The 60,948-nt window shown below is 39.5% G+C and overlaps 2 protein-coding genes across 3 annotated transcripts; both read right to left on the reverse strand.

Moving 5' to 3' along the window:
- Positions 1–16,142: 16,142 nt before the first annotated feature.
- slc17a6b (solute carrier family 17 member 6b) lies at positions 16,143–33,238 on the reverse strand. The gene is made up of 12 exons (XM_056384645.1): positions 32,551–33,238; positions 30,714–30,969; positions 29,672–29,790; positions 27,254–27,368; positions 25,784–25,871; positions 25,581–25,667; positions 24,953–25,095; positions 24,614–24,763; positions 23,513–23,645; positions 23,050–23,160; positions 21,258–21,385; positions 16,143–20,058 (listed from the first exon to the last, which is right to left on the reverse strand). Exons 1-12 carry the CDS (start codon positions 32,622–32,624, stop codon positions 19,717–19,719), a joined length of 1,746 nt encoding a protein of 581 aa, XP_056240620.1. The 5' UTR covers positions 32,625–33,238; the 3' UTR covers positions 16,143–19,716.
- Positions 33,239–35,657: 2,419 nt separating this feature from the next.
- Positions 35,658–59,988, reverse strand: ano5b (anoctamin 5b). Of its 2 annotated transcripts, XM_056375499.1 has the most exons (21): positions 59,512–59,988; positions 53,761–53,805; positions 48,404–48,468; positions 46,225–46,332; positions 44,990–45,058; positions 44,528–44,812; positions 43,424–43,543; positions 42,669–42,784; positions 42,417–42,551; positions 41,862–41,967; positions 41,526–41,586; positions 40,922–41,073; positions 40,735–40,809; positions 40,375–40,600; positions 40,035–40,213; positions 39,825–39,922; positions 39,417–39,547; positions 39,030–39,235; positions 38,652–38,839; positions 38,176–38,281; positions 35,658–38,066 (listed from the first exon to the last, which is right to left on the reverse strand). In XM_056375499.1, exons 1-21 carry the CDS (start codon positions 59,585–59,587, stop codon positions 37,842–37,844), a joined length of 2,772 nt encoding a protein of 923 aa, XP_056231474.1. In that variant the 5' UTR covers positions 59,588–59,988; the 3' UTR covers positions 35,658–37,841. The 2 variants fall into 2 exon arrangements, with proteins under 2 accessions (XP_056231474.1, XP_056231482.1); XM_056375507.1 differs by lacking the exon at positions 53,761–53,805 and having other exon boundaries at positions 59,512–59,986.
- Positions 59,989–60,948: the final 960 nt, after the last annotated feature.

A 60,948-nucleotide genomic window follows, 5' to 3' on the forward strand; every position in this document is an offset into this window, starting at 1 on the left:
TTCATTGACTGAATTCTGACTCAAGTTTTTGCTACTGAGGCCATGACAGGTCAGACACCATGAACATGCTGGAGAATTCATTTCTGCATCAATCTTCTGAGCGCTCATGTAATAACATTAAACACATTAAACACATTTTCCCATTCATTGTCCCATTCAGACACATATTTAGTTACCTCGTTTTTTGTTTGCGTTTACAAACTGCTTATTCAAGAGAATATCCAATCAAATCCAATCAGTCACTTTAAATTCTGAAACTGCTGTGTTATGCTGTTATAAACAAAAAGGATAAAAACTTAGCATAGTGACAAACTTTTCCAGAAACGGTTAGATTATCATATTAATGAGGGACAGTGGTGGAAAGTACTTGTGTTTACTGCACATTTATTTCATTGCCTATCTTTACAAATCAAGATCTTATATGTAAACAGTTATAAAATATATGTTGTTTTCCCCGCCATATGTAAATATTTAAATCGAAAAACTGTTAAAGATAAACCTTAATTACATTATAATGCTGTTCACACGTGAATTACACACAGTGAATCATAACATAATAAATTATATTAATAGGCCTACATGACAAATGCATTTTGCTCAGTGAGTACTTTTACTTTGATATTATTATTGAATTTTGCTGCTAACAGTTATTTACTTTTACCTCAGTAAGATTTTGAATGCAAGGTTTTTACTATATTTACACTGTGGTATCTCAAACTTAAGTAAGTAGGCTACGTCTTCCTCCACTGATGAGGGAGCTAATATTTCCATTAGTACAGTGTTCATCATCATCATCATATTCACTGTCAACATCAGCACCAAACTTTTATAAAAAATTAACACACAGTTTATCCTGCAAATATACTTACAAAACGCCAACAGGATTCTTCAAAAGATTAGCTTTTTCATAAAAGTTTGTTTAGTATCTTCTCGCCCGTGTGTGTGTCCTCTCATACACATGCACTCATCACGGAGAGCCAGATGTTCACCGCCCTCAGGTTCGCCACATGTAACTACACCACACTGTGACAGGGGCCGACGCTTTTAAAACAAACTCTCCTGAACACGCCTGCAAGTTTGTGGTGTCAACTTACAGTTCCTGAAGAGTTGGACTGAAAAATAAATCATCACCGCAGTTTGGTCATGTTTTTTTTTTTTTGGCCATGTTTTTATTTAACCGACATATTATAAGCAATGTCATTCCATTTCTACTTTTCAGATTAAAAGGTTCAACATACATGATCAGCTTCTAAAATATGACGCATGTTTATAGATAAAAAAAAGTGCATAATGTAGTTTTTAAAAAATTACTCTTAAAAAAGCAGCAACATAAAATGATATTTCAATATTATGTATGATACATTTAACACGACAAAAGGACAGTCAAATAGGTTTTCCTAAACCAACCAATGTCAACTACTTCTCATTTCTGGGCTATTAACACAACACCTTGGAGACCATACAGTATGTATATCATCACGTCATCAAAGTCCAGGTCTCTGACGACTTCCGACTCTGTTGCCAATATTAATAAAGACTTCAAGCAACAGGTAGAAAGTAGTAAATTGTGGGGCTGCTAAACTGGTAACCTACTCAACCCACTCAGGTGGAGTTGAACAGGTGTCTGTCACAGGACTGTGGCTCTCTGCCTCTGTTTCATGCTGATGTTCAGCTGAAGTGGCTGCTGCCTCCTTACTGTCCTGGCATCATCTTCTTTGCTAACGCTGTCAAGCTCAGTAGGTAACTTTTAAAAATGTTAGATAAATTGTATCTTCGTCTGAATTTTACTTTCTCCTTGTCCTTTCCTTTAAGACCATCTTTTGCAACCAGCCGACTTTGCCGCTAAATTCCCACGGTCACCACCTGAACACTGACATCACTCGTCATCATGTTACAGGGTCCATGCATGAAATATAATTCTTCTGCTGTTGTTCACGTTGTCTAATTAAATATTGGTTAGTTAGTTAGTTTTGTTAACACCATGTTAACAACCTTGTTCATACTGAGTAGTTAAAGTATAAAAAGGGTTTGATTTTGATCCCCATACATCTATACGGTATTTTGTCATAGCTTTTCAAACATGTCTGCTAGAAGCACATTTTCAAAAGTTGAGACCCATTTCTCAACTTATCTTTTCTTCAAATTATGCGATGAAGCTGAAGACGTAAATCCCTTCTTTCGCTCCCTGTTTGTAAACAAAGTTTGTTAGCTGAAAAAGTTTGGAATTTATCATCATGCCATCATAGGACAAATAACAGTTCACAGTTCTGGCTATGAATCACCAGTGAGCTTTATTTACACGTTAACTTCGTTTTTTTTTCTCGTGACGTTAACACTTGGGTTTGTTCGTTTCGTGCTTCTTTATTTACCGTTCTTCATTTGTGTTATTCTTTTTTTTTTCCGTTTTATGACGCTTGATAACCGTTTTATGCTTCCGGGCTTCCCCTGTAACCACGGTAATTCCCTGTTTAACGTCACACCGCTATGAACTCTGGGTAAATCGGTAGAAATACGGACATGTGGAAAGTGTCCATAAAGGGCACAAAATGTTTGCTGGAGAGCCACCGTGCACTTAATAGTTTTACAGTGGGGCGGCCTTAAGCCCTAGTGGACTTGCCGTGATACCGTGAGGGTGGACGCTGAACCAGTTAGCATTAGCTCAGAAGGCTAATGTCTGCTTTCAAACTAGCATGGTTGACAAAAGGCATTATCCAATAACAGCGCATTCTACAACTGGCATAGTTTCATCACCAGGATCGCTATCTTCACCTTAACTTTCTGGAGTCAAATCTGAACGGAACGTTGCAGGGAGACTTCCCGTTTCCCAACTAACTAAAACAAGTAGCCTATACCCAAAAAGAGGCATTTTATGAGGGAAAATGGCGGAAATGTGGAGTGAAGTGATGCTAATGAAGTCGCCGACAGTCTCTAGTGGACTTCATCATTGGCAACTTGGAAAGCTTTTATTAAAGACCCCTTTGAATGTTCTGATCTGTGGACCCGCATGGACTAAAGGAACATAATTAATCGAGGATTGAACAATCGGGCTAGGCCCAAGACGGCTTCTAAGGTAGGGATTCGCCATTTTGCTGGTTTACAATGTTGGTAAATATGAATGAATTGTACTTTCTGCTCATGGTTTCTGTAAAATGATCTAAACGGATGATTTGCGGAGGCACTAACTGATTGATCATGTGTAGAATGTTAGTATTGACAAAAGTTTAAGCATGTAGGCTTACACCTTTGTGAGTGTTACAGTTCAATTTTCTCAAAAAATTTAGTGAGTACATAAACTGGTCCCAGGTGACCTGGGTCTTCAGAGGTGGTCTATGGGGAAATGCCTTTGGGGCTGCAGGGGATTTTTTCGTTCCAATACTGTGAGTGGCCACTGGGATAAATTGCTGGCAAGGCTGAGTGACTGCGTTGCAAATCAAGGTCTCTTAATAAGTCCATGCATGAGGTAGCCTACTCAAAAACTTTCTAGCTTCATGCTACAGATCAGTGTAGATGTATATCTGAAGTCTGACTGTTAGTTAGATTTAAGCCATAGTCAAAGTCTGTCTTTGTGAAACTGGCCCTTGGAAAAAAGAGATGAAAACACACTTGTCAAATGCTTTCAGTTCTTGTGTCCACAAGGGCCCCACTTGTGACCCCTTGAGGCTGTGCAGGTCCTTACAGAGAGACAAAAAACACCCAACAAAGGAGTGTTAGACCTAGTAGAAGTGGCACAGCCACACACTGTGTGCTCCATAAAGTTAAATTTTCTGTGTTTATAGGATCTCTGAAATTATTCTGATGAGGAGGGGGTGTAGTGGCACACATTGTTGTCTGATACAGTACATGCTGCTACACCCTCTTGACACTCCCATTGAATGGTGCCAAAGTAATTTATTTTTACATCCTACACATAGTGGCTTTAAAGTTAGGGTGGAAAGGGTGTTTGGACAAACTGTATTTTTGCAGTTACTTTGATAAATACCCATTTGAATTACATCATTCTATCACTCAGCATTAGTAATAAACTGAATTCAATGTTTCACTAATGCATAGTCGGTTGCCCTTGCAGAGCAACTGCTTTCAGCATATTTATACAACTGTTCGATTTTTCTTTAGACTCAGTAAAGAACCTGAACTTTACCTGGTGACTCTGTGCTCTGATAAGATGTCTGTAGTGGTGAATAACATTTTTTTAAAGCCAATTCACTCTTTATCAAATTAATACTCAGCAATAATGCTGTTTCTGCAGCTGCTTGGGACCATGTCTTATTGGCCGTATTTTATCTCAGACATTTGTCCTTTTTCTTACAAGACTTGATTGAGATAAAATGGGTAATTATCTGTATTGACTAACTAATAACTGTTCCACTATTTCTTGGCCAGTAATATTTTAATTTCTGCTGCCAGGATGGTATGGGTGTTAATTACACTTTTGTCAAAAGGATAAGGTGTTTTTTTTTTTTTTTAATACTTGTAAAAGACAGCTTCAAGGCATCAATCAATCAGGTATGTGGTGGGGGCAGCCACATGCTCACAAGCAAACCCAAACATATGTGTGTGTGTGTGTGTGTGTGTGTGTGTGTGTGTGTGTGTGTGTGTGTGTGTGTGTGTGTGTGTGTGTGTGTGCATGCGCATGCGGGCACGTGTGTGGTGTAGTCCCAGGTGTGGCTGCTGGTTCATTTGCAGCTCTCTCCCAGAGGACAAGTCCCTCATGTCACTACGTCTATTAGACCCTCCCCTCTTCCTCCATAGGTACACCTCCCTGCAGCCCTCCTGCTCATTTGCACTGGTTAGCATTCATCTGACCTATGCTATTGTGAATAATAATGAGTGTGTGTGTCTGTTGGTGCATTAGTCTCACTTCATCCCACATGCATAGATAGTGAGATAAGATATTATCACAACACTTTCAGAGTGTTTTAATCACACTGAAACAACGAGCCATTTTGAGTGACGTTTTGCTTTAGAGAAGCTTCCGAGACAACGAGCACTAAACTGAGTCTAAACAGAGTGTGAATCACATCCTGTCTCTGTTATAGGAGCAATGTGCCTTTGAGCAGGTATAGTACAGCGGACATACTGATGACGTTTTAAAGACCTGTTAAACCAATTTAATAATGACTCAGAAGCACCCACAGAGTTAATAAATAGTCCCTCAGCATCTGGAACACAGCCTGGATTGTAAAAGGAAGCCAGACAACACAGTCAGGTACACTGTTTTATCTATTTCCTTCTTTAAAATGTAAAGTATGGGGCTGGTGGTATTCCTGTATTTTTCTTTTTGTCAGTAAAGCGCATGAAAAGGCAGAAAGCGGTGTATTGTCTGTAAAGCAAAAGCCTTTTACAGCTTATTCTCCTGTGCCGCTGTTCAAAAACTTTGAAAACCACTTAAGTTAGCCACACTGTTGCAGTGGCTGATATGCCTCATCATTACCATGGGCATTGGTACTGTAGTTTATTTTGAGTCAGTCCCACATACATTGGAGCTGTCGTAAATACTTGCTAGTGCACGAAATCTGTAGATCAAAAACAGGTTAAGCAAGGTAGTCTAGATGTCCCTCTCCCCAGCTTCCAGTTTCTCAACATTTTGGAAATTTTGCTTCCTCTTTTTTCTTTTTTTTTTACATTTACATTTGCAGTTACGTGAGAAGACCACTCTAACATAATATACTAATATAATATATTAATATCAAAAATAGGTCTACAGCTGACAACTTGTTAGCTTATATCTTGCTAAACACAATAAATATTGTACATTGCACAATAAAATTGAATATATGCTGACATGAGTTCTTGTATTTTAACATTAGGTCTCTCTGGCAGTGAGAAAATGATTGAATTAAAACAATGTCTCAGCTACACATTGTGGATCAGTACACACATGACAGATGGCATCTCTGGTTGCCAAGACAACTGAACCGTAATCCGCCTCCCTCTTGTCCCCACTGCAATGGGGGTGGTGTTGGTGGGTTGGGGGGTCGGTAATTCAGCACAGGGCACCATGTGCTGTGTCCCACTCAAATTGGTCCCCTGGGTTAAGAGGACCCAAGGCCCATCAGATGGGGACACAGTTATTAGAGACTTACAAGTGTTTTATCATTCTGTCAGATTAAAGCAGATATCGTTTTTAGGTAGAATGAGCTGTGTTCATGTAATTGAATATTTTATGTGTGTGCTGCTGTTAGACAGATATGTATATATCTGTTTTCTGTTCAGGGTTCGAAAGCTTTCTAGTTGCCCTCTTAGAAAAGTCCCCCCCCCCATCGTATATTTTCACCTAAGGATTCTTGTTTTATATTTAAATTTAAAGAGGAATTCCCCATATTTTGCGCAGAAAGGTCAGGCTACTTGTGTGGCTCTTGGGGAAATGTCATAAGCATAGGCTTGGAGGCATGGAGTGTAAAACATGAGGGCATTTACCAGGCTGGGCAGTATACAGTGTATTTAGACCTTGAAATTCAAGATATCTTGTCCTTTTGCTGCATCAAGTTTCTCTTCAGAGCTCCCCAACTTTATGGAAGTGCAATACATTACAATTTTTACATTACTGTGATAATCTGACTGGATTTGCATTTGTTTTTTTGTTATACATAGTTCATTCTATTTATTTAAATGTTGCTTTTATTTGAAGTGCTCAACCTATCAGAGATGCAGATGGCAATATAAAGGGATGGAACCAGGCTATTTTTTTTACTTGGCATTTAAAAATACTTCTGTTACTAAAAATCCCATTAACCTTTTTTATGCAAAACATTTTAAAATTATTATTTATTTGCTTTTTGACTTTTTGACACAGGCAGATCCTTGTACTTGGTAGCTCAGAAAATGTGCTTTCATCATCATGTTTGGAAAATACTTTTTTTCCATCTCAAAGGAATTTACTATGATTTAGCTAGATCATGTCATTGCATGCTTAATTACTGCTGATTATTAAATATTAAAACTGTCTCACTGTCACAGCTTGTTGGTGGGTGTGTGGCTGTGAGGCGTTCATATAAATGACTAATAAATTATATGTCTGCCAATCCTGCACATGACAAATGAATGGTTGTTACCTTGGCTCAGGCTGGCAGACTAGGGGGTCACTAGCTGCGGGGCAGACCTTTACTTTAATTAAACTACCTGTCACACTGAGCGTCTAAATGTGGAGCCAGTCTGGAATCACTGCCAGGAAATTACTGTACTTTACCTTCCAGTCTACATCAGGAAAGGGGAAATAAAGACACCTAAAATAGATTTATTTATGCTAATGTTAAGCATATTTTTGCAGTTCTCTACAGCACATAAAACAAACCAAAATGCAATATATTCCATGTAGTGTTAACAAATGGCCACCAGAGGGCAGCATAGCTATTTAATGACAAGCTCTTGATGCTAGACTAAAAAGGAAAAAGAGGAGCCTTTACTTTTAATGGAATAGGGCGCAGCCATTGTATAGGGATTTCATGTATCTGCTTTTTAGTAAAAAAAAGAAAGAAAGAAAGAAAGAAAGAAAGAAAGAAAACTGATCCAACATTGGTTGGTGCAGGTTCTTCACTTCCTACTAAAACTGCAAGCTTTTTGATGGGAACAAAAGGGGAATAGCCTACCTGCATCTTAAAGTGCGTTTCAGTACCTGTATGCCTATGCAGCTCCATGGTTACCTGACAAAAGCTTAGTGCACTTCAAAACCTTCAGTCAGATGTGGAGAGGGCTCGGCTCCACGGGCAGCTGCCTCACTGTCATTTGTCTCTCTGTCACTGTGATTCCAATCACTCGGATTTTAACAAGATTACCGGGAGCGAGTGGAAGCAATGGAGTACCAGTGTAATGTAATTATCAAGTGATGGAGTGCTTGAAATGGCTGTGTTATCACTTGCAAGTCGCTTAACCCCTGTCAACACATGAGGGATCACAGCCTCGCTCCCTGTGTGATGATGAACAAAGATTTATCAGCGTATATGGGCATAACCGTGGGTTAATGTTTTCATTTGACATTTTTGCAAACACAAACAACACATGGGTGGATGCAGATCTTCGTGTCAGAGCCCTTTATCTTTGTGGATTTGTGTGATGTAATTAGCTGAAGTACAATTACAGCCGGAGCTTTAGTAGAAAAAAATTAAATATGAATGTACTTCAGTGTGTAGAAAAGCAAAGACCTCAACCTAGAGTCCACACACAAACACATGCATGCGCACATACTCTGCAGGCACACACACATTCAGCCTCAACCTCATGGTCCTAGAGTCTCTCCTGACAACCAGATTTCTCTCTTTTGCCACTTCCTTTTTACACAAGTATCCCAGTCTCCATAGCAACTCATCTCAGTTTTAGAAACATGGACAAAAGACACATGGAAAAAAAAAAGGACATGCACAAATAATACATGTGGACACACATTAATCAATAGAACATGCACACAACTGCACACACAGTATCTCACACACATACCCACAGATGTGCATAAACAGAGGTGCAGAGGCACTAAAGTATCACCTCATCTATACACCCTTCATCACTGAGAAAGCAGGAATAGTGTTTTGGATTTGGATAAGCTGAAGTAAAGCTGCTCAAAAATCGTGTTTTCTCCGTGGTATTGACAAATGGGAAATGGGATGTAATATCAGCGTCATTGAGGCATTTGTTCGTCATAATGACATCACTCCAGCCTGAAAATGCTGTGTCATGGATTGGTCATGTCTCATCTAAGATGTGACAGAACTTTTAAGATATCTTTCACCTTCTGTCTGAAAAAAAATCAATGTAGCAGAACCAGAAACATTGTTGTTTTTACTCCGCAGATTGTTCTTCAGGCTACAGCGGTCTGGTAAGACCCACACCTCCAGATTTCTTTCCACTTTCAATTGTGTTGTCTTCACACCCAACCAACGCTGCCTCAGGTGACATCACTTGAGGCAATTCATCAGATTTAGAGCAGTTCCCTCTGCAGTCCCAAAAAACACTATACAGTTTATTTCACATATACGGTAGCACTCCCCAAGACCTGTAAACAGACTAGTATATGTAAAATCATATGTAGTGTATAAGAAGCAATCCCAGATATAGCAATATAGCAAGTAAAAGTCCCTAACGTTTAAATTGCACTTTAAGTTTCAAAAGTAGAGTATTACTTGCACAGAATCCTCTCTGACAGTGTTGTGTAGTAAGTGTACTTAGTTAGTTTCCATTCCAAGGAGCCTTCTAGCTTAACTGACTTGTTGTTGTTGGCCATAGAAGAGAAAGACTTTACATGTATTTATATTTGTGTGTGTGTGTGTGTGTGTGTGTGTGTGTGTGTGTGTGTGTGTGTGTGTGTGTGTGTGTGTGTGTATGTGTGTTTGTGTTTGTATGTGTTAAGACAGAGAGTAGGGTGTGTAAGTGGTTGAAAACCTTCAACACCACGTCAAGGAGCCGACTCTGCGTTTGAGTAGAAGGGAGAAAGACTGACAGATGGACAGAGAGAGCGAGGGAATGAACAAAAACCTTGCCCCTCTGTGGAGCAGTGGATTGACAGATTTACTGTGTGTGTACAAGTTTCTGTGTAGCAGCGGTCAGGGCGGTGTGAAGGGAACACCATTAAAATCGGCTTGTTTGTTTAGTCAGGAGGGTAGGTGCAGAGTTGAGCCTGAAAATAAGTGTTTGATGCATCGATCATGGCAGCTCACTGACTGTCTGCCGAGCCAAAGCCAAATCTGCTGGAGTTTGAGTTTGAGTCACAGTCTTTCAGAGGTTATCACCTGCCAATGTGTGCCTGTGCAGGGTTCGTGTATTTGTACGTAGAAGAAACTTTTTCCAGAGATGGACAGCGTCCGACCGGTGTGTGTGACTCATGCTCATATCATTCAGATGTGGCATCTCTGCAGTGTCTGAGTCACCATGCAGTAGTGACAGAGGGAGGAAGAGCACGAGGGAGGGACAGAGAGCCAAAGGAAGAGAGCAGATAACAAAGGAGGCTGATATGATGAAAGAAAGATCATGACATTATCTTATCCTTTTCATCTGACTCTTTTCTGCAGCCTACACTCAGAGGCGTAATCTAGTTGTATGACTGATATCTTGTGAGTCTAGTCTGTCTGATGTTTTAAACTTTAACAGAATGTCTGGCTTAAATGATGCAGTATATATTTCTAATAGTCAATTATATTTGATGCTGAAAGTAGGTTTTTCTTTAGTATTTCTTTAAAATATTTACAGAATATTTCTGTATGTATCTTATGTAGAGAAAATTAGCTGAATGTAGAAGGTTATACCAGTAATCCATGAAAAAACATTAAATATGCAAACATAGTTTTAAAAATAATTTTCTGGCTCTTAACTCTATAATTCTATGTTAAAAAATGCAATCCAAAATAATAAAACGTAAGCCTAGTTTGTGTAATATAGGAGTCTTGATATAAAATCAATGGGAGTTGTAGCTTTAGCTCTCTGTGAAATATGAAGCTGCCCATTTTACCATCATCCTTCCAAAGCAAATGTCAGAGGCAGTGTCTCCTGTGTGCTTTATCGTATTTGTTTATTGTCTGTCCCTTTTCTCCCCACACCCTCGTCCCAAGGTGTCTGATCTCACAGGCTCCGCTCTTAAAGGCACCATGCATCAATATTTTATAACTGCGGTGACACAAAACAAAATCCATTAGACAAATGCAAATGTGTGCTGTTAAGTTCTCATTAAAATGGCTGCAGGAAGTGAATAACAAAGAGTGAAATGAATGACTGTTTGTATTAGGCATTTTTTTTTTCAGTTGAGGAGCAAGTGCATGGTTACTGCTGTGGATGGAGAGTAATTTCCTGCAATTGCAAAGCAATTTCTAACCCTAATGGGTAAATTGCAGGATGTGAAAAGGGGCTTGGTGTTGTGCCATTCATACCAGCAATTACAGTAAATGGTTTAACGTGATATAATAAAAGGCCTGTTTTTAAGATTAAAATTGTTGAAGGCGTTTTTTTTTGGACGGGTCCGTGATTATTTAACACAGTTGTAGAAAATGGATTAATCACAGTCAGCTCTTGCAGGCAGGAGCGTGAACTGAGCCATCTCTCTAAAAGGGCAGGCGGTGATAGTGTTGTTCTTGTATTATTGCTCCACTTCGAGACCTCTCTATCGGATGTGTCACATCACTGTGACTAATGAAATCAGATGGACAAGTATCAGCAGCAGCATGAAATCAATAAAGCATCAAAGGAAGTGTGTGTCTGTAAACGTGTGGTTTACCAAGTCTATGTTGAAATGTCCGGTTCTCCTTATTTTATTAATATGATATTCTGTTAAAGCTACAATTAAAGTCAATTACAGAATGTGAATGTAGTGATAATATAAAACAACATTGCTTGCACCAAGTTATTATGCTTCCTCCAGTCCTATTAGACATGAAAGCACCCATCCCCCCCCCCCCCCCCCCCCCGCATCTCTCACTTTTTAATGAGATTTGGAGTGTGTGTGTCACCCCACTGTGAAGCCATCGGTGACAGGCAAGAGGACAAAAGGAGGCCTGATGCGTGGATTTTGGGAAATACCCCCCTCCTAACCGGACTCCCACACACATACATTCATACACACACACACACACACACACACAAACACACACACACACCTACTGCTAGCTCCCATCTGGTGATAGGGCATTAAGAGACGAGCCTGAATAAAGAACTACTGGCGCACACACACACACACACACACTTCAGTTCAGGTGCTTTAGCTGCATTAATTGAGAGAAAAAGGCTTCCTGTCCTTCCTCTCCATGTTCCCAATGTTTTAATCCTCGTCATCATACTGTAAACTCTGCTCTGTTTTTATCAGCAACAAGTAATTTTTGTTTTAGAAAAACAAAATTAAACCAATAAATGAATAAATTAAATAAACAAACTTTAATATGAAATCCTCAGATGCTCCTAAAAGACCGTTTACACAAGCTTCCTTGTATCTCTCCAGACATAAAATATGCTTTACTCTGAATAATGGAGGAATTTGTCATAGAACCAGCAGTGTATTTTAGGATGACGGCTCATTTCATCCTCTTGAAAAAAAGAAATTATTTTCCATTTCTTTTTCCATCTATTTACCTTTGGAATACCTTCATTCTTAAAGACAAAGACCAAAGAAAGAACATTTTGTCTGCCACCATGTGCAGTGTGTACATGCCTATATCTGCACGGATTCCAGCTCTGTGTACATAATCTTGCATCATAATGTCGTGTTTTAAGTGTCTTTCTGTGCGCGTGTATATGTATGTATGTGTGTGTGAGTGTGTGATCTTGAAGGAGGCCTGATGAAGGAGAGTTTCTGACTTCCTAATATTAGAGTGCCTCGCCCCAGAGGCTCCCCCTTGACAAGCCTATGACGCACTTCCTTACAAGGTGGTGGCTGTGTATGTGGAGAGAAGGAGGAGGGTGGGAGGGGGGAAAGGTGGTTGATGGGCTGGGTGGTGTTGGGGGTGGTGGTGGGGCGGGCAGCTAAATATATACCAGCTGTGCTGATAGTGCTTGAAGGCTGGCATGTGCAACCAATCATGCTTCCTGACTCGTGCAGGAGGAGGATCCTGCTGCTGTTTTCTGAGCCAATCGGCACTGATCCAGAGCCTGTTGTGAGGGTGGGCGGGTGGGGGTGGCGGGCGTGTTATCCAGCATTAATATAGAAGTGCGATGTATAGAACATAGAGGATCATTTAAGGTCTTGAGTACTGTGACGCTATGCTGTGTTTTATCTGCATTTCGCATATCTATGCACAGCTCAGTGAACACGCCTGTAGTCGTGTTACGCAGTGATCCTTCATTGAGCACCATGGACAGCTCACGTGTGGATGTATGTGACTCCAGTAGAAGCTACACAAAGTTAAGACAGTATTAATACCAAAACAAGCTGTGTTTTGTTTGCAGTTGTAATTAAAAAGTGATCCTGAAAGATTCAAATTATTTGTGAGATTTAGAACAAGCCAGGCTAACGCAGTGTAAATGTTCTGTTTGTGACACTTTTGGGATAATAATTCCTATCATTAATTAATTCAAGCCGAAAGTGATCTTCATGTATCCATCTCGGCCTTAAATCGATATCCTATCCAAAGACATCCCTTCTCATCATCCTGTGACCAGCTCAGAGGTGCTGGAGGCACATTGTGCAAATCAGGAGCTTATTTATGAGCCACATAGGATCTCAGGGGCCCCCAGCACAACATGAGCGCAGCCCCCCCGAGTCATTAAAGAGTGATTTTGGCATCTACTTCCACTCCCCTCAACCCTCCTCCCCTCAGCTCCCTTGAGGCTGTAGCAGCACCTGCCCCCTACCCACATTTGAACAGCCATTTAAGATGCTGAACATATGCGCACGCATTCTCTCAATTTAGCATCCATGCTGTCAGACACGCACGCCCACATGCTGTATTTATATATATATATATATATGATGCAAATGAAAACATTAAAACTCAAGAGAACTTTGAAAGAGCTGCTGGATGACGTCTTCCCGCTCAAAGACTTGCAGATAGATACGCCGGTAGAATGGATGATTTTTAAAAAATTTTTTAAACCTATTTTGCTGGGGAGACACAGTGGCAAGTTTTGTATAATTGGTGGATTGATGGTCAGAAAGGGTTATGGGTCACCTCCCTCACTTGCACGCAGACAGGATGACGGTTCTGGCTGGTTGACTGTGCGAAAACACCATTTAGGGGTGGTTGGTGACACGTTTATTGAGCCTGTCAAATTAACAAAAGCAATGAGCTGAGCCGGGACAAGAGTCACAATAACACACACACACACACACACACACACACACACACACACACACACACACACAACACACACACACACACACACACACACACACACACACACACACAGACAGACAGACAGAGGATGAGGGACACAGAGCATGTTTTTAATATCACCTGATGCAGAAGTTGTGCATCAATCAAACACTGATCTCTGTGTCACCTTGGGCTTTTCAGAGCTCCTGCAGAGCTGTTTGACGTCAGTGATGTTAGGAAAGAAAATGCAGTCTGAATTTTACTTTACTAACACCGCTCTGCACAGTGCAGGAATCCATACAAAACGACTTTAAGAAACAGACATCAAGGTTCAAATACAGAGGATATGAGACGTCTGCTGTATGTGTTAAATTATGCAATTTGTCATTATCTTATACCCTTGATCCTACATTAATATTTATGAATTATATATATCTATAGCATTTTGTAAATTATTTAAAGACCCTTTTTAGACATGTTTAATATGTATAAAAATACTTTACATCAAATAGGAATTTGTGTATTGTTTAGCTTTTCTACAAAATTGGAATTATGAGTAGAAAGACGATTTTCTCCTGCTTGACAATTATCTGTGTGTGTGTGTGTGTGTGTGTGTGTGTATGTATGTGACACTTGTGTAAGTTGCATACTGGACCACGATTGGTGGTTTCCAAACTGACGTCAAAAAGTCCTGCTTAAAAATGTACTCGTTAAATGCAGATTTTAGGCGAGCACAGAGAAACATTCCCCCTTTAGCAGATGAATATGAAAACAGCCTTCAAGTGTCAAACTGTGTACAAACATTATTCAGGTTGACAATCCAAGTGAAGTAACAATTAGTGAAAAACATTTCTGAGTAAAGGAGGACTTGAATATTTCCTCTCTGGATCACTTCTGGATCACTTGAAGTAACACATCAACCAGTGGCTTTTATGAATTAGACACTGACCTTGTGGACACTTTGTGTAGCCAAAAACATTTTCTGAGGTAAAGGTGTATTTTTTGCATCATATTTATCAGCCCTGATATCAACACTATATCGTTGGCTGTGTGTAAATAATCCCATGTAACAGGACGCCTTGTAATCATTATTGTTGGATCTTAGTTTTAATCCTTCATTCATGACTGTGCTGTCATAACAGGAAGTAGATGTTTTTCTTGTAGTAGAACAGTGAGCACAATTAGTCAGAAGACATAACTAAAGAAGGCTGCCCTCTCGGCCAAGTCTTTCTTTGATGCTTAATGCTTTTCTCAACCATTTTGTATATGGCACATTTTGAGGTGTGATATGTGAAGATTTATGAGATAAAAATTATTATTTTGTTGAAAAAATTTGTTGTACTGAACTTAACCTGACCCATCGACAGCGCTCTGCTGAGGCATACTAGACCAAAAGAAATTCCCAGAGTGCACTACATATGCAACATAATAGTTATGAAAACTGAAAAATAGGATATGGAGTGATACTGACATTGATAATAATGATACAGGAAAAGACAATTGATAAACATCACTCTTGGGTCAGTGCAACTCCTGCCCGAAGGATGTGTCCAGACTATAGGATATACAAAAAGAGGACCCATCACCCAAAAAAACTTTTATCTCAATGATTCATTTACATGAAAGAAACAAATATAATTTATCTTTACTCAGGCTCAGGTGTAGTGTTTTGTTTGGTGGTATCTCCTCTGATGACCATCTGTGAGAACTGAGCACCGAAGCTTTGTTGGTGGAGGTAGGGGTCGGCTCCTAAATCGAAATAACACCTCCAAATAGCTCAGTAAGTGCTCCTCCTCCCTCTCATCTCCATTAAGAGGTTAGAACAGTCAATAGGTCCAGCCGAACACTCGGGACTTACCCTATTGATTTCACCGACAGCGAAGGAGGGCAGCCATTAACTCTGCACTTCCTGTGGCCTTGGTGGAACAGCTAAGACTCAGTCTACTGAAAACCCCACTGTAATTATCTTACACACTGATCCCATATATTTTTTTTTTTTTTAAGTAAATTAAATTCTTATTGTATGTTGTGAATTTTCCCGACATACTATTTCACAATATATGATAGAGAAACAACCAATTGAGATGCAACATAATGCATGCTTTGGAAATCAGGCCTCATAAATGAAAATTTTTACATCCTGCATATAATTAGCATATGAAATCTGTCATGTTTACCACAAAGTGCAGGGTAACGTATTTTGCAGCTCCTACGATTTGGATATTGCACTTGGCCATATTGCTATTTTATGGCATTAGCTTTTTTTGTGGATCACTGATAATGAAATCAACTCTTTGCTTCACCATGTGTGTTAAATGTTAATAACAACACGTAAATACATAATTTGTCATATTCTTCAGTACAGACTAGTTTCTTGAATGGTTCTCCTTTGTTGCCAATACAAATACTCAGGACACACACAGATTTGTTTGCTTTTTTTTTATCAAAAAGGATATAGAGTATTTCATGTTGACATCAACAAACCTCTCAATTTACACAGCAACAGAAGCCATAGAATCACACTTCAGAGGCACAAAAACAGGAAACTTTTAACTACTTCAGGTTGCACATTTTTCATTTTTGAAAATGTTGAATCACTTGGTTAAGTTTCATCCATAACTTCGATGAATCTTGTTACAATGAAATCAGGGGTGTACAGAGGGAGGAGGAGGTACGTGTGGTTAAGTAGGGCAACGAGGGTCCAGCCACTTAATGATAAACATGAAAATCAAACTAAAACCTGAGAGAGAGAGGGGGAGGGAGAGAGGGAGAGAGGGAGAGAGAGAGAGAGAGAGAGAGAGAGGAGAGAGAGAGAGAGAGAGAGAGAGAGAGAGAGAGAGAGAGAGAGAGAGAGAGACACAAACTCCATGTGGACCAAAACAGAAACATGAAGACGAGCGCCCGCCTCTCAGACGGAGCTCGTTTTATCATTCTCATCTGGTGAGCAGCCCTGTCACAAACTCCTTGCACTTTCTTGTTGTCAAAGACGTTTGTGTTGGACTCTATTACTATATTTTCATACATACAGTATATTTCAATGCTTTTTTTTCTTTAAGTGTTTATTTTCTACATTTGTTATCACAAAAAACACGACTTTTGAACAAATGCATAAAAAACAGTTACATAATGACTGTTCATGACGTTTGACCAGAACTGTTACTATGGATTTATTGCTTTGTACACTGAGTAATGTTTGGTGCCACCTGCACACTGGGGGTCCGTAAGCTGAAACTTTGCTGCTGATGGTCTGTACTACCTTTAAAAATATGTGACTTCCAGCTAAAACCCAGCTCTGCTCTTCACCTTTGGTTAATTGTGCAAAGAAATTGAAGCATCAGTAACAGTTTCTGAGACAAAGACAAAGAAGTTTGAAAGAAAAGGAAACAAAAACAAAAGGACATACTACAAATTTCACTTTGTTCCATGCATAAATACACATCCACGCACATCTATATTGTGAAGTGCTGACTTAAAGTCTCCACAGACAGTGAAAAATTAACCAAATCGGCCCCTTCAGACCTTGTCAGTCAGTGTAAGTGCAGAATGAGAACAAAACAGATCCTGAAGATAGGACGTGTTCACTTGGTTCCTCCCATTGAGGAGCCTGAAACACTTTTCATTCGGTGAAGACAGGTCATTACATTATACATTAGTTCATGAAATGTCTCATCAGTTCTGTTCTGTAATGGAAATGGACAAATGGCTGTCCAAATTGCACACATTTGCGATTGCCTTTCGTAGTGTATCTTTTCAATAACTGTAAATCCTGTTTTGGTGAACTCTATGCAAAGTATAGATAAATGTAAACATTCAAATACTTGTTTAGGAATGTTCACTTTAGCTTCTACAATGTCATTTGACATTTTTAAGTCTTATCCCTTTAGCTTTAAAGGCCCTGAAAACGTATTTTCTCAGCTTTTCACTTTAACCAATTTCTGCTTAAGTTAGCAGTTTTGGTTATTTCATAATTTCATTTCATTCATTCATTTTTTATTCTATTCACTGGTTCACAGTGGGCGGGGCTCAGCTGAGTTTAGTAACATTTACATCTGATTTCATGGTTGATGGGTTTTGTCACTGTCAGTCAAATTTGTTCAAACCAAACCCACAAAGTCCTGATGAAGCAGAATGAGCAGAGTTATTGTATGTATTCAAATATTGGATGTTATAGAGAAATACTTAGTTTTCAGGAGCTTTAACATTAAAAATTACACACCTATCCCTTTTATCATGTAAATATTTTAAACATATCGGCTGGTCTGTAATTTCTCAGTCTTTATTGCACAAACTCTTCTTAAGGTCGTGTATGACCATGAATCTCTTCTCGAACAATATTGAATTTTTATCTTTAAACTCTTACACATCTTTACTCTTTGCACCTATAGTTATCTCTATGAAGGACAAAAAATTACATAAGTATGAATTAATAAATAAATACATTTTGATATTGAAAACTACATTTATTTATTTATTCATTTCTGTATTTCTGCATTTATATAATCATTTATGTATTTACTCATTTATTTATTGGTGGATTTCTAGATTTCTCTTCATTTATTTATTTATGGGTCTGTATGTTAATTAGGTAGGAGGTCCTACCTCAGTCTAACACCAGACTGGTTATAGTGGTGTAATCGATTGGGTGCCTTGACTTGACTGGTACACAGATTCTTTGCTTTTAGCTAGCTACTAGCCACTTAGCTTAAGTGAGGTTCTTTAACTTAATTCAGTTTTATTTATATAGTGCCAAATCTTATAATACATTATCTCAAGGCACTTTACAGAGTAAACTTACAATATTATAGAGAGAAACCCAACAGCTCCCTCCACGAGCAAACCACTTGGTGACAGTGGACAGGAGTATCTCCCTTTTAACCCCCAACACCCTGATTGCGCCCACCCTGAGTCCGATTCTGTCAGACTTAACATGTCCCGCCTGGCCGAGTAAAGAGGAGAGAAATGGGGGGGAGAGGAGGAAGAGGGGGGGAGAAAGACGAGATTAATGTACAGAAATAGTATTTTTCTTTACCAAAATGTATTTATGTATTTAATTGTCTTTCTGCATTTATTTATTTATTCTTATGTTATTTTTTTCCTTCATATATCTCTTTCATATGTTTTATTTAAGACAAGTCTTTCAACAATGCATTGGTACAACTAGACTTTTTGTGGCTTAACAGGAATGTGGAGTATGATAATGAGAATGGCTTTACTCCTGCACTACACTGCTGAAATGTGGCGGGTCGCTAAATGCTGAACTGAAACTCTTAATGGCAGAGGTACAAAATGGATCACATATAGCAAAGTGTAACCAAACAGTCATCACAAGTCGTTACGCCACTCTCAAATCAAATCTCTACAGCAGGTCACTTACATGTCAAGGACTTAAAGTTACACACACAAGAAGCCGTGGATAAGAAAACAAAAATCATCATATTGTGCATTAAGAGGTCACACTACTCTGAGTGCATTCAGGAGAGATACAGTACAATCTATATCAACAGAGTGTCTAGTTTCTGTTTACAATGCTGTGCAGTGACATATTCATACACTGTAATGGCTGGCTTGTAGGACGTCGGACTGTAACAGTTAATTTTTATAAATAAGGAGCTGGCTCTGATGGACAGCTTCTATGTAACCCTACAGGCTTCAGTGTGGACAGGAAGCCTTGGCTGATGGGGATGAAAATGTTCACGTCTACACACGATTGCACTCCAAATAAATATATCTATTATCAATATGCATAATAATACATTTACATACTGCCAATTTGATATGTGTTACACCTCTATTAATCAAATATCTTTAAATTTTCTATATATTTGAGTAATTTTTACAGTAGGTTGATCATTTTTTAGATTTTCTTTTTAGAATTTGTGCAAACAATACAACAATGGATTGTAGTTTTCTTGTTTCTCGTTTGTTGATATTTTTCATGACTAAACTGAAGCACACTCAGGAAATGAAGTCTACTCATGTCAGTGAATGCATGTTTGGTCTAGGAGTATCCCTCATCCTGCCTGTATCCGTAGCCTCCTCCCTGTGCTTCTTCTTGGACGTACTCCTCTGTCTTCTCCCAGCCGGCAGCCCAGCCTCCATTTACCTGCGTGGTCGCGCCGTACGTCTTAGCTGGACCTCCAAAAGCACCATAACTCTGAGTAATGTCGCCTGTCTCTTCTGCCAGCTCGTCCTCATCGATGAAGCCACACTTCTCCTCACTGGTCAGCTCTGGGTCAGCCCACGGCTGTTTTTCCCCCGAAGCAAAGAGCCCATAGAAGATCACGCCCCCATAATGCACCAGGGAGGCAATCAGGAACACATACTGCCACTCCTCTCGAGTCTGAAAAGCAGATGAAAACATAGAAAAACTATTCATTTTTCTTGTCATCAACAAATCCCATGAAAATAACTTAAAACAATAATGAATTGATCCTGCTAACAAGGATTGCTTGTGTGCTTTAGACACTATTGTGCAAAACTGGTTAAAAGCAGCCACACCATTGGACTGGGTGACATGTTCCTTCATTATCATGAACACATACTGTCCTGTGGCTGCAAATACTCACCAGTGCAATAAATGTGTGTTAATACGCAGCTGAAAATAGTCCCCAACAAATGCACATTATCCTCCTGTTTGAGTAAATTGCTTTAAAAACTACAGTTCCCAGCTGTTTTAGAAAAGCTGATACAGAGTACATACAGTACTATCACACAGTTTGGAATAAGATGATATATTAACAACATTCAAGCTTCTTGAGACTAAACAAAAGCAGAAACTATATGTTAAAGGATTAAATTCATCTATAATTCATAGGCTAAATGAATAATGCATGTAGCCTATATAATTGCATATTTTTAACATCTGCAACAACTACACTAGGCACTAATCTAATATTATGATACCATAAGTCAAGCTTAACTTAGGTTGGAAATTTTTATTAAAAAATGAATAAAGCTTTACAGTCACTGAAATTTATAATGTTCTCCATGTATTGTTAGTGCATCGGGTCCCAAAATCAACAAGCGCGTGTTACCTATTATGAACTGTTAAAATGTCTATACAATCTAGTATAGTTCAACATAGAGGGAGTACGCATTGACCAGACAGATAAAAGTGCTGCTGAAAACAATAAATGCACTTATTGATGAGCCTTCGTGGGAACAACTAACGTATTTGACATTCATAACATAAACATTTAATATATGATTTATAACACAATGTAATGTAGTTGTTTGTAGCTATATGGTCATTTTTAAAGAACAGAATTTGTCAGCAATTATGAAGACTTGGATGCTTCACAGGAAGACTTATAGTTGTTTTCAAGTACATTAATGAACACTTAGATCTGCTTACAGCTACATTATAGTTTACAAACTGTGTATTAAACAATGTATACTGTATATATTGCTTACAAATAATTAAAATAAAGTGTTGCCCATTTATTTAGATCTCCTTTAAGACTTATTGCTCACATATGAAATGAGAGGCTCTTTATTATGTTTGTAATGTTTGGAGCCTGAAGGGGAAAAAGCCCTTACCTTATTCTTTGTCATAGCACCAACAATCAGTGGGCACACCATCCCAGACAGGGTACCCACACCATTAGAGATGCCCATTAGGATACTGGCATAACGTGGAGCAATGTCCAAGTGATTGACGTTAAAACCTAGTGGATTAAAAAAAAAGAAAGAAAAAAAGGGTTACATTAAAATATTGTTGATAAAATTTACCATGTGAATTATGACAAAAGAAGGAAACACTGTGACCGTGTAAGTAAGTATTAAGAGCAACAGATTGAGGGCATAGTTGTGGATAAAAGCAGCGCAAGTGGTGACTATCGTGTTGGAGTAATGGGCAGTAACTTGCCACACATCTTCCTCCTCCCCCACTCGGACTGGCTGAATGAGTAAGTGTCCTCGCCGAGCTGCCGGCTGCCCGGCAAATCCCCCAGGACAGCTAGCACTGAATTATTAAACACTCCAGGAGAAGGCTCAAGAACAACGGGCAAGAAACTGATTTTGCTCTCAGTCACAGACCTCTGCATCCTCTGTAGCCAAGCATAAACATAAAAGATCTGTTGAATAAACGGCAGCAGGAAGGTGAAAGGTTGATTTTGCCAGCAAGTGAAAATGTGGCATGATTGATATCTGAAAAATGATGTTATAAAGAAGTGTTTAGCGGCACAGCTAAGTTTGATTAAGCTCGGTGCTGGTATTATTTGAATGATGTGAAAAATTTGGAAAAATAGCACTCTAGAGCAATACATGCATCTGCAACATCATATTATCAAATAACAGCAAACACACCGGTGCTCGGGACGTTGACAAAACTGTACGGAATTTCAAATACATTTAAACGTTTGTTATAATATCATAATATAATAATACTCACAGGTGAGCCAGTGGTCAAATAAATAAATAATAAATTACTAAATGAAAAACAACTGCAATGACACAGCAACAGTCTGTTATCAACTGCTAAATTATAGGAGTAGTTTGACATTTTGGGAAATATTTTTCTCTTTCTTGTCAAGAGTAAGACGAAAAGATCGATACCACTCTGATGTCTCTACAGTTAATATGCTGGAGCCAGGAGATGATTAGCTTATCTTAGCTTAGCATAAAGACAGGGAGAAGAGGGAAACTGCTAGCTTGGCTCTGTCCAAAGGTAAGAGAGGTCTTCTTGGAAGTCAGTGCCTCCGGCCAAGAAATGTTCCAGCACACGACACCCCCATAATACCACAACAACTTTCTGTGACTTAAAGAAGTTGCAGTGTGTTAATTAGTGAGCTTTACAATTTCTGTTTTTTTGTTTGGTTTTGTTTGGTTTTGTTTTGTTTTTCTTGTTGTTTTTTTTCAAACCTCTGGACAGCTACAGGCTCTTTCCCCGTTCCCCGTCTTTACAGTGAAGCTATGCTAACCATCTCCTGGCTGTAGCCTCATGTTTATATAAGAGTGATATAAATCTTTTCATCTCAGTAAGAAAGGAAATAAGAGCGTTTCTTTAACTACACTTCTGAATTTCATTGTTCACTTTATTTACAAATTGAAAATCACACCAAGAAACAGTTCAGTAAACTGTTGTTGTGAAAGGTATTCTACATATTCATATGTATATATCCCATTCAAATGTGGCTTATTAACCTTCTCTTTAAGACCAAATCCTCTTGCCCCTCTGTTGTGAAAACTATACAGAGGCCCACTACATTAAATCCAGTAAAACTGCCCACTAACAGTGATCACATCGTTTCAGCTACAGTACATTATATCCTAAATTGTACTTAACTTACATTCTGAATGAGCTGATAATGTGTGTTTTACTTGTACTAACCTGATATAGCAAATCCACTGAAGCCCACTGCCAGCACCAGGAAGGAGATGGCCACCCCTTTGCTGTGGGAATATCCTACCACCAGCAGCAATGTGGCCTCCATGCCAAATCCTAACAGAGAGAGACAGCAGGTCACACACACACAAACGCACAAAAACACACAAACCCACGGGCTGTTGGTCATGGCGGTGCCAATTGAATTAAGCATGATACATGGTCTGCACTCAATTACGTCAGTGACGGATACGAAATCAATGCGCAGTCACAATCATCAACTCAACTTGTGTACAAGAATTGAACAGATGGATTTTTACAAAAATACAAACAGGAGCATCTCTTAAACCCATCTGGCAGTGAAGAGTGACTGAAAAAAGAACAGAATGGATCCAACACCATGAGAATAACACCCTGTAACAGTGCAGAGAGAAGGTGTGGAAACTGATTCTCAGCTCCGACTTCTCACCTCCACAGTTCATCATTTTCCTGACAGTGGTAGTTGTCACGATGTTCCTGGTGCGCAGGTAGTCGGCCAGTTGGCCGCCGATGGGCACAATGATAGTCATCACCAAATGGGGGAGGGCAGACAGTATGCCGACCTGCAACCACATACAGAAAATTAACTGAATAATCTGCAGCACAACAAAGTTTTTTAAGGCAACAATAAACAATAAAATTATTTTCAAACTACAGATGTTGCAAGTTTAAAACTATTTCATCTATTTTTATTTTTATTATAAAGGTTCTAACAATCATTTTTTAATCAGCTTCTTCCTACATGGACATAAAATAATCTGCAAAAGTTAGGACAGTTTTGGTTCTTTCAAATGAGAGAGTGCTGTATTTGTATTTTTCTCTGTGCTGCTCTCACTGGTTTTAAGTGGTCAGGACTCAGATAGAAAAAGGTTTTTCATTCACCATGATTTAGTGACATTTGAATCAGGGACAATAAAATAATTCCCTCATTCACTACTCTCCAAAAAACTCAATAATTTACAAAATAATTTACTCTGTAGTGAGCAGTAAATGCACATTTCAGACACTAGTGAATCATCATCACTTTGTGTCATCACTGACAAGTACAGTGTCGGCCAACCGTTCATTTTGCAGCTATGAAATGTGATGAGTTGAATTGTGAGATTTTTAGCAGAAAGTAGTGTATGTCTCATGGACACAACATTTTTTGTTCTACTGTTAAGGCTGAGGACCATGTCGTGGTTAATTTCACACAGAATTCAAACACTCATCTAAAATGGCAGACGGTAGTATGAAACCAAGCTTCAAGAGGCTTTAAGGGACTGTGTACAATACTAAACAGAAATTGTGACATTTAATGTGTTGTATTATAGTTAGCAGAGTTAGTGTATACCTGGTGTTACTTTATTAACTGCTGATCTTCCTAGGCTGTTTTAGGAAACACAGTCGCACTGACATTGATTTTGAAGTGTTGCATGCTCAGCACGCGAACGCTACTGTGGTGTTTTTTCCATATCATTTGAATTTTATGGATCGCACAATCCATGCTCCACATTTGCCACTTGTCTACTGACTTGTATTGTAAGTTCACCTTGCTTATCTCAAAGCCAAACACTTCCTCAAAATAAGCAGGTTGGCTGATTAGCAGCAGGTAGAAGGTCCAGCTCCTGCAGAAGTTGGCCACAATGATTGCATAGACAGGCATAGAGGTGAAGAACTTCTTCCAGGGGGTCTTGAATTTCTGGAACAGATCATCACAAAGGATTAGATTTTACATAGCCTGTTGTGTCTCTCAGATAAAAGACAGGAGATGGTGGAAATGACTGATGGTAGTGTAATTTTGTATTGTGTTGGTATCTCTTGTACCAAAGGATTGAAAAACATATATATTTATTGTTCAAGTGTAGTTATCAGGAGGCTGTGTCCTCACCTCAGAAGGACCCGCTAGCTGGGCACTCTCTCCAATGCTCTCCTCAATGTAGCAGCGTTCCTCATCAGTAATAGTCGGATGTTCAGCAGGGCTCTCATAAGACACAAGGATCCAGAACATATACCAGAAAATGCCAAAACATCCTGCAAATCACAGACAGATTACATGTCAGAATTTAATAATTATAGATGAAGTACTGCAGCTAATTTTGACCTCATCGGTAAGCACACACACATACACACGGTGTTTGATAGCCTGATCTTTCCAAAATGCCCGAGAGAATAAAACCCAGACAGGAAAGCTAACTGTATTCAGTCCAGAGAGAAAGATCTGGGATTATTTATTGACACACCAAAACATTGGGGGGGGGGATCAATACACAGTCTGCCTGGATAAATCCATTTGACTTTCACTGGACTCTCTCACTGTCAAACTCTTAAGGTTTAAACCGAGCTCAAAAACACTTCAGACAAATTCTTTTCAACATATTGTTGATGTATAAATACTGTATATATCGTATGTACTTTTTTTTGTCATCTTCTTACCAAAGAATTACACCTCATCTCCTATTCCCCTGCGCAATAATACACACATGTATCACATGCGTGTCCTCACCGATCAATCTTACCATAGACATAGAACACTGAGGACCAGCCTGAATACTGAACCAGGATCCCGGCAAGAGGCATTGCTATCACAGCACCAGCGTAGGAGCCTGACAGACAGTGAGATGAAGGAGTCAAAGCTTGGAAGCTCAAACTTAACCAACATCGTAACATGCAACACATCAATTCTGTACCCAATCTATAAAGGCCAACAGGGAGTATTTACCACAGAATGATATGGTGGCCAGACGACTCCGCTCCAGCGGAGGAGCCCACTTACTCCAGATGCCATGACAGGCCGGGTAGGTCACTCCCTAAACACATCACAGAGCAACAGACTGTATCAATTCAGAGTGAAGAAACATGCAAAAATGGTTTGCAAGAGAAAAAAACATGTTCTTTGGCCAATTATTCTGAGCGCTCAGTCTTCTGGATACGAACGGTTTGTTTTGGAAATGTGCATTCAGTGAGAGTGGACAATGCTCATGTCATATGTCTTCCCAGGAGCCAATGGGATGATTTAAATTCAACTTACCAATATGTTAATATAAATGTATAGGTGGTGCAATAATTTGCACCCAACACAGTATTGCCCTAAGTAAATAATGTTCTCAAAATACATATAATAAGTAATAAAAATTAACATTTACACCCTTGTAATTAACATAAACAAACTGAGCAAAGAGGACCTCGTGAGCTGTTCATGGAGCAAAGCTGCCCTGCAGCTATTAAATGTTCATCAGTCACTAATTTGAACAAACTATGCTGGTGTGAAATACAATCTGCATGGGCTATTGAGGAGAGCAGTGCAGTGCCACCAGTCTTTATTGGACGAAATATTAGATTATAATATTAGATTGCTTTTATTCAGTCTCCACAAGATGTATAAGAACTATTGTTTTTTCTTCCAATTAAAACGAGCTGCAGCATGTTATATGATGCTAGGCTGCTACTGATGGAAGACTTATTTCCCATTATGATTAAGCGTTTCTCACTAATTGCCTGAAAACATTGAAATAAGATTGAAAAGCCTCAGCCAGACCTCCCCCTCTCCTAAAAGGGGATCTTCTAAATAATTCTTTATCTTAAAATGTCATTATCTCTTATAATATCTCTTATATATTATATTATATTATAATATTTGCATATCGAAAAACAGTAGTATCGTGTTTATGTATTTTTCACTATGATAGACAAATTTAATTGAACATGCCAAGATTTATTATACAGCAGGGTGTCTTGTTCCACTACACAGCCAGAGGATTGATGTGCTTTTGCACATCAGCATGTTTCTTTTCATCAATCTGTATACAAGCACTTTGCTGCTGTGTATCCAGGATATAATGTGTGACAGTAAAAAATTAACTGGACTATCCCACAAACACTCAGCTATAGTGGACTGGATCAATACAGCTCATCTCATATTTCTACTGGCTGAATATTCGGTGCACGGTACTACAGTGCCTTTGGCTTTGGAGTAAAATTTGCCATAAGCCCCTTTGTCTAGTGTATCACTACAAATCCCCAGTTATTCATAGCCATGAGAACAGAAACCCACATCAGACATGTGTAACCTTTGTGTTCTGTTAATGGTGAGAATAAATGCTGTTTTGTATTTACTTCACACACTATAGTTTTTATTAAAGGGAAGAAAGGTTCAAAAATACCACACCTTTGGATGTTAACAGTCTCTTACCTCTACCAGCCCTTGTAATATCCTGACAAAAATGACACACCCATAATGGAATCGCGCAGCCGAGGGAATGAACATGTTGAGAGTCGAGGTTAGGACAATGGCTGCACCAAATACCCTGAAAATGATAAAAAGCATTTTAAACATAGCATTTAGCACCTCCCCTTATAGTCATTTCAACTGCATTTATTTATGTATTTTAGGTTTGGTGGTATGGTGGCAAGGAACACTGCACTGAAATATCACATGAGATGAAATATAGCCTACCTTTTGTTTTTTAGGAAAATATTAACGTATTGTTGGCCTTGAGGATTTGTGATTGCACTCTTCACTGAAAATATCTAGTTGTGGAAAGTAACTAGGTACGTTTATTAATGTACTGTAGCTTACTTAGGTACAGTTTTGAGATACAGTACTTAAATTTGAGTAGTTTCATTTTATGACATTTTAGGAGGAATTTTTTTTACTCAAATACATTTATTTTACAGCTGTAGTTACTAGTTACTTTACAGATTCACATTATTGAAAAAAAACATAATCAACAAATGAATTATGATGGATTATTATAGATTATGATACCTAGAAGTAGCCTAGTATATAAAATAGTTATGAGATTAGCCCTACATTTAACATTTGAATTAAAATGATATTTATACACTGATGCATCAATAATTTAAATCAAATAATAATAGCCTATATGTTATTCTGCAATGGGCCAATCTGCATGAATGCATGACTCTTACTTGTGTATTTTACGCTCTGATTTTTGCAAGTTATACTTGATTTGAGCAGTTACTGCTACCATCAGTGAAAATATCTGTGAAACATAGTCAATCCATATTTTTACATAAAAGGCCAAAGTGTCCTCTTTGTCCTTATCTCTTTTTGGAAAAAAAAAAAACAAACGCGTCACATGTAAAATCTCTGTATTGTAAAGAGTAATCGTCACAGCACCATAGAAGAGCGCAAGCAACGCCCTTGTAACGGTCACAATGATTGTATGTGTCGCCTAGCAACCATTTTCACGTCGGTTACCCTTCAAGAAATATGTTTTTCATGAAAAACGACATTTGAGTTTGATTTGACATTGAATTTGAGGAAAATAGAAGATTTACTACTTATCACATTTTTTGCAATTAGGCCTACTTTATTTATTTATAATGACTTTGCTAATGATCTGTGAGAAAAAATGATTCATGCAGGTTATAGTTGTTAAAAATCTTTCTTTTTTTCAATTAAGTATCCTAAAAGAAGAACATTTTTTATCGTAAAGAAGCAGCTGAGCCAGAGACATCGGGCGCAGGGAGGACCAGGCCATCCATAAACACCGAGCTATTTCTCATTTCTGTCACGTCTCTCCCGCCCCTATCATCTGCACGCGGGGGGCAAGCCCTAATCCGGTTGAGACTACTGTTGGGCACGAGACCAATTGATTCGAATGCCTCCTTGTGTCAATCAACAGGGGCGCGGTGCAGAGGCAGGGATTGAGAAAATGTAAAATGTTTTTTCTTAAGGGATGCCTACATTAAATGCGGCTACAGCAGGTAAATTCATAATTGGCTGTCCTGGATGCACTAATTATTATTAGGTAAGCCTAATATTTGTTTTGTATAAAGCTACATTTGTAAAAGCGTGCTCAAGATTTAGGCCTCTACTGCATTTTTGCCTTTATATATTGTGTGTGTGTGTGTGTGTGTGTGTGTGTGTGTGTGTGTGTGTGTGTGTCATTGTGTTACCAGTAGCCTAAGATCCTACATGAGCAATGTAGCTATAGCTATAGCAGTCTATATATCAACATTCAATCCCTAAAATGCGCCTTTGTGTTATTGTATGGCCTACTGTCTGGAAGCTATAACGTAATTATAATGACTTTATGCGTTGGCAGTGCTCATGTGAATAAAAGCCTTTGGCGACAAGACAGGGTCTGGTGTCCATGCCCCGAGAGAGCGGCAGATTAAACCCGGCTCCCCCCGGGGAGCTCATTAACAGGTGGCAGGAGGCCCTGACACCAGGAGCTGCGAGGCTGCCAGCCCGGTGCCGTGCCTGCAGCCCTGCATCACTTCAGAGCAGCTGACTGTCTGCTGCCTGTATGTAGCGATGCTCAGCCTATAACCGTGAATTGCTGATCCGAACAATTCATATAACATTTGTTTTTTATCTATATCTTGCCTTTGCTGTTTTACTCAGATTTTTTTGTTGTGTTAACTGAATTAATTCCAGTCCCCATGTGTTCAGTTTCGTTTCCTATCTATTTTTAAAGAAAGAGAAAACACAATGAAAGTGAGAGGAGAGGAGAGTCGCGCCAACTGTTCAGTAATTTCGTTTAATAGGCCAAAAATCATAAAATATCACGGGGTTTCATCTGCGGAAATGGATGGAGCTGTGTTGTGTTTATGGTAATTCAGGGTGAGTGCCGCCTACCTGTTTGCTGCCAGCCTGGAGGATATGTATCCTCCCGGGATTTGTGTCACGATGTAGCCCCAGAAAAAAGATCCGTGAATCATTCCCACCGTCTCTGGATCCCAGTTGAACTTGGCTTTCTGGTAGATAACATGGAAAACAACACCAATAATAACAAAAAAAAGAACGTAACACTGGGGTTGAATATATGACTATGCATTTCTTTTGGCTTTCAATCGGGAGATAAACGAAAAAAAAAACATTATTGTCTGAAGGGGCTGGTCTAAAGGCAGGCCTGTTTATTAAAGGCCTGCAACGGTTTATTTCAATGAGATGACAGATCTGATCACCAGTGATTCATCTGTTCTGTAATGTCACAGAAAATATACGGAGAGGCTGTGTGAGAAGTAAATAGCTGCTCAAAATGGGTGTAGATGATTATTTGATTAACACTAAAAACGCAAAGACATAATTGCAGAATTCATATTTAGAAATATATATGGTATATTATGGATTCACTTATTGAGACGTCATTTGAAAGCTGAGTATGCTTTTTTAACCTGGCACACATTGGCTCTTTCTGCAAGCATGTGCTTTTAGGGAAATGTATTTTAGATTATTGTCAGCTGTTCATGTTTCTGCATGTTTTAGGCTTTAAACTCAGGATACAGGATTTGACTCTGAATCTATTTATAATTAGGCCTACATGATGGGCCTATAAGGCTGACATTATAAAACGTGATCATATATAGTTCATTAAAGATTAAAGGTGCAGGCCTGTTTAAATAGGAATAGAAATCTTACAAATGTCCACTTAATTTTTTGAAAAAATACGTTCAGTCATAATTATTGGGGGGTCAGTAATGATTTGGGGAATTATTGCATGGCCTGATATGGCAGTAGGCCCTTGCATATCCTGTAGACTTTCTCATGTGTGGAGAAATTCATTCTCCCCTCACTCCCTATCCTTTCCTTGATAATATAAGAATGGGGTGTCTTGGCTCGTGAGGCATGCAGCCTGCGTTGTTTTTTACGTCAGGGGCTCTCGCTGCCGTTGCCACACCTCTTTGATGATGATCTTGCCGTTCTGGTGGATGGTGCTGTTGTTGACCATGCCCACTATGGCCACGCCCAGGTTACACCGGATACCGAAGGAGATGCAGAAACCAAGGCCGCTCATGATGGCGATGATGTAGCGGCGGGGCAGACCGAAGCACTTGCAGTCGCACAGCGGGGGTTTCTTCTCCGCGGCCTCTCGGGGCCGCCCATCCTCCGTCAGCTCGATTACCTCCCCGGTTTTCTGTTTCCTCTCTATCACCCTGCAACAGCCAGGTGAGGACAACACTGTCTATACTCATTCCCCAAATAAAACAACATCATATGAGATGACGATGCTCGAAAAATAAATGCATAATTCCTCCTCTAGTGGAATATATTTCTCAGAAGGCCCATTTATTTATTTCCACTGTGTATGACTCTTCTATTATTGGCTGGATACTTGGATCTTGGGTGGTTTGTTGTGGTTTGTTTGTGATTCCAGTCAAGAAAGTGCAGGAAGCAGTTGTTGCAGAATCAACATAATAACAGCCCATAGCAGGGAGGGTGGAGAGGCCTCTACACTTTGTTTTCTTACTGAACATTTTCGTCTGTCACACTGAGAAGCGTCATATCTATGAGCTTCAATTAGATGATTCAAAGAGACATGGGCGACGATTTCAAACCAAATAAGTTCATAGATTTGCGTTTAAGAAAACAACACGATGAGAGAAAAACAGCGAAGAAACAAACAAAGCCTGTATAGCTGAAAAGAGGCGAGCGTGTCCCTGACTGTACCGCATTGCAGCAGCCCACTCACTTTTCACACTAATTAGCATTCACGGGACCAAGCAGCAGCTCCAGCCTCCAGACACACGTCTGTGGGCATCCCTCAGTCCTTTTTTTTTTTTTTTTTCTCAGGAAAGTCACATTTATCCACCACGCGTTGTTTGTCCAAATGAAGGATGCAAAATGACAAAAACCCCAATCATTTAAATTGCAAACGACTGAGAAACTTCGAGGCTGATTCAAAAAGGGCAGAAAATGATCGAATAAAATGTAAATAGATGCAGGACTGGCAATGAAATCAAAGGCCTGACGCCTCAAAAAATGCATTTTTCTTAAAACCCCATGACAATCAAATGTTGCCTGATCTGATATAAATCTGATACAGTTTTACTGTAACTCCTGCAGATTTGGAGAAATTACACACAGGAAATGCCCCAAAATGTTTGAATTGAACATGGTCGATAAATTCACAAGGGAATAATCTAAATATAGCTGGAAGTCTAACATTTCATTCATTCAGCTGCAGATGCACAAACTCATCAGTATCATCTCGAGTGAAAAGAAGAAAGTGATGGTTTGAAATTAATATGGGACACGGGCTGTGTAGGTTTATTAACATGCGTGCGTCACTGGCCTTTAAGGATAATATGAAATGTTTCATAAATTATGAATGAACCCCAAAAAGATTCGCGCGCGGCCTGTAAATGCTGTATAACCTGTCTGCTAATGAGATTCACGTCCGGGCCCCTGCATCAGGAAGGACTGACTGCGTGCACGTTTTCATACAGTGGCATCTAGGTTCATCCAAACCCCTGCCATCACGACTGCACAGACACACACACACACACACACACACACACACACACACACACACACTTGATTGCATAATTTTCTTCTCACTTGTAGAGGCGTGACCAGAGATCCCTGTAAGTTGTAAAACAGTTTTAGGTGGCCTTCACACCCACACATCACCGTGGCTCGTGTCTAGTTCAAATCCATCATGCAAATAATGCAATTGTAAAGATCAGGTAATTCACACGCGCCAATCAAGATGAAAAATAAATGCCTGTCCTTACCTGTACATATGACCCAGGGTCTTCCCCGCAAATTCCTTCACCCCCGCCGCAGCTCTGGTCCTCACTGACTCCATATCCAGTTTCTGTGTGTAGGCCTGTTTTCTTCAATATTATTTTACTGCTTAATCGTCATGTTACGGCGCGGGATGGCCGACTGCAGCGGCTTCAAGGAAAACAACGAACAAACTTCTAACTAAATCTGAGCCCAGGGAGGCGACGATCCAACAAACCACTCTAATTTTCACAATGAGAGCGCTGAAGCAAAAACACCTCGGTGTAGCCTACACAATAGGAATCAAACGAGCTGTGCGCCTTCATCCACCACCAACTCATCCCCTGCCTGGAGTACAGTAGCTGCGCCGAGTGCCATCACGACGAAAAGGAAAAGGAGTGAAACTGAAAATCAGCGTCGTCGACCGATATGGATCAGTGTCCGAGACAAAAAAGAGAGAGAGGGAGAGAGAATGAATGGAAAGATGAAAAAAAAAGCTCTCAAGTTTAGAAAGCAGAAGTGGTTGTTTGAAGTAGCTTCAATAAATCAAAGAGGGAGTGAGGCTGTATCGTGTCTCCTGTGGTGAGCGCAGGTTCATCTGACGTCGTGTTCAGCACCGAGGTCAGCGACAGCTGCTCCGCTTTCACACATCTGGCCAGCTGCTCAGCGCAAATGAAGGCCAGAGTCAAAATATAACATGCTAATGGACACACATGACTCTATTTCTATTAGTAATTTCATAAAACACTACGGGAGGTGGGAGAAAGAGGGAGGGAAATGTTTTGCACTTCAATGCGTCGCTTATTTCAAAACTTAAATAATAGCATAATACAATTCTACTTCCATTATTTAATTTTATTATTTCGATTTTATGCGTAAAAACGTTTAAAAAAAAAACAAAAAGAAAAACAGCACAGTAACCCCATATATGAAAGCTGCAGCTCTCACGAGGGCGGTGCTATGGAAACCAAATGAGCAGGAGTAGACCCCCCCCCCCCCCAACAGACTCCTCTCCTCAATGTAGAGATCCATCAATAATTTAAGCGTCTCCCCGATTTTTATCCCCCCGACAAACCACATCCTCCCACAGAAGCATGAACACAATTTTGTAAACGTTTTTTTAAATGTTGATGTAGCCTCACGTGATACCTGTTCCTCTACAGACCAAATTTAGCCAAATAATAAAAAATGCATGTTATAACAACCTGCTACTACTACTACTACTACTACTACTACTACTACTACTACTACCACCCTACTACCCTACTATTACTTTACTACCACGACTGCTACTACTAGGCTATTCATAATAATAATTATAATAATACTAATCATAATATCTCTAATTTTAAGGTAGATCTTAGATGTGTGATTAAAAGATAGAAGAGATGGGAGAAAAGCGATCAGTGCCTTTCTCGTTATTTGTGGGTATTGGCCGCCACCTGGTGGTCACTTATGACACTGAGGTTTACTGAAACATTAAGATGCGAACCTTAAACACAATTACATGGGTTTTTTTCTTCTTTTTTGTGTAATTATTGTGAGTTGATTGGTACTAAATTACTCTGTTATCATTTATTTTCTTTTTATTTACGCTATATGTATGTTTTTATATATTTTTTTTAAATATTTTTTCCCCCCTCAACTATAAGATAAGTTTTGTATATTGTTACTTCACTGCGATGTTTGACCTTCGCTGTGGACAATGGTGTGTGTGCACAGTTGGACACTACAAAGCGTCCATTTCCTTAGTGTTTTCACATCCATCTGCTGAAGCAGTAAAGTTTCTCTGCGGTTACAAGTGCATTCAGAAAAGTCTTCAGACTGCTTGAGTTTTTCACAATTTGTTACATATGTTGTTGCCTTATGCTAAAACCCTTTTCCTCATCAATCTGAACTCAATACCTTACAATGGCAAAGCAAAAACAATTTAAGAAATGTTTGCAAATTTATTAAAAAGGAGAAACTGAAATATCATATTGACATATGTATTAAAGTATAAGTAGTATTATAAGTAATATACGCTTTGCCATGACACTTGAAATTTAGCTCCTGAAAGTTTGGAACAACCAGGACTGATGACCAAAAACCTGATGGTCACTCTGACTGAGCTCCAGAGATCATGTGTGGAGATGGGAGAAGCTTCCATAGGGACAACCATCACTGCAGCACTCCACCGATCTGGGCTTTATGGCAGATAAAGCTTCTAAAGTACTCTCAGACTGGGAGAAACAAGATTCTCTGATCTGATGAAACCGAGATTGAACTGTTTGGCTTCAATTCTAAGCGTCATGTCTGGAAGAAGTTTTTTCCCCCATCTCCACACAGGATCTCCAGAGCCCAGAGTGACTATCAGGCTCTTGGTCACCTCTCTTACCAAGGCCTTCTTCCATTGAAGAATTATGGAGCCTTCCACTGACCTGTGCCTTGACACAATCCTGTTTCTGAGCTCTGCAGGCAGATCCTTCTGCCTCATGGCTTGGTTTTTGCTCTGATATGGATTGCCATCAGTGAGACTTTATATAGACAGGTGTGTGATTTATGAATCATGTCCAATCAGCTGAATTTACCACAGGTGTGCTCCAATCAAGGTGAAGAAACATCTCAAAGACATCTCAGTCAGTATGGGGCAGATATATGAGTGTAAATTGATAAGTGAAAAATATGTTTTTTTTTTAGCATACGGCTGCGAGAGAACAAAATGGGGGGAAAAATTGAAGGGGTCTGAAAAACTTTCTGAATATACTGTACATGAAGTGTGAGTTTAAGATGATATGTACCAGAGGGAATATGCAACATGACAACTAATTTGGAAGCCAGTGTGGTTTTGGAAGTAATGAGAATGGCCTTTTCAGTGTAGAAGACATCTTGTCTCCACCAGTATAACTTTTGTGACAACGTTTGCATATTCATATACTGTGTTTTTACGAATTAGTAGTAGTTTATTGAACTTTTTTTGTAGAAAAGACCCTTGGAATTTTTGTAATGTCTTGAAACATGTCTGGAGGTGACCTTTAAGTTGGGGGAAGGTGCATGTAAAGTACAAGCCTTTAACTGTCACATCTGTTTGTTTTTGTGCTCTTGGGTTTTGTGCAAGTGAAACTCAAACTCAAACTAGTTGTTTCTTCATTTATTGTGAATGTTATTTACTACATTTCTGTACAATGGGCTACAGTGAGTGTATGTATGTAACAGCATCACATAACAGCAATTTCTGCACATCCAACCAGACAAAACAGCTACTTTGCAAAAACTAATGATATGAAACAGGTTTTGAATTCAGATAGGAAACTGTCATTACAAAATCATACAAAAACAAGTAAACACAGACGTTTAAGGCATTTGTTTGCTGGGAAATACATTTTGCATCTTGCAGGATCATGCACACACCCTTGCCCACATCTGCATATCGTGTCAGCAAGTGATGCTCAACAAACATTGGGAGATGTTTAATCCTGAGACTGGAGTAAGTCAGGCTTTTACTGACTTGTCTGTCAAATGTAATTTGCTGTTAGCTGGAGTCACAACTGCATCAGTTACAGTGTAAACCACAAGACGTCTCAATAAAATCCACATGCATGTTAAGCTAAAGCAGATTAAAAAAAAAAAGTCTTACAGTATCTGATAAATCACTTATCTACTATGAAGAAATATAATCAGATCTCTGTCTCCCACAGAATGTGTAGGATTTTTATTTGTCTGGTCCCTTGATAAAGTAGTAATTTATAGCATAAAATGTAGGCTACTTGAATAACTAGCACTACTTGATGGTCTTTAAATGAGGTGGTGAATAGCAGAAAATAGGAAATTGGGTGTTGCCACTAAATTGATGAAAAAGAGGATTATGAAGTAACTCTAAATACAAATGCTTCAGGCTACATAAAAGAAACGGATCAATAAATTAATGGCTCTACAACCCATTTTAAATAGATAACATTCTTTATATCTACAGCAACATTTAGTATCCAGCTAGAGAGTATGAGCAGGGTACTAAAAGTCATTTATTTTTTCACTGAAATCCTCACTCGCATGTATTCCAACCAGGGTATTAAAAACTTCTTCTCTTTTCTGTGTATCTCTGAAATCAAGGTTACAGTTGTTTGTGCCTACAGCATATGGAGACACAAATATCTGAGAACAGATATATAGGCCATTTATTATCCCTGTGTAACACAAGGAGGAGTAAAGCCGACGCATGATCAACCTGAACTCATCCACACAAAATGATTGTATTAAAACATAAGATCCGTTCACAGCTCTTCCAACATTTCCTTCATGTAATCTGTTCTTTTGGTAGAAGTCTTATAATTGGTCCCGTAGCAAGTTGGAAATACATTTGTAAGATGAGACATGATGAGCCTGCAGCTTCTGTCTCACCACAATACTGTTGAAGCCCCCTCCCCCCCCAAACGCTGCAGTATAATGGAGGTACTTGGTTTTCAAATGCACAGTTTTTAATAGGGGTTTTCCCTAAATATAACACACTCTAATAACAAAACTGACAATCTTATAGCCCAGCTATAGATCAGTGGAACTAAACATTATGTAGCTACCAATTTGAAAGACGATTCAAAAAGAAACTGTCTGAGGAATAAGCACCGCCTATAATTTTCTTACATATAAACGTGTTTCCTATCCGCTGTATTTAAACATTTGTAAGTTTGAGTGTTTTCTACATTTATAGTTAAATGATATGAACTTCCGACCACAATTATCATTCAAACAAATTCACAACTGACAAATACTCTAAATTCTTGTCTGCTCAGTTCAGTCCTTCATCTTGTATTCTCAGTAAAAGAATCACATGCAGCGCATTAGAATAATATCCTTTCCAGCTCTTTAAAGGGTGATTACATCTAATGTATTATGTTCAACACCACAAACTTTAACTCTGTCAACACAAACAAAGACATTTGGTTATGACTAATGGAGAGTTTGATTGCATTACATGGGGAATGATACAAACTGCAGTTACACTATTTTTGCTCCTTGCTGTTTTTTTTCTGTCCTATAACCTTCCAACATTTTTTATGGCACAGAAAAGTTTCATCCACCCAAGAAGCTGCTTTAAAGTATGTAAGCAAAATGAAATGTTGCACTGGATTTTTTTTCCTTTTTCTCATGCCTCGATGCAGATAAAATTAGTATATCTCGATGTTACAGTCTATTTAAAAAGAAAAGATAATAGCGTTTTTATCCCCAAGACAAAAGCCCTTGCATATGCATGTTCTCAACAGGGTATTAAACTCCCAGACATGTCCATTTTTGGCTTGGTTAGTTGGAGGAGTGAAGCAGGGGGCTACAGGCACTCAGACAACACTTCATGCTTGTCTGTCATCAAGGACATTTCTGACTGTGGCTCTGTGATGAAACTGGCACTCAGCTGGAGTTTTAGCTTCTCCACCTCGTAGTTATGTAGGTACTCTTGAATCAGGTAGCGTTCTCGCTTAATCCGCGCCTTCACATCAGACGGGATGTCTGGGATCATCCACGCCACAAAGAACTTCACCACAAAGACCACATGCTGCAGGTTGAGGGGATAATCACACAATATAGAGTTAAATCAATTTCCTAAATTAATTCTGAACATTTATTCTTAGGGTGTGATGTAGAAAGAAACTGTGTTGTCTTACTTCCATGATAATAATGAAGGCCATTTTGGCTGCCAGGATGTGCCAGAACTGCATGGTGTGAGTGTACTCCATCTGGTGGCCTGGAGGGTAACGGTAGTCACGGTATCTGTATAAAACAGCAACAGGATGGGCATCATACAGGGAATAATGTATACATTCATATAAAAGTGTACTGGTACAGCAGTGGTACACAGTAGCAAATGCAACGGCGCAGAACTTCAAAGCTTACCTCAACGACAAGATACAAACACTACTAACTACAAACACAAGCAAAATGTATCCTCCTGGCATACAAAACATACAAAACACTAGAATGGAAATGTTTAGTTAATTAAGCAGTTTAGTCAACCAACAAAGAATTAATTGCCAACAAAGTTGATGATCAATTATTAATCACAATTTTCATTATTCTCTAGTTTCAGCTTCAGATATCACTGTAAACTGCAATGGTGCACAACAAGCTCTTTCCCCAATACCTGCAGGTGTCGGTCACATTGTCAAGCCAGTTGTTGCGTTCCTCCGGCATGTTGCTAATGTGGATTTGTGAGATCTTGTATATCGACAGGCTGTCGTTGACGTAGCCCTCCATGCTGGAATTATTGCTGTAGGCATACAGGTAGACCATACGGGGAATCATGTCTGAGGTGAACGCCATGATAAAAGCCTGGAATGAAGGGAAACACAAAAGGCTGTTGATACAATGTGATGAGATAAAAATTCTGAAAACAGGAGTTGGTTTGAAGCTGCTGCCAAACATTTATAGTAAGTGAAGATGTAAAAATGAATATAGATTTAGAAAAAAAAACTCACTCAATGTCTATAGTGTTTTACATTTACCGACGAACAAAACTCACATTGGTAACAACGGATAAAATGGCCACTGCGTTGAGGATCTCTTGCCACGCTCCAATGTTTCGGGCCTTGGATGCCACCGGTCGTCTGAACTGAGTGGTGAACTTCCAGGCGTCCACCCTGATCTCCAGGATGTTGTTGAACAGAGCGAGGAGGGGAGCCAAGGGGAAAGAGGCCACAAACAGAGTGATGAAGCCAAATTGGATCACTGAAACGACATACAGGGAGAACAGTTGGAGAGAGTGAGTGATGAAAAAGAAAAGGCAGAAAGTGGAAAACAGGATAATGAGACAGCTGGCTGTGATCAGTTGACATTCCCTGATAAGTCTGTAGAAATATGTGAATTGTAATTTCATACATCATACAGCCAGACCAGTTTTGTATCTCACCCATCTCCAAGTATTCATAGAATAAGCCCAGTTGGGTGAAGTTCAGCAGGACGTTGTCCTGCTCCCAGCGGCTGTAATGGTTTTCAGGATTGTGCCGCCCCTTTCTACTACTCCACCAGTTACGCATCAACCTATCAATGAGCCCATGAAGAAGAACTATATGTCAATATGGGAATAAGTAAATAGAGGTAAAATCAGATTTTGGACTTTGCACAAAGCCAGTAAGAAATTTCCGGAGAGCAATGACAGTGAAATGATCTCTGTTTTCATTGGCTGAATCATACAGTTCAAAATGAAAATCAAATAAAGTCCTGGCAACAAGCTCCATATGTTCTGCACACAATGTCTTTATCTAATGGAACGAGTTATCTGAAAGTTATTTGGAGGACAAAGATTTGATGGACTCACGGCAGCAGGGCTTCCTGAATGTTTCCCCACAGTTGTTTCCCAGCCATGACGATCACCAGTTGCGTGGTCAGCTCGATCAGACAGCCACCAGGGTCGCACTAGGACAGCGAGAGGCTACTAGTTTTATATAACACACTTTTATTTTATTTGACTTCCTGTTTTATAGCCTTCCGATTATGAAGCTGCCTTTATTTGTAGAAAAAAATTCACCTCCTCATTTCTCAGTTTGCTCAGTTCGCCAAACATGTAAGAGTAGTCACCAGGGAAACCCACAAATTTGCCTTTGAAGAAGGCCACATAGAAGCACGAGGAGTAGTAGTTGACAAACTGGAACAGAAACATCTTCATGGTCAACCTGTTCTCATACTCCAGGTGCGTCTTTGGGATTTCTGTGAAGCAAAGGGTTTGCAGATGATCTCATGTTACAAGCAACATTCGATAGTAGAGCATGAAGTTACATAATGATGAACCCGACTCTGTTGTACACTCCTGTCATTGGTGTTTAAGCTCTTAGTTAGCCTGTTGGGAATGTCAGGTGAAACCTCATTACCCATATCAGTGATCCAAATGGCAACCCTCTCATAAAAGAAGTTTAGGATCATGATGATGACAAAGTTGATGCAGGAAGCAGTGACAGAAGTCGCTAACTGTGGGGTGATGAATCTGCCCACCACCTGGATCTTTCTCATAGGGTCTTTAATGATACTCGCAAAGGCAGCATACACAGCCAGCCTGTATGCTATGACCCCGATGATACAGGCCACTATCAGAGAAATCTGCAGAGAGCACACACACATAGAAAGCTTGTTGACAGTATGTGACTGGACATAGAAATTATCTGCTAAAGGTATAATGTACATAAGACACACACACGTGCGCATTGTGTGTACTGAGGTGAAGATTCAGTTACCCAGAATATAACCGTGGCTGCAGAAAGGCAGAAGCGAGCACACTTGCTGGTGATGGGGAGATAGGGTTCCATTTCCTGAAAGATTTAATTACTATTATTATTATTATTTTATTGCTTCAGAATTATTGTTTTAAAATTGCATATTTGTCATGTTTATTCTCATGGTCGAACGTTGGTTCTAAAGCACCTGAGTGATCTTGTTGAGTCTCCTGTTAGTGCATCTGATCTCGAACTCTGGTCGGATCTGAAGCTGTTGCTGCTCTTCTTCGAAATCCACCAGGTCCCACTCGTACTCCAGCCGGGCCTGACGCCGCTTCCAGAACTCCAGGAACAGAGTTACTGTCAAATTGATTTGAGGAAATGAAACCTAACATAGATTTTGTTGTACAATGAGAAATTAGTCTTTGTGTAAGCGTGTTTGTGTGTTTTGGACAGATTTTTTTTATGACTTTAATCAAGTTGTGGCTTTTGCACCAACTTTTTTTTGTTGTTTTTTTTTTTTTGAAGTGTAATGTGTTTCAGCTGTGCCGCGACTCCCGTCACTTCTTGGCTAACTGCTGCGCATGATGCCAATTTTCAGGCATTCTTTGTCCTGCACTGTGCTGGGCAAGCTATCCAACTGCCTGAGCATAACAACATAATGGTGCTGGCAAGTTGTTCTGGGCTGAAGCAGTATGGGTGAAGGTTGATGCATCAGTGTGAACAGGCTTTAACTGTGAAAGTCTGTCCTACATTAGGAGGGGGTATGATGGATCTTAAACAAAGTACAAGTAGCACAGACTGACACTTACCCCAAATCCCCATAAATATGGCAAAGAACACCGTCCCCTCATTATCAAACAGATGGGATTGCTGGGAGAGGGAATATGAAAAAGGATGAGTTCCTTAGAGAAGTAGAGGAAGTGACATGCTGGGCATAAAAACGGTGACATACTGCCTTCTCAGGAGGATACTATTTACAGTATTTACTGTATTTGTGGGATTAAATGTGGTTGACAAAAACATTTCAATCATCGTAAGAGATAAAAAATCTGCGTCAGTGAATTTCACCTATGTAATATAAAGAATAAGTGTTACTCCTGGCTTCAGAATCATGTCCAAGTAACATATGAAGTGAAATGTTTTACCCAGGACGAGAGACAAGTAGAGTTGAGCTTCCAGAAAGGGCATTTTTTATCACAAAGAGGACACATCACAATGCTGCCTCCAATATAGGCATCACATATTTCTTTGCTAAAAAGAGAATAAACACAAATTAACATAAATAAATATAATCAAAGGTAAACACAGCAGTATTTGTTCAAAATGCGATGTTAAAATATGATGATGATCTAGAATCAGGTTCTGAGCTGGCCGTCTTCTAGTCCTGCAGTGACGCTAACTTCCAATTAAGGGAACTTTTAATGTTACAGCATACAGTGAGATTTTAAACAATGTTGTATTTATAACTGTTTGACCCTTTCCTGTTTCAACATGAAGATGCCCCTGTGCACACAGCCAGGTCCATAAAGAAATGGTTTCCACAGTTCTATAATCTTGGGGAAAGCGTTCCCAGAATAGTGGAAGCTGTCATAGCAGTATATGAATACCCATGAATTACACCTATGAGTGTAGTGTTTGCTTGTCTACATACTTTTGGCCATATAGTTTTCAGCTCCCTGATGCCCTCTGGTGGTACTAACCTTGATATGTTGTCATCATAGCTGAGCACTCCATAGGTGAAACATATAAGGCCCATGACGGCTGCAAAGAAGAGCATCTCTGTGTAGAAGCCCAGCCAGGCAAAGTAGATCCCAATCTTTTCTCCATAGTACTTCCTGCAGCAAAAGAATTGTGTTAAAGTCGTATCTAACTCAGATTCAGATTTCAATTTCAGTCAGAATGAGTGATAAAAGTAAAAAGCGTCTGACTACATTCAGATGTGGTTCGTTTACCTGATGAGGTTCAGAGGCTGCTCTTTGTAAAAGCAGAGGAAACTGGCCCAGTGCTTGTACAAGTTGTAGCGCTCACTCTCACATTCAGCATTTCTTGCCCTTTTCCAGTATCGACACTGAAAGGAAAACAACCATTGGAACAACATCGAGCAAAAGATGTTAGGAAATCAAAGAGAAAGTTCTTGGCAAGAGAGTGAATGAGCGTGTTCCCTAAAATATAACTATTGCATCAACCCTCTCTGAACATCAGCATTATATACAGGTAGTATTGAGAGTAAAATGTACTCATTCTACAGAACTGCCTGTGTCAATGTGTTTTCATCATCATGGGTTAATATATATATATATATATATATATATATATATATGTGCAGCATTTTAATGTTGTGTGTGATCCAGGAAGCATTACTGCTGAGTTCTTAATATGGAATTGTACTTATTTGTGTCGTGGCTTTTGCATTCGTGTCATTGCTTCTACATTTTTGTTGTGGCTTTTGCATTCATGTTGTGGCTTTTGCAATTGTTTATACTCTATGATTCATATCATAAATCCTGCATGTTGAATCATGATCTGCAAGGAATTACAGATAAAAAATAGTAGCTGGACACAGTGATCTCCCTCTGTAATGCAGTAGTTATAAAAGGTCTGGGAGTGCTGAAGTGGTACTATCTAAAAGTTTCTGTTTACCTGAGTGAATCTACTTTTATTGTTTGACATTTACATATTAATGTTCTTTTATTCTATGTGAGCTTACATCATGAAGTGGGAAGGCGGCCGTGTAGGTCCCGTTGCTGAGTAATCGCTTGATTCCCGTCTTGTCTCTGTCTTTCCGACCCTCTTTGTAGTACGGACAACGAGCCAGGATGTAGAACACCTAGCAACAAGGAAAGGATTTAACCAGAGATTAAGGGATTTGGATTCATTTGAACTTTTTAGCTAAATGCATTTTTTTTTCTTCATTGTTACACAAGCATTTCCTAACACTGTAAAAACAACTGTTAACTTGTGAGAGCATTTTCATACACATATACACTGAACAAAAATATAAACGCAACACTATTGCTTTTGCTCCCATTTTTCATGAGCTGAAATGAAATATCTAAGACGCACACACATTTTTCTTCACAAATGTGTTTAAATCCATGTTAGTGAGCACTTCTCCTTTGCCAAGATCATCCGTGCACCTGGCAGGTGTGCTGATTACACAGCATGATTATTGAACAGGTGTGCCTTCGGCAGGTCACAATAAAAGGCCACATTCAAATGTGCAGTTTTATTTTGAAAAAAGACATTTATTAGGTTCTGAACTGTGTGACTTGGGCTACAGAAGTGTGTTTTTGGATCTGAAAATGAATCTGAATCTGGTGTGACCACCATTTGCCTCATGCAGTGCAACACATCTCCTTTGTAGAGAGTTAATCAGGTTGTTGATTATGGCTCGTGGAATTTTCGACTGCCCCTCTTCGATAGCTGTGCAAAGTTGGTGGACATTGACAGGAATTGGAACATGCTGTCGTACATGCAGATCCCAAACATGCTCCGTGGGTGACATGTCTGGTGACTGCCTAGGCCATGCAACAACTGGGATGTTTAAAGCTTCTAAGAACTGTGTACATGATGCTGCACCGTGAGGCGATGGTGGCAGATCAATAGCAATGGGCCTCAGGATCTCATCACGGTATATCTGTATATGTGTATCTTTTGTGTTTATAGAAAAAAATCTTAGATCATTTATTTCAACTCAGGGAAAGACAGTGTTGTATTTATATTTGTGTCCAGTGTATATACTAAACTATGAGACCCAAGAGAAACTGGCAATGTAACAAGTGAATTCTGATTTGAGAGAAGACATACTCACAATCCTGTTTCTTGTGGATGGTGGGAAGAACGTATCCTTGTCAGTGATGAGGAAGAAGTCAGTCTTGGTCTTGTCAAAGGGGTAGGTGAAATAGTCAGGTTGTGGGTGCATTATGTGTTCTGGCAGACGGAAAGGATGCGAGAGCCACTCCAGTGGGACCTCCTGACCATGAGGGATATCACTCTCCTTGAAGGGAACTTTGATCTTTAAGACATCAGCGTAGGTTGCCAGTACGTCCCATGGAGCATGGATCTTCAAGAAATATGTCTTCTGGTCTTTGGAGTCCTGATACAAGCATAAATAGATTGTAACTATTTACACTATTGCCTTAAATTAAGTAAGGATAGCGGTTTAACATGTCTAATACTGAGCCATCCCTTTAAGACTTTTTCTGTAGGAAATGATGTGCCTCCACAAACTATCCACTAGGTGGTGCAGGTACCCTGTGGTTGAGTTTCTTACTGATTTGTCCTCTGTCTCCAGCTCCAGTCCTGCTTTCTCAAGGTTGGCTTCAAACTCCCTCCTCCTTTCCTGTGGACACAAACACACACCACAGCCATGAGAGCCACGCAGACTTGCACAGCCTTAGTGTGTATTCTGCTTCACCTATCCTCGTTATAGAAGCTTAAAAAAGCACTTTGTTCCTATGAAAAAACGTGTCTCTTGTTAGATGACGCATTCTGCAGTTCATCCTGTCTGTCTGTTTGTTTGATATATCAAACTCAACAAAATTATTACAAAGAGAGGCCATGGCGACTGGTCCAAAAAGGGGCTTGAAAGGGGTGGGGGATTTATTAGCATTTATAATGACTGACTTTTGCTGATGGCTCATTAGAAGTTGAGAAACCTGAGTTTTTCCTCTAGATCAACAGCTAGTTGAACTCTGTGGAGAAGTTAATAAATGCTTATAGGACATAAATCATGTTGTATGTGTTAAAACAGTAAGCTAAATGGATTTTTGGTCCAGATGTTCTTGACCCTTTTCCAGAGGGCAGGCAGTCAAACTACAGTGCTGACTTACAAGCAGAAGTTCTTATGATGATGAGTAGTACATATCTGAAATCTCAGTTTACTGCTGACTTGAACCTGTGAAATCTCTTTTTTGTTGTTGTTGAAAACAGCAGCCTGCTGCAACCAAAAATAAAGCTATGAGAATGAATCAAAACAGAAAAGTTACAGTGCAGACAGTTTAACAATGAGCTGAAGCTCATTATAAATTCTCCATAAAATCCAGTAGAGCTGCAGAATCAGGTGATAATTCACTCTGGGTTCATCACTGTTTTCACATTCTGACTGTGATGGTGAGAGACAGGCACAGGAAGAAGTGATTTAACTGGTTGTGACTTGTGAAAGTACACCTCCTTCTTCCTCCAGTCATCCACAGTCCTCCCGTCATGTGACTGATAATCACATCATTTACTTCACACGTGACATAAACTGCATGTATTCATGAATACCCTTTATCTTTAACATTTGTCTGTCAGTAAACAGCTGGTCTCATTATTACGAAATAATTAAAAATCTGTTCTTTTCAACAATTATGTCGGATCACAAATGTCATATTTCTATGGAAAATATGTTCTCACTTCCTCTTTGTAGTATCCTTTCCTGTTCTGGATATAAATGGTGTAATAATGTCTGCCGCACTGTGAAATACTGAGTAGTCAAGCAACATATGACTTTTCTTTTACACTTACCTGTTTCTTTTCTCCATCTTTGTCATCTACATAAGACAAAACAAAGTCTACTCTTCGTACTCCGTCCCTGAAGAACACGGTGTCTTTGTTTGGTTGTAGCTTGTCTGTCTGAAGGACAAACAGCAGACATCAAATGACACATTTCGTTCTCTCACAGAGTATGGGAAGCAAAAGCAAACAGAAACATGCAATACTTGTAAAACAAATACTGAGAAATGAAACTGTCAAGATCTTGATGACAAACATAACAGGCTCAGACTTCAACAATGACAGATATACAGTACAGTATAAGATACAGAGGGAAGCGCACTGTGTCCCAGAATTATACATGTAAGTTAGGTTTACTGAAAACCGCTGACTCCAGGGTTTAGACAAACACTGTACATGGGATAGTAATGAAAAGTTTTTCAAGAGAATGTCAAGAAAAGTTTAGAGGGAGGCCATGATGACTGCAGAAAAACCCCATAAAACTGTTGGACACCACAATCACAGGCTGTCATTATATAAAAATAGTCGATGGTGGAGGAGAAACATGTACATGTTCTATATCAAGTTTTGTATTTCAATTATTTTCTTAACTCTGAGACTTTCCCATAATTTTTTCCCATTAATGTGTAAATGCTTTTTTATTGACATGACCGACATCTAAGGCCATTCTGTATAAGAAACTTCCCCTCTTTGCATCTAAGACATGAACTGTTATCTTTACCACTTGAAACAGCACTCTGCGGGAAATGATCAAATCATGGAAGTGATCTACAGAATGTAATATACAATAATGCGGATCAGTACATCAGTATGAATCTCGTAATCTTTAACCAATCTGGAATTTAAGATACTGCTATACTGCTTCAGTCTATGCTTGTCATTTTGGATTTTATGAGACTGAACTTTTGTCAAACCAAAAAAAACACATTTACTTGTCCGTCCACCAGCAATAATAGTCCCCCAGCAACCAAGACCAATACTATAGAGCTCACTGACATTGTGGTTTTTGCACTTGTGTTGTGGCTTTTGCATTGTGTTGACCCAGCTGGGCCACCGTAGTTTAGTCTCTTTAATTTGAACTTAATCTGAATTATTTTTTATTGACAGAACTTTACTGAAATACAATGTATTCTTAAAACGTATAGTTCACGTAGTTATCCATATCAATAAATGCTTCACTTAAACCTGATTTTAAAAAAGGGTCTACTCTTTTTCCAGTTGGATTTTTGATGTCATTGTTTACAGAAAGACACATCAACAGGCAGACAATAACTGGTTCCAGTTTGTTGATTTTTGTGCGTCTGTCTGCTGTGTATTCAGCCATATTATAAAAGCTTAATAACAACATGGAGTACGCAGTTATTGAACCCCACCCAGCTCACACTGCACTAAGTGATTTTTTGTATCAGAGACATGAACACTCGCTTGTTACAGTTATTTAATCATGTTCTGACTTAATGAGATAGATTAGCGCTGAATGGAGTCTGTTCCATTGCTACACCAAATCCTGAAGTCATACATCACAGAAACATAATATAATCAGTGTTATGAATTAAGATGGATAAACCATCTGCTTGATGGCCTCATTGTATCACTGAAAACCCGGCGGACTGACAACAGGCTCGTGTTTGAGCAGCGACAGTTTATTTCTTTCTCACTGTTAGAGGAATGAGGGGAGCTCTTTGAGACACAGAGGTCTTGTGACTCAGCAGTGAGTTTGAGTCAACAAAAGATCAGTGAATAAGTCGACCAAAATCACACAAACATAAACAATGACATAAACCATCTGGTGGCTATAAAGGAAAAGAACAAAGGCTTTGGAAATATTACACAAGCACCTTAACTATTGTTGAAAATCTTATGTAAGGCAGTTGATTTTGGATTGTAACAGATCAAATCAAAATAAAAATTATTACTTAACAATATAACAATTAAAGGAATGGCTGAACATTTTGGGAAATATGCCATTCTTCCACACAACTCTTATGTCGGTAAAGTACATATGAAACCAGCAACCAATTTTACCAATGTATTCGACCAACCAATAAAAACAAACAATATGATGTGTTAACTTTTTTTCCCTTCACACAGAGCCAGGCTATATCTTTCCACCTGTTTCCCGTCGTTATGCTAAGTTAGTCAACTGATGTAGCCTATATGTTGAAACGCCCAGAGATGCAGCCAAACTTACTTCTTTATGTCCAGGCAGTGTCCCTCTTTCAGATAGTGAATTGACGCCATTTCCACTGTTTTCATCTGCAAAAGAAATATAACAATAATAAGTACAGAATCATCTACAGTATGTATTCAAAATGGAAATTTGTGTAAATAAGTTTTCATAAAACTGAGTGCAGCACCAATACTGTTCATATTTGAAAAAGTAGTCTTAAGTATGCTATTGTTGTGTCGACAAACAATAGTGCAATTATTGTTGCTATATCTGTTGTGGGGTTAGTTTTAGTTGAGTCATTATTTAATATATGCATAACTTCGATTGCTACTAAAGATCAGGGAGCACAATTTAAATGGTCTAACAATTTAAAGATGTTCATTTTGACTTACAAGTGTCTGTGTGCATTGTAATGCCTCATATTGTCCCTGTGACACTTGTCATGCATGTGTCTTATACAGTAAAAGGTTAGTTCAGGTTTTTTTGATTCATTTTACATTTGAGTGGTATCAGTTCATCTCTTATGTATGTTCCTTTTGTTTATAGGCCGTGTTAGTATAGTCTGAATATTAGCCCAGTCCAGTGTTTCCTCTAGGATTTTTTTCAGCAGTGGGGGTAGAGTCAGTGGCAAAGTGGGGGGGGGGTAGAGTGGCAAAGTTTGCACCCAGGCTCATCTCTCTCCCCTGCACCTTCACCCAGCTCTCCCGCTGCTCTGCTCTGCTCTCCTCCACTTTGTTTAACAACTCCTCCCTGTCTAATGTTACTTGTCTAATAAGATTACATTAAAAGTGTAGCTTAAGTTAGCTTAATGCTATCAATTAGTTTACCCAAGTTAGCGTCACTGAGTTGGCTAATAAGTCTACCTTTTCTCCGGTAATTCGCTGCCTTATTCCTCACGACTACACGGGCCGCCACTGCTAAATGAATGTAGAGGAAACACTGCAGTCATTGGATGGCTACACGATCAGTATCAGAACTCTAAGAAAGGCCCAGAGACTGTTGGCTGGTCAAATTAAACATGTAGAGATGTATGTATTTACACAGTTGCAGATTTTATCCAAGAAACTTTTCTTTAAAGAAAAAATGTCAACATCCATTTGTTTACATGCACCCACACCAAAGGAGGGACAACATAGTTACAAAAATAATGTCATGATTATTATTTCACATGTTCTTGTTTATATATTTTAGAAAAATGCTAATGCTAGACTAAAAATAGACAGTGTGGGATCAAACCTTTTAGCAATAGAGTAGGCATTCTTCTCTTCCTATCCCACTGACATTCAGTAATTTAGCTAAGCTAGCTTAAGGTCTGTTTATATCCAAACAGGATATGTGATATGCAGGATAATAATAAGGTTCACTCCAAACCACACTGTCCCTTTAAGAGCATTGGCCACACATGCATCACGGACAAACTCAATTTAACAAGGACCCAATAAAAATCCTACAGTCTCTTGGCAACAGCAGCAGATACAGACTCTTAACATATTGGTTAGCTAATAATGAGCGATGAGAAGCACAAAGATACACACACACACACACACACACACACACACACACACACACACACACACACATACACATACACATACACATACACACACACACACACTCCTCTTCCTATGACACACAACATTCCAGCAGTGCCTCTCTCTCCCTGCGTGGCAGACTCTGGCAGAGGGAATGTGCTCATGTAGCACTGCCCTGCTCGCCGCCTGCTCCCCCTATTATTTCCTGAATGGTGGGAAAGCTGCACTTCCTGCATGGGGGTAGCTGGAACGTGCTTCAGTGAGGAGGAGGGACTGGCTGGCTGTTGTACCAGAAGTCCAACCTTCCCCCAAGATGACACACTCTCAGCTCACAAAGGAGACAAAGATCTCCAGCCTCAGCTTCAGCACAGACTCACAAACAGCCACCTCTGATTAGACACAATGATCTGACAGACAGCAGTGTGAGCCAATAAAGGAGGGACTACGGGGTCTCCTTATGGACTCACTAGGATGGAGTGTAAATGAGTTAGACCATAGGAATCCCTGAAGTATATAACGAGCAAATGGCAATGTGATTTTTCCATTTTGCTCGTGGGAAGCATCACTGACTGTGTTTTTTTCTCTTTCCTTTTTTGTCTCACTTGATTGGTCATACTCCAACTTTCCACAGCCAGTTATCAGATTCTGGCTTGAGCAAACAGAAGCAATGAGCCTGCAGTGTGTAACATTTACTGCCTTAGAGAGACAAACAAATGAAAATGGGTCAAAAATGCAGAGTACTAAAAATAACAACTGTATATTGAAATCACACAGTTACCAAAATTACTTCGGCAAATGTGGCTTATGAGGACTCAAATTAACTAAATTACACTCATTTGAAAGTAAAGCTCAGATACTCTGTTTTCCAACACACTTTCCACCCAAGCAATCTAATTACACTTCAGATGCTGTCTATTTACAGTAGCTGAGATATTCTCCTGTGAACACGTTCGCCATCAGAACAACAGATTATTGAAAAAATACACCAGTAACCTCCAGTGGTTTCGAAATCAAAGTCACACTTTTAACCACCACGTAAGAGGGAACTAGTGCCCCAAATGGTCAACTGCTGCTGAGCTTTGCTCCCTGATATGACAGTGACAGATATCCATAAGCTGTACTCTATGAATAGTATGACTGAGATATACTTCTCTCTTGCTTTTGATCTGATGTCATACTATGGGATACAGAGACTTTTTACCTCTTTGTATACCAACTCTACTAAAATCTTGAGAATGTGATGGACAACTTACTAGTGCAAATGTCGTGAATAAGGAAACTCTTAAACCCGACTGGTAACACCTGGTGGAGTGTACACACCACCCTGCAAGAGAACAAAACAGGAGCAGACGTGCAATACCATCAATGAGGCAGTGAGAACCATCCCCCCCTGAGAGGCTTAGTCAAGGACAAAATCAACTAGCCTCTCATCCTAAATTCCCTTAATATGTCCAGAGACACATGCAAAACACAAAACCACATGCATATCCAACCATTGCTGTTCTGTAGAACAGAGTTTTAGGATTTGGACTTCAGTGTTTTTCTTTTTCTTCTTTTTCACAAGGGACAGATTAAAAAAAGAATCGTCAAGACTGAAGCAGCAGAGGCTGAGATATGATAAGTTTTAGTCCCTGGTACATGTCAGGTCTAGCTCCAAAAATGCTGGATCCTACACTTCCCATAATGCAAAACCCATGTCTGTTAAACTCCACTGCCAAAGATTGTAAGACCAAAGCTGAAATAACTTGATTGTGATTTTACCCAGGTTATTTTTGGAATTAGAAAAAAAGACCTGCCTCAAATAAAAGTTACATTCTGGAGTTGAGGTAAATAAAGGCTAAACAATTTTTTGTGGGTCCCACACTGAGACTGAGCTGCGTGAGAGACTAAATTAGACAGATAGTCTGTCGCTTTTCACTTTCTCTCTGGTTGATTATTTTATAAGTAAATATAGCTGAAATCACAGCACCGTCTTTGGTCATCTGACCATAGGCATTCTGGTCATACACTAGGTTTTGACGTAGTCTTTTTTTAGATTTAGGAAAGCCTCCAAAACCACAGAAAATATCATGTGAATGCTCTGACAGGCTGAGTATTACTCTCCTTGACCAGTCAACTCCTCTCCACTTATAAGATCAATGTTCCTTTTCAGGACACAAAACGGGGTTATAAGCTCCAAGGCCACCGTCAAACTCTCTGAGGCAAACTGAACCTACACAAGGTGCACATAGTAAAAAAAAAAAAAAAACTTTTCCACTTTGCTTTCCACTCAGCGCCCATAACAAGGCTGTACTAAATGACAGCAGCTTCCTGTGTATTAGCTCAGTTGGCTCAAAGGAATGGCTGCTAAGAATCTGGCATTTCCAAGGAGGGAAATAGAAATATGCTTGAAAATGCCTCCTTCATAAAATCAGCATGTTTGTTTAACCAGAGAAGACAATGCTGGCCCGCTGTCTCTGCTTTAAAATGTTGCCAAGCAATGGAAAAGCACTTCTTGGGTATTACCCCACTTCTCCTCAAATCCTCTCCACAGTCCTCAAGTTAAAACACTCACAGGTCAGGCCCATAGAGAAATCTTTGTCCATGTTCCAAAGACAACAAGTTCACAATTGCTGCTTCACCTCTACTCGCCAGAGTATTGGAGGCCAGTGAGGACTGATCAGAATTGGGACCAGACAATTCTCCCTCACTCTGAATAATTAAAGAAATCAGAGGAGGAACGTTACAGTATAGGATAGTATAGTATATCAGAATAGGAGGCCACTCGTGCCAATGTATCGACTCCCAGAGGCATATGCTGATCATGCAGAGAGAAATAAATCAGCAGAAGCTGTACATTCTCTCTCAACCCAGACAAATCCATTATCACCCAGCTGCATTGTGACTAAACCGGATTCACTGCAACCTGGAAGAAGAAGTTTCCATTCCTTATGATGGTGGCTGCCTCTGGGAAGACAAGATTTTTACACCTCTGAAACATAAAGTACATGGCCCCCAGATGAGATGCACGTTTAGTGCTCCACAGTTTCACTTTGCCTGCCAGCATGAGTAACAGCCAGGAGAGGAAAGCGGCCCTCTTCACTGAATCCCTTAGAGTGAGTCATCAAAACAAGAGGGGAACCTGCATTATTCAATCTGAACTAACATCCAGCAACTAGTTTTTGTCTGACAAGAGGATGTGAAAGGATGTGTCAGCCACCCACACACCCACTTACCCACACAAGTACAATACATAATGCATAGTTATCAATATCAAGAAGTTATCATAAACTTGTCATGTATTTATGACACTGGAGAGGCTAAAAGCACATGTACACCAGCAGTGGTGGAATGTAATTTACTTAAGTATTATTTAAGTTCTGTACTTAGGTACAATTTTGAGGTGCTTGTATTTTACTTATGTATTTATATTTTTTACCCCACAAAATCTATTTGACAGATATAGTCATTATATTACATGGTCAAATTGCCCATCCCCAATTGAAACATTACCATGTGCACATGCCTCACTGCATGTATATGAGTGCGTACATCAGTGCTGATCTGACACTCCAGCCATGAACACAGGACACGGCACAACTACCAGGAACCTGGCTCTGCAGATGCTGTACAACAAGAAGCAGAGACAGAGGCTGAAAGATCAGATACACAGACACTGGGTGTGATCAGCAGACGATCCACAAAGCAGCAGATAATTAACAGCCAAAACAGAGACAGAAACATGGTCAATTATTGAGGAGAGTTCAGCGTGATGAGAGAGCAAATGGATGAAAAGAGAATCAGCAGAGGTTGACAATGAGAGGACGGACAGACAGGCGTCACATAAAGCCTCTGATCTGCCCGTACCTGAGTGCAGGTTTATCCTGAATGCGGTCAACACTGCAGGACCATCTTTAAAGGACAGACAGACACGGGTTAGGAGGTGGTTAGTATTGAACTGTTGGTCAGGAGAGGTAAACATTCATGATTATTAATTGCTGTGACATTCTTGACTTCTTAAAAATAAACAACATAAAATCTGAACAAGCACTACTGGTAGCGTGCTGCGTAGTATACATTTGATTCAGTGAAACACCAAACAGTTTTTTATAATGACTCAAGCAAGCTGTGTGGGTGTGTCGTTTGCACTCAGTTAAACCACAGATAACACCTCTTTTTTTGGTTTGTTAACTCTTCAGATCACTGTTTTGCCCTGCACATCAACAAACACAGACTAATTAACCACAGACATTGTGACAGCATTAATCTTTTCTCAAGGGAAGTGACACAAACATGGTACAGATTGCTCTACAACTTCCCTCTAGGCAGGAGTTTTTTTAAGGCCAGAAAGGCTGGGCTGAATTGTGTGTAGAAGTGTATGAAATATTGATTTGATTAAGGTTAGCACTCCAGTATAAATGTAATGAATCATAGTGCGAGTCAGCCACTATACTATATCAGGAAAGCATGAGTGGCTTTCTTCATTATTAGGGTGCATTAGGTGAATGTGGCAGACCCTCGCATATGAAATGGTAAAAACACTTAAATATTCAATTTCATACAAAAACACTTGAGTGAAGTAAGTCACGAGCGTCTCAGAGGCATGGTGCACATCATGCTACAGTGAAACCACAGCATCCTGAGCTCGAACTGGGCCTAGGTCTTCAATGTGAAGACATCCTCTCTATCTCTCTCAACACACTTCCTGTCGAGTGGGCAAATACACACGAAGGGAAAATGTGCACCAGTCAAATGTGAGTTTCAAACACACATTGAAAATTGTGGAGTCAAATTTGCTAAGACTTAAAAACAAAAACTGTAACAAGTTTCAAGGTTCATTCCTGATCTTGGAAACAGCAGCTGATGAAACAATCTCACATCAATGTCTATTCAGTAGGTGTTCTGGGGCTTTCAAACATATCACATCATCTTCATTTGCCAATGGCGTTTTTCCCAGTTGTCGTAGAATTGTGGATGTTAAACAATTAACAAAAAATATCCTCCTGACAAAGTTGTGTGGTTAAAGTGTAAGTTGTTTTTTTGTTTGTGTTAGGGTTGTATTTTCATTGTTGTTTAATTTCCTTTCTTATCTTCAGGATACTTAAGTCCCAGACGGGAGATTTCCTGACAATCCTCCGGAAAGCTTGAGCAGTGTAAATATACCACAATCACAAGAGGTCATGTGCAGGGTAGATGTAATGATGTCTTATCTTCATGAGACACCATGTTTGATATGCTTGACAGTCTGTAAGGGGATGCATGTTTGAGGGAAAGAGTTTCTAGGGAATACTGGTCAGCACAGACAGGACTCAGAAAGCAGCTCTCTTGCTTGCATTTAATGCATCTTTGGATGGTTTAAATGGCGAACGGATGAAAGTATGTTTGTTTCTGTTCCCTTCTTTAATCAGGTTAAGCTACAATTACCTAGAGATACTATGCCCTTACAGGCAAAGTTTTTTCATGTACAGCTCATAGATAAAACATAATGTAATGACCTACCAGAGTGCTTGTTTTTTCCCATCTAAGTGTTTCATGTCCATGTACCCAAAGGCCAAGCAAATAGGCCAAAGCAAAAATGGAGGCACATTGAAGCCATGTTGTAAACACAGACCAAAAGATTTTATTTTAGTCTGAAACTAGAATTACCACCTTGTGGTTGTATGCCTTCACCATCGAGTCTAGCGGCAGAAAATATGGTCACAATCTCTCCGTCTGTTCCTGAGTGTGTTGAAAAGTGGCCAGAGGTGTTTGCACAACATTATTGTCACAGTGAAGTTGACCTTTGACCATTTTGATATAAAATGTCTTTGCATGTTAAATTGTGTTGTAATTGGAGTATGAATTCTTGAGTTATGGCTAAAAACTTGTTTTGTGAGGTCACAGTGACCTTGACCTTTGAGCACCAAAATCTAATCAGTTCATCCTTGAGTCCAGTGAAAGTTTGTGCCTGCAGTCACAGCTGTCCCTCGCCTGGAGACATAAAAATAAAGTCTGTAACTTGTTCTGGCTCAAACACAAAACAAGCTCTAATAGTTCAACTGTATCTGTCCTCTAGTTTGCTCAGAGGAGATCTTGGTTTCTTTCCACGTCTTACTCAGTATCATGGCTCCATCAAAGGGGGTAATGCAATTACAAGGCCTGTTTCCATGGCAACTCTTTGGCTCTGTTTCACCTGACTGAAAGATCACGTGAGCGACTAGGCTGCAGATACAGAGTGAATTCACCTTAAATGGAAACAAATTCCTAAAAATATGAGTTATTTCTATTAAAAACATTTAAAAGGGGAGTCATTTGATAAGAGTTATTGCCTAATTGTCCCTGATAGATGCCAAAAAATGGCAACCTGCTACAAAAAGCTTTGAGTCTAGTTAAAAATGTGTTACTGAATGAAGGTATCACCAAGTGCCTGCTACGTTTAAGTGTTTTAAATTAAATATAATGTCACAGGACATCTGGTCTCTATCCAGTAGTCCCACGTCAGCCATGACTTGCTGTGAACCAGTGTTTGGCCAGCTGTGAACAAGGCACACACTCCAAACACAAGGTGAAGACAGACCCCTTCCCCTCTCTCTGATTCCTCTCTGTGGCTGAGGGTCTGCCATGATAAGTGCCTGAACAAAGCTTTTGAAGCTAAGTCTATTAACCCACAGCTCACCCTAGATAAACAGGCACATGTCTTTATTAACAACTCACTGATTAACACAATAAAGAGTGTAGGTTTAAAAATTGAAAAGGTCTGAGATTTCATTATGTTCACTCATCACACTCCGATTCAACATGAATGCCGTGGAATAAATCATCTTCATATTTATTTTGTGTCTTTAACTGAAAATAATTCAATGACATACAGTACAGCTATCTAGAGATTTCATACAACATTCATGACCACTATAATAAAAACCTGAAATGAGCTTGACATACAGACAATCAATATGTTCACATTTATAACAGTGCCATAACTACATCTTCTTAATGACCAATGTATCTGAATGAATAACTTGCTTGATAAGCCGCTAAGCTAAAATGTGCATGTGGACTTCTGGATTTGATTCTCATCTAACGGCAAACGTCAGTGTCTCATTCTGTGGACTATCTTCATTAAAATGCAGCACTGCTCTTATCGTAAGAGCACCAGACTTTTCCTTTGCACTTCATCTTGTGTACTGACAAGCAGGGGTCAAAAGATAAGGTCAGACAAAACAAGCCATTCACTTACTGTATCTCCAAGAGCGCCCATTCTTTCATGTGTGCTTTTCCTCTTATGGATTCACAACCTGCAGATTTCTGCTGGAAACAAATTTGTCTTCTGACCTATTTGACATGACACAGTTCCTTCTAGAGATTTCTGTTTTGAAAATGATATGAAGTTTACCACTGCATATGTGACTATGGAGTTTAAAATGTCAACAAGACGGGTTGGAAAGAGGAATTTCAGTCCCTGACTTAAGTAAGACATGGATTATGTAAACAGGCATACGACATCAAATCAGCATGTTCTGAACAGAGAGCCATTACTGTACATCAGACTGATCTAAAGGTGAAAAATAGAAGTTTTTGGTTTCATGCATTGTTAATAAGAACTTGTAAGTGAGCCTCTCATTATTGCAGAGCAATTAGTCTTTAACCACAGTAAGGGGCCTGTTCCTTTTTTTTCCCCGAACTCAATTTACTTTTCATTTAACTGTAGATGTATGAAATTCCAAATATTAGAGAGAACACAACCTATGTGGTTGTGCCATTTCTGGTCAAACAAAGAACTGTTGCCTAACACAGACTGAACTGTCTTTTAGTATATAGGTCAAATGTAAGAAGAAATTCTGTGCAACCTCAGCACCTTTTTCTGTTTGGCAGCTACCGGATGTTACCACAGTAATGTCATCGCCACAACCTGTCATGCTGTGGGAGCTATGGGAGACATAATTAATTAATTCATTCATTTTCTACCGCTTATCCTCTAGTAGGGTCGTGGGGGGGCTGGAGCCTATCCCAGCATCTTTTCGGGCGAGAGGCGGGGTACGCCCTGGACAGGTCGCCAGTCCATCGCAGGGCAAACACATAGAGACAGACAACCATTCACACTCACAGCCACACCTAAGGTCAATTTAGAGTATCCGATTAGCCTAGTCCCCATTTTGCATGTCTTTGGACTGTGGGAGGAAGCCGGAGTACCCGGAGAGAACCCACACTTGCACGGGGAGAACATGCAAACTCCACACAGAAAGATCCCACGGCCGAGCCGGGACTCGAGGGAGACATAATGCTCAAGGTTTCTGCCTCTTAAAAGGATGTTTTTCCTCGCCACTGTCACGAGGTGCTTGCTCATGGTGGTAATTGTTGGGGCTCTGTAATCAATATTATAAAGAGTAGAGTCTAGATATGCTCTATTTGAAAAGTAGCTTGAGATCAATTCTGTTGTGATTTGGCGCTATATAAATAAAATCGACTTGACTTGAATTAAAAGACCATAACCCTCCATTATGGATATGAGCTGCCCTATGGAAGTGGAAACTCAATTTCAACTCATTTTCTGGTGTCCTTGGAGATTACTTCGCATGGAAACAACGAATACCCCAGGAATTCCATCATGCTAATGGAGGACAGCATATCTTCTGTCCAGGCTGTTAACCTCCAGATGGAACCTTGTGAGGATGCTGAGGATGAAACCACAGACTGACAAATGTTTCGCTGTTTAGTAAAGAGTCAGTGAAGCCTGACTATCTTACACAAGGGAGTCCTATTCTATAAATACTGAGCTTGACACATCACAGAGAGGAGGAAAACGTGGATTTGTACTGGCGATCATTTTGTCCTTTTGTCAAATTAACTTCAACTTGACTTTAACTACAGTGACAATATCTAGGTCCTATAGCTGTGACTAATGAACCCAGATCCTACAAATGTGCCTCAGTTTGGCCAGTCTGGCCTCACAGTCACAAGTTTTAAGGGACACCCCCTCAACCAACACACACCAACAGTGTGCACGCACAAACACCCAGCATGTCATGGGATCACTGCTTAACTTAACTGCCAGTATAAACTCTCCTGTTTTACAGGAAAGTCATTTCTACATGGTGGGCTTATCCTGCTAAAGGTCTGACCCTAATTTACCCGAATCCTTCACCGACTTTATGCTGCTGTATGACGTCACTGTGCGCGGTCTCAGTGGACAAAAACAGCTCCGAAACTGGCACAAAGTACATAATTTAAAAAACAACATATTTAATTAGGTTGTGGACAAAACATATGTACAAGCCAAGTAACCAAATTATATACAGACACTAAAATGAGTGTAAAAATGACATTTTGATATAAATATTTAGTTTGTCTGCTGAATTGGGAGGTTACTAGGTTTATTGCATCTTTTAGGCCTATGTGTTGCTATAATTGTGTTCTAAGGGGCTCCAATTTTGACATGAGGATATATTCTTCATAAACTGAATTTAATTGCATTAAATAATCAGTTCTGTGATATAACTATTAGTCTTACAGCATCTCATACTTTCCCAGAGAGGCTACTACAAGCAGTATAACAGCACTGATCACAAAAATATAACAATTGGACACAACATGGTGACTACCACATGCTGTTAAAGATTAATTAGAGCATTTTTATATTACCTCCAGTCTGTGAATCCGTGGTGCTCTGCAGCTCGATCAAAGTTTCATCCTTCGCCTTTCCTGTTATTCGCCTCATAGCGGATTGCGGTGTTATTATAAAGGCTTTACCTTCTCGCGGAAAGTGGGGAGGGCAGTGAAGATGCCAATGTAATCCCGTCGGGTCGATGAAGGCTCCACCATGCAGTCATCGGCTGATCACACACTGAAATCAACGAGTTCGATCCTGATCAATAGATGGCAGATGGATCATAATTCCGTTATCACCGATCCCCAATGAAACTGTGCCCCGCCGGGTTCCCTGGCTCTACCCGAGAAGACCAGCCACACATAAAGGGGAGTGGCAGGGCCTTTTTTCTTTTTTTTTTTGGTCGGCAGAATGGTGTGTGTGTCTGAGAGAGTGAGAGAGATGATGAGAAAGGGGAGAATTTCTAAACCTATGTAACGTCCAGGGAATTAAAGTGTAATCCGTAAAGTGACCTACTGAAATGTGGGTCGTGTTGATGTGATGTCCGCTGACTTAAAAAGCAGGTTACCTGTATGAGCTTTCAGAGAAAAAAAAACAGTATGACTGAAGTCTTCAATACGATGAGGACATCTTGTGGCCGTTTCCAATATTGCAGACATGTTCGCTTACTATGGGATCTGTCATTTCATCGTTTACATAAAGAGAAATTCGTTTCCCAATAAGCCACTATTTATGAACAATTTGTAACTAATAGTTTTAATAAATGATTAACTGATGTTTTATAGATCAGTTAGGCCTATAAATCATTACTAAGAACAATACATGGGTTTCCAGGTTGTGAAAAATCTCTCTGGCTGGTGTTTGTCCTCCAGCTGTGCCCTGGCTTTTTAGTTCACTTCAGTCTGTGGGAGTTTTGCAGGAGACATTTGTCTTGCTGCCTAGCGCAATCAGCCACACCAATGCAAAAGAAAAAGTAAAGAAAAAAAGGAACATAGCACCATAAGATTGGGGCTGTGTTTTTGGTAACTATGGTGCAAATTATTTGCTAGAGTCCAAATTAAATTGTTGCACATGCATTAGTTCATATACCCTTGAACGGACCATTTGAACCACAACCTTCTGGAAAAGAATTGCAGGACATCAGGCCATTTATTAACTATTTACTGATGCCTGGTTATTGTAAAAACGCACATCAGTGCAGATGACTCATTAACCTTTGCTGGTTGCTTGTTGAGAAATCAATGGTCCTTTATAAATGACTTTTAAACAATTTTATCTGCAGACATGATCACTTATTGGAAAGTGACAAACCAATGAGGATTTATTAATGACTTGATGATAAAGAACTCATCAAAAGACATAGTGACCGTGTTTTTTCTAAATCCAAGAAGATACAGGATAGAGATAATGGCTTATAACTGATCAATTAAGCCTTATAGTGAATGATACAGACATCGGTTAAGGCCTGTGTA

Source organism: Seriola aureovittata, chromosome 1, assembly GCF_021018895.1.
Source record: "Seriola aureovittata isolate HTS-2021-v1 ecotype China chromosome 1, ASM2101889v1, whole genome shotgun sequence".
NCBI classification, from domain to species: domain Eukaryota; kingdom Metazoa; phylum Chordata; class Actinopteri; order Carangiformes; family Carangidae; genus Seriola; species Seriola aureovittata.

Coding starts and splice junctions, on each gene's coding strand:
- slc17a6b (XM_056384645.1), bottom strand. CDS start 32,624: ATGGAGTCAGTGAGGACCAGAGCTGCGGCGGGGGTGAAGGAATTTGCG. Junction 29,791..30,713: donor GCAAGATCATCATCAAAGAG/GTGTGGCAACGG, acceptor GTTATCTACCAG/AAAGCCAAGTTCAACTGGGA. Junction 25,668..25,783: donor GGCCACCATATCATTCTGTG/GTAAATACTCCC, acceptor ACTGTCTGTCAG/GCTCCTACGCTGGTGCTGTG.
- ano5b (XM_056375499.1), bottom strand. CDS start 59,587: ATGAGGCGAATAACAGGAAAGGCGAAGGATGAAACTTTGATCGAGCTG. Junction 44,813..44,989: donor TGGAGACAGAGGACAAATCA/GTAAGAAACTCA, acceptor TGCTTGTATCAG/GACTCCAAAGACCAGAAGAC. Junction 40,214..40,374: donor CATTTGGATCACTGATATGG/GTAATGAGGTTT, acceptor TTTGCTTCACAG/AAATCCCAAAGACGCACCTG.